At 36.5% G+C, this 72,089-nt stretch overlaps 3 protein-coding genes and 2 long non-coding RNA genes across 10 annotated transcripts; all 5 read right to left on the bottom strand.

Annotated features, from left to right (window-relative positions):
- Positions 1–12,524: 12,524 nt before the first annotated feature.
- On the bottom strand, positions 12,525–15,960 carry LOC127832052 (uncharacterized). Of its 2 annotated transcripts, none has more exons than XM_052357200.1 (3): positions 15,332–15,960; positions 14,763–14,921; positions 12,525–12,638 (listed from the first exon to the last, which is right to left on the bottom strand). In XM_052357200.1, exons 1-3 carry the CDS (start codon positions 15,821–15,823, stop codon positions 12,540–12,542), a joined length of 750 nt encoding a protein of 249 aa, XP_052213160.1. In that variant the 5' UTR covers positions 15,824–15,960; the 3' UTR covers positions 12,525–12,539. The 2 variants fall into 2 exon arrangements, with proteins under 2 accessions (XP_052213160.1, XP_052213161.1); XM_052357201.1 differs by having other exon boundaries at positions 12,548–12,638; positions 14,746–14,921; positions 15,332–15,861.
- Positions 15,961–25,502: 9,542 nt separating this feature from the next.
- LOC127881100 (elongation factor 1-delta-like) lies at positions 25,503–53,730 on the bottom strand. 2 transcript variants are annotated; one of them, XM_052428795.1, is made up of 9 exons: positions 53,608–53,730; positions 45,624–45,737; positions 41,886–41,972; positions 39,040–39,133; positions 35,213–35,379; positions 32,420–32,483; positions 31,543–31,668; positions 26,979–27,094; positions 25,503–25,835 (listed from the first exon to the last, which is right to left on the bottom strand). In XM_052428795.1, the coding sequence occupies exons 2-9, from the start codon at positions 45,735–45,737 to the stop codon at positions 25,797–25,799; spliced, it is 807 nt and encodes a 268-aa protein (XP_052284755.1). In that variant the 5' UTR covers positions 53,608–53,730; the 3' UTR covers positions 25,503–25,796. The 2 variants fall into 2 exon arrangements, with proteins under 2 accessions (XP_052284755.1, XP_052284756.1); XM_052428796.1 differs by lacking the exon at positions 41,886–41,972.
- On the bottom strand, positions 27,101–31,421 carry LOC127881103 (uncharacterized). 2 transcript variants are annotated; one of them, XR_008049897.1, is made up of 3 exons: positions 31,282–31,421; positions 30,688–31,044; positions 27,101–30,450 (listed from the first exon to the last, which is right to left on the bottom strand). It is a non-coding gene; the product is annotated as an uncharacterized LOC127881103 (long non-coding RNA). The 2 variants fall into 2 exon arrangements; XR_008049896.1 differs by having other exon boundaries at positions 31,165–31,417.
- A 1,523-nt stretch (positions 53,731–55,253) lies between the features above and the next one.
- On the bottom strand, positions 55,254–57,470 carry LOC127831273 (PE-PGRS family protein PE_PGRS16-like). The gene is made up of 5 exons (XM_052356251.1): positions 57,276–57,470; positions 56,909–57,045; positions 56,176–56,363; positions 55,563–55,670; positions 55,254–55,447 (listed from the first exon to the last, which is right to left on the bottom strand). The coding sequence occupies exons 1-5, from the start codon at positions 57,468–57,470 to the stop codon at positions 55,254–55,256; spliced, it is 822 nt and encodes a 273-aa protein (XP_052212211.1).
- An 88-nt stretch (positions 57,471–57,558) lies between these two features.
- Positions 57,559–58,430, bottom strand: LOC127881105 (uncharacterized). Of its 3 annotated transcripts, none has more exons than XR_008049901.1 (2): positions 58,092–58,430; positions 57,559–57,761 (listed from the first exon to the last, which is right to left on the bottom strand). It is a non-coding gene; the product is annotated as an uncharacterized LOC127881105 (long non-coding RNA). The 3 variants fall into 3 exon arrangements; XR_008049900.1 differs by having other exon boundaries at positions 58,046–58,430; XR_008049899.1 differs by having other exon boundaries at positions 57,960–58,430.
- Positions 58,431–72,089: the final 13,659 nt, after the last annotated feature.

Raw genomic sequence — 72,089 nt, forward strand, 5'->3', positions numbered from 1 at the left:
ATAAGCTGCATTAGAATGATGGGTGAAGATAAATCCAAACTTTTTTCTATGATTTCGTAAAACAACGCATTGATATTTTCGTAAAGTGGTCCGCCTTTATCATCTAAGCACTTCAAAACCCTTTTTATCAGGAGGCGCTCATCGGTTATGCCTGTTATTTTAAGACGACTATGAACGTCGAAGTCTGATACTGGAAGTTCTGCTAGCCTCCAAGGTCGTGTCAGAATTATGCAGACACAGTTAGAACCAAGATTAGTTTCAGGAACAATATAACATGAATGAGACCATTCGTCTAGTCCGTCAAACAAAACAAGACAAGATTCGTGGCTTAAAAGATCTTGAATCAATCTTAAAGCATTGCTCCTTTGGTCTTCACTTCGATATAGTTTGTCAATAAGTATTTTCTTAATCATTTTGTCTACTTCAAAAATGTCTACTACATGCCTCAAAGGAATATAAAATGCAAATTTAAATTGATTTAATGCATCCACGTCTACAAAATATTGGTATCGATCGCTGTCTATACCCACAAATGTTTTATTATCGCAAAGCCCCGCGTTTAAATTTGCAATACAATTAGCCGCCTTTAGTTTTGCATCACATGTATCCGCCTTTGGTTTTACATCACTATTACCCAAGATTGTTTTTGAATCACTAATGTCCACATTAAAATTTGCAACTCTAGTATCCGCCTTAAATGATAAATCACTAGAATCGGTCTTAAGTGATGCATCACAAGTGTCCGGCTTTAGTTTTGCATCACTATCGTTCGCCTTTTGTTTTCTATCAATTATATCCACCTTGAGTTTTGAATCATGACTAGTTGCTATTGCATCGCACCAGTCTAGTAAAGTTCCAAGAGCAAATGTTGTCTTTCCCGCACCCGGTTCGCCTTGGACAACAATACATTTCGAAGCCTCGGTTTCAACTGCGCTTTCAAGCATGGATCTGTAATTCTGTATGGTCTCATCCCCTAGCAGTTTTTTACCGTCCTTCCCTATTCTCTTGATTTTCAATGGGACACAAAATTCCCGCAATTTTCCGTTTCTGTTTGGCATCAGTGGGGACAACGGCATTGTACACAATCGGTTTTGGTAATATTGTATCATCTCATTTTGAAAATCTGTGTAAAAGATAGTCATTCCTCAATTAAACAGAAAACAAAAATTCACAATTCAAAATAATTGAACGATACTATCAAGTAGGCGTCAAAATAAGTTTATTTTAAAATCCGCAACATAATGTAAAATACTAAAAACCTTAAAATATTTCCGGCAGCTTGTTATATAATATTTTCATAATCTGGTACTTGTACGTTTACTAAAGAATCTGTTAATCTACTGTTTGCATCCACTTGTCTTCTGTTATATCACACATGTTTATTTACTCTAGAATCTCCGAGTTGATTGGTTGCAAGAAATGTATAACATCCCCTTATACTTGTATTGTTTGAACAACATCTGCTGTCAATGCATTGACATTAATACAGTTCAAGTTAACTCCATACTGAACAAAAGGGTCATAGGCCCAAAGACGCTCACCTGAGACCTAATGAACTAAACGAATCTGAGAAGGTTGATTTCATTTTTTTAATTTTATTAACTTGGCCGAGATATCATTAGACAAGAGGGCCTAAAAGGCCCAAAGTCGCTCACCTGAGATAAAAAGAAATTACCTGTTTTTTGCAGCCCAAGATCTCAATGGAACAAATGTTCTAACCAAGTTTCATGAAGAATGAACAACAAATTGCCCCCTGGCGGCCATGTTTTTGCGGCTATGTTTTTCAACAGACCTGAACCATTTTTGAACTCGTCCAAGATATCATTGGCACATATCTTCTGACAAATTTTCATGAAGATCCGACAATAAATGTGGCCGCTACAGTGTTAACAAGGCAAATATTCATAACGCACAACGAAAGACAGACAATTGACAAAAGGTGATCACAAAAGTTCACCATGAGCAAAAAATATTATGCTCATAAAGATTGTCACTATGTTTGAAGATGATATTGTTAAAACTAATTGAGTAAACTAATTCAAGATATGATAACAACATTTTCACTCAGCAAGTGCCATTCAGATTGAACTAAAAATGTGACTAAAAGTATTCACAATGTTTCACTATAAACAACTGTAGACATACAAAAAACTACCCCCCCCCCCCCCCTCCGCTTAGAGCCTTGTTTATAAACAATAATGAACTATTTTCAGACTCACCATGCAATTATATTTTCAATTATTAAATCTATAAATCCGTTTTAAAACACAAATCTGTGATAATGTGGGTTATTGTATTAAACAATAAAACCCAGTTTATTTTAGCAGAAATGTGGACCCTTCAAGGGGGAGTATCTTGAGCATACTAGAATGTTGATGAATAAAGAGTTCTCTCAAATTCCTCCGTAAGAGTTACTGCCCATTCTATAAATTATATAAAGTTCTGAGATCACTCACTTCCTTTCTGGCATTGGATGCCAAGGATTAAACCTACGAAATTAAAAAATGTACATTAATCTGCAGAGATATTGCTTGGTTATATAACAAAAGCATCACACAATGTCTGGAAGAGGTAAACCAGCAGGAAGGAGGAGGAAAGCTAAGACAAAACTGCCAGAAAATCAGGAAACTAGAGTGTTCACAAGCTTTTTTACTATATAAATATAAGGAAAAAGACCCCCCCCCCTGGCGGCCATATTTTTTTACCGATCCAAACCATTTTCGAACTCAACTGTCGTATCCAGGAAACAAATGTTCTGACCAAATTTCATGAATATTGGGCAAAAAAATGTGTCTCCTAGACTGTTCACATGTTTTCACTATATACATATAGAGAAAACTGCCCCACCCCCTGGCGGCCATGTTTTTCTACCCATCATGGCCATTTTCGAACTCGTAAGAGATATCTATAAAATCGATGTTTAGAAAGAAAAAATACGATGATTAGGCATTAAATGTGACTTCTAGAGTGTTCACAAGCTTTTTTTACTATATAAATAAGAAAAATGACCCCCCTGGCGGCCATGTTTTTTTAACCGATCCGAACCATTTTCGAACTTAACCGTCATATTCAGAAAACACATGTTCTGACCGAATTTCAAGAAGATTGGATCAAAAATGTGACTTCTAGAGTGTTAACATGTTTTTACTATATACTTATAAAGAAAACTGCCCCGCCCCCTGGCGGTCATGTTTTTTCACCGATCTGGACCATTTTCAAACTCGTCGGATATATCAATAAAACCAATGTTTTGACCAAGTTTCATAATGATTGAGCAAACATTGTGACTTCTAGAGTTCACAAGGTTTCTATATAGCAATATCAGGACTACTGCCCCGCCCCCTGGCGGCCATGTTTTTCGACGGACCGGAACCATTTTTGAACTCAACCAACATATCATTTAGACATTTTAACATTTTGACATAGTAACATGAAGATTGGACATCAAATCTGCCTTCTACAGTGTTCACAAGGCTTTTCTTTTTTTGACCTAGTGACCTACTTTTTGACACAGCATGACCCAGTTTCAAACTCAGTCGAGGTTTCAATGGGAAAAATGTTCTGACCAAGTTTCATGAAGATCGGACAATAAATGTGGCCTCTATAGTGTTCACAAGGCAAAATATTGACGCCGCACGACGGACGACGGACAAAAGGCGATCACAAAAGCTCACCATGAGCACGTTGTGCTCAGGTGAGCTAAATAAAAGCTCCTGAGAGAGGATCGTCAAGATTTGATAAAAGTCACTTATAGACAGTTAACAGGCTTTTTAGAATATGACCTAGTGACCAAGTTTTAAGCTCAGTTTCGCAGCCGAGAATTCATTGGGACAATCTTTTTAACCAAATTTCACGATAATTGGCAAATAAACGTTGCGAAGAGAGCGTAAATAAAACTTCAAAATAGCTGAAAATATAAAACTGCCGCATTTTTTTTCAACAAACCCCAATTTTTTTTTAACAAGATGTGTTTGTGAAACACAATGTCCCCCTATATGATGTTTGACATTGTAGGATGACCTTGACCTTGTGAAGGATGACCTTGACCTTGACCTTTCACCACTCAAAATGTGCAGCTCCATGAGATACACATGCATGCCAACTATCAAGTTGTTATCTTCAATATTGCAAAAGTATTCATAAAATAAGCGATTTGGGCCACATATATTTGACCTCTGACCTTGAAGGATGACCTTGACCTTGACCTTTTACCACTCAAAATGAGCAGCTCCATGAGATGCACATGCATGCCAAATATCAAGTTGCTATCTTCAATATTGCAAAAGTATTCATAAAATGAGCGATTTTGGCCACATATATTTGACCTCTGACCTTGAAGGATGACCTTGACCTTGACTTTTCACCACTCAAAATGTGCAGCTTCATGAGATACACATGCATGCCAAATATGAAGTTGCTATCTTCAATATAGTAAAAGTTATTGCAAAATGTTAAAGTTGGCGCAAACAGACAGACCAACAGACCAACAGACAGACCAACAGACAGGGCAAAAACAATATGTCCCCCACTACTATAGTGGGGGACATAAAAATCAGACTAGAGTTCATAGGAAAAGATCTTCTCGCAATCATAATGAAAATTGCATAATAAATGTGACTAGAGAGTTAACGATGATTTACTATTAGATAATAAGAAAATTGCTCCGTCCTTTAATGGCTTTTTCAACGGACCGGAACCATTTTTTAAATCGGCTCACATTACATGGAAAACTGTCCCGACCCCGTGCGGCAATGTTTTTCAACGGACCGGAACAATTTTCAAACTCGGCCAGATATAATAAGAATAAAAATACTCACCAAGTATCATGGAGATTGGACTTAAATTGTCACCACAATGTTAACAAGATTTTAAAATAGCCATGTACAAAAATGCCCCGCCATCTGGCGACCATGTTTTTCAATAAACATGAACAATTTTCGTACTCAGCTGAGATATCACAATAGCACATTTTCTGACAAAGTTTAATGCAGATTCGGTCATTAATGTGAATTCTTGAGTTTTTGCAATATGTTCCTTTAATTTGACATAGTGACATTGTGATCGAATTTCAATCGCGTCCACTATAGTATTGAAACAAAAGTGACCAAGTTTCAGGCAGATTTGACATACCCCCACATGCCGCATTGACACATACTATTTTGCATGTCGTCTTCACAAAAAACAGCGGACACCATGCTCAATTTTTAAAACGCACTAAGTGACCCCTCGACCTAGTTTTTGACCCAGGGCCTCGAATTTCAATCGCGTCCACTATAGTATTGAAACAAAAGTGACCAAGTTTCAGGCAGATTTGACATACCCCCACATGCCGCATTGACACATACTATTTTGCATGTCGTCTTCACAAAAAACAGCGGACACCATGCTCAATTTTTAAAACGCACTAAGTGACCCCTCGACCTAGTTTTTGACCCAGAAAGGCCCATGTTCTAACTTGGCCTTAAGATCATCTCCATAAAACTTCTGACCAAGTTTGGTGAAGATCGGATGTAAACTACTTGAATTAGAGAGCGGACACCATGCTGAATGTTTAAAACGCATTAAGTGACCCCGTGACCTAGTTTTAGGCCCAGAATGGCCCATGTTCAAACTTGTTCTAGAGATCATTTAGATAAAACTTGTGACCAAGTTTGGTGAGGATTGGACGAAAACTACTTGAATAAGAGAGCTGACAACATGGTGAGGTTTAAAACGCACTAAGATACCCCGTGACCTAGTTTTTGACCCGCATAACACATATTCAAACTTGACCTAGACATCATCTAGATACAACTTCTGACCAAGTTTGGTGAAGATTGGATGAAAACTACTTGAATAAGAGAGCGGACAACATTGTGATGTTTAAAACACACTAAGTGACCCCGTGACCTTGTTTTTGACCCGGCATGACCCATATTCAAACTTGCCCTAGACATTATCAAGATACAACTTCTGACCAATTTTGGTGAAGATTGGATAAAAACTCCTTGAATTAGAGAGCGGACAACATGGTGAGGTTTAAAACACACTAAGTGACCCCGTGACCTAGTTTTTGACCCGACATGGCCCATGTTCGAACTTGACCTACACATCATCTAGTTACAACTTCTGACCAAGTGTGGTGAAGATCGGATTTAATTTACTTGAAATAGAGAGCGGACACCTTTCTCAATGTGTAAAACGTACTAAGTGACCCTGTGACCTAGTTTATGATCTGGCATGGCCCATGTTCGAACTCCGGCTTCAGATCATCTAAATAAAACTTCTGACCAAGTTTGGTATAGATCGGATAAAAACTACTTGAATAAGAGAGAGGACACCATGCTGAATGTTAAAAAACGCACTAAGTGACCCCGTGACCTAGTTTTTGACCCGGCAAGGCCCATGTTCTAACTTGGCCTTAAGATCATCTCCATAAAACTTCTGACCAAGTTTGGTGAAGATCGGATGAAAACTACTTGAATTAGAGAGCGGACAATATGCTGAATGTTTAAAACGCACTAAGTGACCCCTTGACCTAGTTTTTGACCCGGCAAGGCCCATGTTCGAACTTGGCCTTAAGATCATCTCGATACAACTTCTGACCAAGTTTGGTGAAGATCGGATGAAAAATACTTGAATTAGAGAGCGGACAACATGCTGAATGTTTAAAACGCACTAAGTGACCCCGTGACCTAGTTTTTGACCCGGCAAGGCCCATGTTCGAACTTGGCCTAGACATCATGTAGATAACTTCTGACCAAGTTTGGTGAAGATCGGATGAAAACTACTTAAATGAGAGAGCGGACACTTAATACGGACCGACAGACAGACAGACCGACCGACCGAAAGACAAGTTCACTCCTATATACCCCCTAAACTTCGTTTGTGTGGGTATAATTATGGCCTATAGTGTTAAGGGGTGTTACGGCAGTTTATTTAACCGATGATATATTTATAGCAACACCGATGATGCTATTATCACAACTCAATATTTTTGTTATCAGTATCATCAAAAAGGTCAATCTCCACGCAGAGTTGTCGTTCCTTGCTCTCACATACAACTCTGCATAAGGCTCAGCACGCCATTTTGTCTACCAAATAGCTAAAACCGAACAAACGCATACAATGTATATTTAAGTGGATATTTAAGATCGCATGCATTTCATTAAGAAATATGACTTTTAAATGTACGATAAATCGTGCAAAAACTTGTGAGTTTTAATGCAACTCTTTGGAACTATTTTATTGCCCATTTACACAGATGTAATCATTCCACGCACTTCACAAATATAAACAATTGTACATATTTTTTATTGAGTGACGTTAGGCATTGCTTCGACGTATTTATGTATGTTGGTTTCTTAACATAAAAAAAAACATATCAATTTTATAATAATTAATTAAAACTGATATAAGATATCATGGTATGAGATGGTTTTCTTTAATGCAGTTAATGCAATGTAACCGTCGTGCAAGAGATTGTTTAGTGTACTGTAACCTCGATGATGAACGCTTGGAATGATCATGACATGAATGAGACGCTTTCAAAACAATAGTCCGTTCTGAGCCCAACACAGAGGTGAATGTAATGTGACCGTCGTGCAAGAGATTGCAAAAAGGTTAGTGTTATAGGCAGACGCGCATAACAGTTTGAATTCAGAAAACAGATTTTTTGTGCAGATTGTGTATCACGTGATGAACAGTGGGAGGTGTATATTTTGCGGCACTATTAGAATTTGTAATGCAGATTTTTAGTGCAGATTATGCCCTATGATGAAACCCTATTCGTCTGCGTCAATAATATGTCGTAGAATTGTGGTTTATAATAGCGTTAGAAAAAAAAGATTTAGTTCTGAATACAGATTTATAGTGCAGATTGTGTAACTTGCGTTAGATGTAGACGTGCACAACAGATTGAGTTCTGAATACAGATTTATAATGCATTGTGTAACTTCTATTTACATGCTTCTATACGATCTTCGCAAGTTTTATACGCGTGGTATAGCTTTGGGGAACAAATGAGCACCTATAAATCTGTATCCAGATAACTTTCACATCGTGCTTATACGATTTAATTCTGGATTATACGAGATTGTTGCCTATTGATCTGTGTACATTGAAATGCGCGTATACGGTCTTTAGGCCCAATCTCAATATGATGCCGGTGGAGCCCCTGTGCGTGATCTGGAATCCACCGGGATGAACCGGGGCTCTATCGGGATGAACCGGGGACGACAGGGATGAACCGGGGACGACCAAGGACAACTGGGGCTCCACGCTCCACCGGTTAAGTATTAAAATGTTTAATACCTGCGTGATGAACCGGTAGTTACCGTGAAGGACCGGCATCGACCGGCGCGCCACCGTGAACAACCGGGACGGCACCGGGAACAACCCGGACGGCACCGTTGCTCCACCGGGGCCCATACAGACCCCGGCAGAGCTACAGCAACGCCCCGGTTGTCGCCGGTGGTGCCCATGTGGAGCCCTGGTGAATGCCGGCAGAGTCCCGGTATAGCCAGGTTCATTGGTAAACCGGCGCTCTGCCGGGACGCCACCGGCATTCACCAGGGCTCCGCCTGGTCATTACCGGCGACGACCGCGATTAAACCGGGGCGTTGTTGTAGCTCTGCCGGGGTCTGTTGCTAGGATAGCCCCGGTGAGTCTCAGCGGAATTACGGTAGACCGGGGCTTTGCCGGAACGCTGCCGGCTTTTACCGGGGCTCCACCTGGACATTACCAGCGACAACCTGGGCTCTGCCGGGGCTTCACCGGGATAAACCGTAGCTTGTTCGGGGTTGACCGGGACTCTGCCACATTCAGGTTTAATAATGATGAGTATCTGTTGATCTGCACCCAGTTAACATTCACATGCGCATATATACGGTCTTACTTGCATTACAGAGCTAAAGGAACCCTATCAATGTGCATCGAGTCGATATATTAAGGTGGCTTATTCGCTAGTAATTGTATTAAATAACTAATGACATTATATTTATCTGAGTCCATACAATTTTCGCATGGCTTGAGACGTATTAAAAAGCGTTGTGGAACTTATGAACGTCTATTAATCTGCGTATAGACAACGATTACATCGTGCGTATACTATCAAACTAAGGTTGTTCACGGACCGTTTTACGTCACAACTGAATACATTTTACACTTACTCTTGCATGTTTAATTTCCATTACATGGATCGCGATTTGAATTAAAATAAAATACTTTAGTCGCAATTAAAGCAGTATAAGAACGCACATGGATAAGTATTGCATTACTTATTTAATGCCATAAATTAAGATGTTCGTGTCGACTGAGCGCAAATGTATATGGAAAAATCCCATACAAGCCCCGATTGTAACCGTATACGCGCCCTGTGAGTGCTGTCGTAACGCATGCAGATTAATAGGACTTATTAGTTTTCCGTCGAATTTAAAATTCATATAAAAACCTGTGAAATACACTGTGAAGGTTGTTGTCATGCATAAGGATTAATAGGGTTTCACAAGTTCCCCGTTGAAATTAGATCCATATAAGAATCTGATAGGATGCGTTGAAACGCATGCAGATTTATAGGGTTTCATTGGTTGTCCGTCGCAAATAAACTTTATAAGAATCTTAGAAATGCCATGTGAATGTTGTCAAAACGCCAGCAGATTTATAGGGCTTTATTATTTTTCTTTCGCAAATTAATCACATATAAAAACCTGAGATATGCCTTGTAAAGATTATCGGACGCATGCAGATTGTTCGGGCTTCTGTAGTTATCCGTCGCATGAAACCAAAATCGGAACCTGCTCAGACTTTGGACCTGGACGCAGATGATTAGGGACTCACTACGTTTTAAATGCAATTAAGAGATTATAGCACACGGGATAAAACACTTATAAATCTTCAATGCTGTCGGAACACATGCAGATTGATAGGGCTGCAATAGTTTTCCGTCGAAATCAACCACATATAATTCAAAGAATCTTCTTAGATTGTTTAGACGTAAATTAGGTGTTCATATCGCATTTAATGGAATAAAGCCCGTATAAGCATTAGTTTAATAATATCTTTTAATATAGCATAGAGACCGTAAAAGAATACGGGAATGTCAACTGGGTCCAGATTATAGGGCTTCATTTGTTATCAATTGCAATTTAAAAACATATTGAAACATCTGAAGATTGTACGGATGTATATAAATATAGTTTATTAAATAAACATCATACCATAAGCAGACAAATAATGTTTATTAAATGTTAATTAAATAAAATTCATACAATTAATAGTTGTAGTCGGCAACTATATAGATCTGTTCCGGAGAATACACCTGCATACAAACTGAAAATACTCAATTTCTGATGACGCATACACACTGGGATATACACTCAATGACAGTCTGCTCTATACGATCTGTATGAATTTTATTTAATTAACATTTAATAAACATTATTTGACGTCTAGATGGTAGGGATAATTAAAACAAAAATCTGTCAAGAGTGCGGTGACCCCCTTTTTTATTTGTGTTTTATGATGAAAATACGTAGATGAACATATTTGAGCAGTTTCGCGGAATTCTATTTGGCAGAATTTTTTTAATTCCATTTATGTGGTTAAAATAGTTAAAAAAATTGTTTTTTTGGGTGACATAAAAATAAAAAATATAAATTCTTAAAAATGTAACTTGTGTTCTCCATTTTATTGGTAGTGTGTGGTTTCATTAAATGGTCTATGATGTATCTTAGCTTATATAATATCTACATGTTGCCAATTTTATAGATGATTAATTATTTTTACGCAATTAGAGATTTTTCAGTTTTATTGAAAAAGTACATGTTATATAATGGTGAATAAAATCTAAGCAAGGCCGGTGACCCTATGTTTTTATTTCATTTTTCATATAGTATTTGTATGTAATCTTAAATATAAATTTTTGACAAAATCTATTTGATGGAAAAAAATCAGCAAAACTGCAGCAACACCCCTTAATAAGGTAAATGCTGACGACGCACGACGGATAAAGGGTGATTTAAAAAGTTTACCATGAGAACGTTGTGCACACACAAGAAATTGGAGAAACATTATCACATCAAATCAACTGTGTAACGATTTGTAATTAAAATGCACATAAAAACTGTAGCTTAAATATATGATTTATATTAAAAAAAACACTGCCAAAACAACAGCTATTTAACCAAACAGTTGTTTGTGCTTCTTAAGAAATGTGATGATTTTTGTATTACTCGAATTTGGTCAAAGTTTTTTTAAAAATACCGGGACAATTTTCAGACGAATCATGCAATGATAATTTAAATCTTTAAAAAACTGTTAAAATCATAAATCTTTCATAATCACACACAAACTACAAACTGACTGCAAACTGTGAAGCAGTCTGTCTTATCAATTGTGTCCATCTGACATCAAGATAAAAGTTTTTGATGTGACAGCCCAGTTAATTAGGGCCAATTTCCAAGAACACAATCATCCCATAGCTATTTAAGAAGGCATCAATTAACATAAATGTACCACAACAATGCAAAAAAGGTATAGATTAGTTATATAGATAGTGGGATAAGTGAATGAAAGGTCAAATATGATTCTAATGTAACAATTCTTGTTGTTTTACTGGTTTTACTACTATGTTGAATTTATGCAAAATAAAGACAACAATCTGAGGTGATGGCAATAATTAATTTGAATATGCATCGTGCACCAACATCCTCATTACAACTAGAGTGTTCCCATGGTTTAAATTTAGCCATATAAGGAAAACTTCTCCGCAACATGGTGGCAATGTTTTTCAAGACCGTAACAATTTAAGAACTTAGCCGAAATTTCATAAGAACAAATATTCTGACCAAGTTCCATGAAGATTGGATTATAAATGTGACTCTAAAGTGTCAGCAAGATTTTACTATAGCCATATAATGAAAACTGTCCCATCCCCTGGAGGCCATATTTTTCAACGGAACGAAACCATGTTTGAACTCAGCCGAGCTATCATACGAACAAATGTTTCATAAAGATTGGACCACAAATGTGACTTCTAAAGTTTTAACAAGGTTTTACTATAGCCATATTAGGAAAACTGCCCTGCCCCTGGCGGCCATGGTTTTCAACGAACCTGAACCATTTTAGAACTGAGACATCATTGAGACAAATGTTATGACCAAGTTTCATAAAGATTGGACAATAACTGTGACTTCTATAGTGTTAACAAGCTTTTTTCTTTTAATTTATCAAGTGACCTAGTTTTTTACCTCACATGACTCAGTTTCGTACTCGACCAAGATATCATTTGGACAAATCTTTGGACCAGGTGTCATGAATATAAGACCACAAATATGGCCTGTAGAGTGTTAACAAGGCGATATGTTGACGACGCACGACGGACATAAGGTGATCCCAAAAGCCCACTATGAGCACGTTGTGTTCAGGTAAGCTAAAAAAATACCTACCAACCCATTCTAATTATGTTCCAACAATAACAAAGCTATATTCACCTTGCTGTGATATACATATTAGATAAGTCAACCGAGTTTATAAGTTTAATCAAATATTTACGACAATATCTAAATGAAATCATCACATACCGTTCTTTGTTGGTTGGTTAACTCTCTTAGCATGTCTCCGTTATCGCCAGATAAGAATTCCAGATTATCATCGTGAAGCTGTATTGGTAAACAGAATTAATATTCAACAAACGGAGCGCATACGTAACAAAAATTGCCCGTGCACTGTGAAAAAGGGGTTTAATTTATGTGCGTAAAGTGTAATCCCAGATTAACCTTTACAGTCCGCACAGGCTAATCAGGGACGAAACTTTCCGCTTTAGTGATATTTTTCGATTCATAAAAGTCTCTTCTTAACAAAAATCCAATTTAGGCGGAAAGTTTCGTCCCTGATTAGCCTGTGCAGACTACCTAGTCTAATTTGGGACACTTTACGCACATGCATTAAACCCCCATTTCACAGAGCACGGCTTTAAATATATATATAACGTATTTTACGTCCAAATGCCAATACATCTATCGAATAAAAACCTTCACATTAGTGATTGGTGTTCAGACGACATAAAGTCACCTTATATCCCGAAAAAGGGTTGGCTATGTCGGGAGAAAATATTACTGGAAAACCTTCAGATAAAAGGGTAGGGGAAAAGAAAATTCGCAAAATGTTAAGACACAAATCTAGCAGGTATAAACAAGTCACGTGTTATTGGCCGCAGTTTTCAATTCAATAATAACACAATAATCGAATAAATTAATGAAATATGAATAAATTGAAAATATATAAAGCACAGTAAAACCAATCGGAACGCTTGTCAATTAGTAATCACGTTCAATCGGAGAATCATAATATAATAGCAAAATATAAATGAAAAGATGATACAAGGAAGAAAAACAATATTTATGCGTTGGTTTAATTAATAAAGAACCGGGATTTAATTTACTCCTACGTAATACGGAGTTAAGTGCTACTAACTGTAATTTATGGGTTTTTTTCACAAATCGTGTAAGAGATATTGCCCATCTCTTACTCATTGGTAGAGTTCCACATATCCCTATGACGAAAATCCGATTATATAAGACATTGATACACGAATTTACCAATTAAGTAAATGTCAATTAAAACAGATAAAGATGCAAGTATAAAAGTATAAACACTTCAAATTTAACAGATACGTGTCAACATATACGTACGCCGCATGATAAAGAATTGGTTTAAACTATGAAAAAGAGCTGTCTCCATAGGATGACATATGCCCCCGAAAAAACGCTTTGATAGAAGTCATGAGCATTTTTCGAAACCTAAAAGCAGATTTCGAAACCTAAACGCGGACCCTAATTTCAAGGTCAAGGTCAATTGGGTTAAAATTTGTGTTCGTATGAAAAGGCCTTGTCCATATACACATGCATACCAAATATGAAGGTTACATCTGAAGCGACATAGAAGTTATGAGCATTTTTCGAAACCTAAACGCAAAGTGTTTCGGGTGGACAGACAGCCGGACAGTGCGATCACTATATGCTCTCCTTCGGGTGGCATTACAAGCGATAAACTAATACTGATATCAGTCATGGACGATGGTTCTATGCATTTAAAGTGATATTATGAGCATTTTTCACTGGTGAATTGAGCTGATAAAGATAAACAGGGCAAAAGAGTTAATTAACATGTGGTTACTGACCAATTATCTGCAACTCTTCTTGCTACCATTTGTTTGTAAAAAATATATATTATATTCGATATTTTACATGACTCGACCAGTCCTCTAAGCCGAAATGATCCGTAAAACAAAATTTTGTCTTTGTTTCGTATGAACGAATCTGCATGAAAACTACATTTAGACTCACATCGTGCATCGAATCATTTCTGTCGTCAGTTGTCAAAACGAAAGTACGGATGATATTCAAATGCATTATTTTTCTATTTCCGGGATATTGTTTTAGTATGTTGATGCTGCATTAACAAATAGAAATGTATATGAAGTCAAAACAGAAAATATAAACAAGGGTTGCGATAGACACCTATAAACATGGCATATACTGTTAGATGCCCATAATACCACTTTAAGTAATAACAAGATAAATTGAACTGGAAAGGTTAAAGAACTTCTTTCCAAGTACGGATTAGGTTATGTTTGGTTTAACCCTTCACACAGCTATATAAAAACACAAGGTTGTGGCAATGACGGGAAATCAACGAATGGAAGATGAATTCCACTTCTTGTTAAATTGGAATGTACTCGACGGAATAAGAATTAATTGGGTCAACGTCCAGATAATATTCACCAGTCGTATGTTCCTGGCAGCCGTCTGGGCGGCCGGGTCCTGCAGGAGGCATTTTGGGTCCTCCAAAAGCTTCAGCAGAACATTGAAATGCGTGTCCATATCTTGGTCTGTAATTGCCAGCTCAGCTGCGTGTCGAACTAGGCGCCCGATGCCTCGAGCCTAAACAACAAATGCATTACGTAAAAATTACAGGTCTTCATTTTCAATATTTTAACATAAAGTAAACTTAGAAGCATCATAATCACAGTGTAAGAGGGCGAATAATCACAGTGTAAGAGGGCGAATAATCACAGTGTAAGAGGGCGAATAATCACAGTGTAAGAGGGCGAATAATCACAGTGTAAGAGGGCGAATAATCACAGTGTAAGAGGGCGAATAATCACAGTGTAAGAGGGCGAATAATCACAGTGTAAGAGGGCGAATAATCACAGTGTAAGAGGGCGAATGAAAGAAGATCATATTTTAAGCATACTAATAACATTTATGATGTTGGCAGAATATGTTGCTGTAAAATAGTATTCACTTTCAATCGATAAATTAAATTAATCACAGACTTAACGTGGACTTACCTTCGAGAGAACACTTTTTTCGTCGGCTATATAGAACGACAGGCTATTCTGAAAATGTTTGCAGTGAATCATCAAGGAAACGATGCCGTTAAAATCCGTGTCCTTAACCCCTGTATTCTCCCTGTAGCCAGACGAGGGGAGAAAGCACTTGGCTACTTCCCAGTAACTGCTCATCCAACACTGCGTGTTCGACCAAGAAGGTGTTTTAAGTGCGTGTTCTCTCGCCACCATCTCGTGCACTTTGTCACAGATTCCGTGTTCGCAGGGCTGCGGATTTTTACAAAATATTTTCTGAGGTTTACACTGGTGGCATTCTGTCCCTTCTGGAATTTTTTTCATTTTGAACACGCGGGTATAAATGTCTTCATGAAATTTCTTTAGACCGCTATCAACAAACTTTTCTAGCCCTTGCTTCGTTATGAAACAGGCAATGAATAGTTTGAACCAGTTGCCAGTTCGTTTGTCCTTTAGTAGTTCCACGTAGTCTGCCATTCTCCTTTAAAGCAACTTGTTCACCGACTTCGTCATTTCTTGAAGTTCAACATAAAATGCTTTCAATTTGAAATGGAAACACGTACTTAAAGGCTCAAATATAATACAACAATATAATTTAAGAAGGAAAACGAGAAGAACATTTTAATAAAAAAATCTTATTTACTCGGCCATCATAGACGATCCTTAAACTTGGAATAGTATAATTTATTGAATCCATCCACGTTTATCGTTATGAAATATAACGAAAGAAAAAGTCCATATTAATGAATCGTTTCGCGTTTGTAACGCTTTTCAATTTTATCAAGTTCTCATTACTGCATAATAACTCATTTACGAAAAATGTATTATAAAATACAGCATTAATGTACTATTTAAATCTGCTACAAAAAGTTGGAAAACTGTCATTGTATGTGTAGATTCTTTTCACCAACAATAAACATTTAAATAATTGAACCTAATTCACAAGAAGCTAAATGTGCACGTCTCCAGTAATACGTGATCTTCAGATGCAAAAATACGAAGTTACACATCCAACATCTGCTGTCTTGAGACATGGAGCAGCGTGGCTATTTCTATATTCGTGCCTTTTTAGCTAAAACCTATTTGTATGTGACAATATGTTATCGTGTATATCACGTGATATCTTGTGGTCACTATTCCGTAGCGAGTCAAATAGAATCCTTACAAGATACTTTTTCTACTCCTCTTTATATCATCTATATCCAGTTAAAGATACCATGTATTCAGCCGAGGCAACACAGTATTCGACTCTTTTTAAAGACACTTAGCCAAGTAAACATTTCTGTTCTATTCGTCCCATGGTATGTGGACAAGTTAAAATATCACTAAACGTTTTCTTTATTCCATGCAGCTTCGGAAAACCTTTTTACGTCCCTTCGATGTTATTGAGACCCGTTATTCACGGATCCATATTTGCAGACTTTGAAGTAAACACAAGACATCTGCTGGAAAATAGTTAACACTTATTTCAGCACATCATGGCTAAAAAGCAACAACATGGCTTTATATAAAGTACATTTCCGATTAATGTACATGTGTATTCTTGCAGTATGTACATGTACACGAATACGGAATGATAGCAGATGTTGTCAAAATAAACGTGGTATGCTACATGTTGGTTGAGTCATGGACCTATACAAAGAAAGGGATAAGCAACCTCGCGATATCCCGTTACAGCACGCGAAAAAAACCGGTGCGCGAGATTTGATAATCTCGATCGATTGGTCTCTGTGTAGCGATAATGCGGCTACACGATATCGATCGCGAGGGATTTCCTTACTGAGCGGGTTACGTTTTTTCGGATTCAAATTATATTATGTTAAATAAACAAGTACCTATACGTTCAAGTGTTGCGTTGTTGATCTCAAAATCAATCATTAATTAGTCTAATTATTATGCAGTATGTCGAACGGGGACCCAATTATCGGACCCTTTGATGAATATTAATTGCCGGTTGTTTCGCCAGGGTAAAATTGCCGTTGTTTATCGCATGTTTGTGCATGTACAAAAGATCGGTCTTTTAATATAATTAAAATGTTACAATGTTTTGTTTAAAATAGCAGCATTATCAAGACATGTTAAGTGCAAACAACTCAAAATGTATAATTGTTCTTTTAACCTCCGAAAGTTTCGCATGTCATTTTAATATTCATCAACAGAATCGCTCAGAACCTGTGCAACCAAACTGACCTTCATGTAGTTGAAGGAAAGCAGATCGATTCATTCGATTGCGAGCGATCTCGCTCATGTATGGTGATAGTTGTTTCGCAATATTCGACTTTTGTTGTTTAATAAACAAATACATATTTGTTCAATTTTGCCTTGTGTGTCTTGTAAATAAAAAATTAGTAATATTAACACGCAGTATGCTACACAGAACCCAAATACCGGATGCGTTGACGAGTAACAATACCATTTGTTTGTATAGGTCCCTGGTTGAGTCGTGGGTAATTTTCATAAAGTGATTACATCAAAAATATTTTATAAATGTATGACTATGAATCATTATAAACATAATTATTAACATTTGTTATTGATATTTGTTGCTTTTTCCAAATGTCCATCGTCAGTAATAATAATAAATAATCGATTGTCTTGACAGTGTCAAACTGCCATCTTGAAAATGTTTTCTTGTTGAGTCGTGTATTCTGACTGACTATTCCAATTTCAAGATTTGCATATCTATAAATAACCTTAAAATTCTAACTGCAAGGAGAGTAACTTCCTGTGAAAAAATACCAACAGACAATTTAGTATGGAAAATAATCATAAATAAACGATTTTGTGTTACTTAGGAACACTATATGAACAATTTATAAGAGGAAATATTTCATAAGAGCTCTGATGAATTACAATATAAACCTGGTGTATCACATTTTTGATCGACAAAACGATGGTGACCAGATAAAAACTTTTTTTCTGTGAAGACTGCATATTGTGGGAACGTTCTATCACGTAATTTCACGTGATCTCTATGACCACGACTCTAATGAACCCATGACTCAACAAGAAACTACCACTTGAACTAGCGAATACATGTCCGTCAAATGATAAGTGTTGTTAGTACGACAATATACTGTTTGATTTGCAAACGTGAAAAACAATTCATTGAGAGCTGAAATATATATATAGCGCTTGAATTTGATAATGTGTACTTCCAAACATCTTTAGCACTCTGAATCAGCAATCGTAATACATCGGTTTTCTCCGGACTCCTCCGTAAGATAGGCAGATTAATTGTAATTTTATAATATTCTCTTTAAACTAAGTTTACATTTATTCTCTTAACCATTTGGAGTGTAAAACATTAAATGACACGCACATTAAAACATTTTCCCAAATGTTTTTGTCGTCAGCAAAAGTATATTTTATTTCATTTACTTACTGAATTGTTAATATTACACTATGTGCACTTTGAATGTCCTTCGTTCGTCAACTTATGTTGTAAAAACTTGGACAAAACTCTTTTGCTTTTTTTCTATACATTCGAGAACACATATTTGTAGTATATCTACTCTATTCACTATGCACCTTGTGTATATTTGTATTAATGCACAAACGAAAGAAAATGCAATCAAATATTATAAAAGTCAAGTAGACAGGCAGATTTAAAGGGGCCTTTTCACAGATTTTGGCATTTTTTTAACTTATTCATTAAATGCTTTATATTGATAAATGTAAACATTGGATCGTTAAAGCTCCAGTAAAAAATCAAGAAAAAAAATAAAAAAAGGAAAAGAACATTGCCCGGAGCAGGTTTCGAACCAGTGACCCCTGGAGTCCTGTCAGAGTCCTGAAGTAAAAACGCTTTAGCCTACTGAGCTATTCCGCCGAGTACACATTCTTTACGTATTTTATACCTTATATAAGCAATTTTCGTAGTTTCACAAAATTTAACGACAACAACAGAACTCTCCAAATTATTCAATCGTTTCGCGTTGCAACGCTTTATAATTTTTAGGTTTTAAAATCGTCAAAAGATGCATATAATGGCTATATTAGAGCATGGTTAATGTTCAGTATTACTGTTTCCTCACAAATATCATAACTAAAACGAAAACTTACGAATCTGAAACAACTTTTTTCAATTTTGTCAATTTACCAAAGCGTGAAAAGATCCCTTTAAGCAGTAAATCGTCAGCTGATCTAGAGTGTCTGAATCAGCAGACGAGTTATCAAAATAATCCATCAAACGGAGGATAGTCGATGTATCACATCGGAAGCACTACGAAATATTGTAAACATGTTCCCTTACATCTCTCCTTTGTCTATATAGCAAACAAACAAACAAAGTTTTTTGGTACTAACCGTTGGGATTCGCATACCGGCTGTCCATTTATTATTATACTTAATATAACAACCATCATCAAACTTTCAAACAAACATCACATACTACAATCTTTCTAACAGTCATCATAAAGTGACATTCTATGTAAATTTAGCTCAATACATATATCAATAACACATTACTATACCATGTGAGTTCCCAAAGCTTTTGCCGTTTTGGACATACTTGGACGATTTTCATCAAATAAAAGGTGTTTTATCATAGATGGACTCTTCCTGCTGGCAACCACAACGACATATGTGTGCATTGTTTGATCGTTTATGCTGTTGCATTGTGTTATTCAATACACCTGTGAAATAATCGTTGGATACCTTTACTCTTATTATATATATATAAGGACCATTTTTTTTCAAGTACCTGTGCTACAAATTTCTATAAAAGTTCACATATGTTCCTTTGAAATTGAAGTAAACCTACAGAACCAATTAACAAGATCACCATGGCTAAAAACTTCATTCCATGGAAATTTTGATAGTTCAGGAATCCCTCCTTTGTTGATTTTTGGAAACCAACACAGTCAGTTTTGCTCAATAGAATGGCTTGTGTGATGTCAAGTGCTTGGCAGAACAGCTTCTAAAAATGGAGAACCAACAGTGAGCACAAATCTTAAAATTTAATAAATGATGCAGTCGTTTTGTAAAGTTTTTTGTTTAATTTTGAACAATCTGGAATATTGTGGTACGAAAATCCGACAGTGTTAGATTAGGGTTTTTTAGGCCTAATCTGTATATAGTGATATGTAACCTCGGCAAAGTGAGACGCAGCAAGGTGTAAACAAGTTGAAACTAAGCTAAAATACAAAACAGTTAAATCGCAATATCGATACATTTTGTAAATAAACTTGTTTCTGAAGGATTACAATCGCAACTTACCAGATTATTGCTAATGATCACATGTAAAACTCCTTTCTGAGAGCGAATGCAAACTGTGTCATGAACTCTGACATGTGAACAGCACGTTCTGTAGGGTGGCGCATTTGAAATACCGCGATAATACCGATGCCGACTATAATATTTTAAATGACATTATTTTTAAACAAGCGTTTATTGATTTATGAGGATAATAATAACAATCAGAAATCAAATATATCAAAGCAAATAGATTCGAAAGAAATCTGGATTTATGCAATACATTTAAGACGGGTTATATTAAAGAAAATATGTTGCCCAAAGTTATCGCGTTTTGTAGTAACCAGTCTGTGGAATATGACGTGTTGCCCGTTACGGCTTAAGGCCGGGAAACAGGCAAACCGGAAGAAGAACAAAAAATTGCATTTTGGCGGTCAAAAACATATAATACAATAACATAGAGTACGATTCGCTACTTAATAATTACTGCCATAACGTATTATTTCATGAGGAATGCATCTACGTGCCATATAGCGTTTGTCGAAGTGTCTATGTGCTCCAGCGCTCTATGATTTTCCATCGCGAAAATAGGTAACGGCAGGAATTATTTGACTTGATAGCCTATCAGGTAATGTCTCTTTGTATTTCAGAAAAGTGATACAAATTAACGGTCAACGCCCGCTTCGCGGGCTTTTGCTCGTATTATAGTTTATCCTTATTCAACGTTAAAAAGATGTTAAACCGGTATTTATAACTATAAGCACTGTATAAGATTCAAACTATGCATGCGATAATTCCTTGCAGCCATTCCACAACTTCACAATGTTGTGCATGTTTATGAGCGGAAAATGCACACGGAGTACAGTTAAACTAACAAGAGGCAGGCAAATCAGAACTTCGTTTGCGTTGATAACTAGGTTACAGGTATAACTATGAAACAATACAATATAGTGTTAAGCTTACCATGTACTAGTATCTGTAAGCATACATTCCACTGAACTGAAACACACGTTTGAAAATTACATTGTGCAAAACAAAATATATTGGAAAATTCCACGCAATAATACATTCTTTACATATAGATGGCGACGTCAAGTCGCATGCGCAATGATAAATAATCTTACGCTCCACTCTGAATCAGCAGACGATTTTCTATCGCCAATCTCATACATGCCAGCAGTCTCCTAGCAGAGTTGTCGTTCGTTCCTCACCACACATGCAATGAACCGCAGTGTAAGAGAGAGTGACATGCCAGAAATGTTCAGGTCCAAATCGGGACAGTCCATTAAAAATGTCGGGACATTTGACCAAAAAGCAGGACACCTAAAGCGATCAATCATGCCACCTTTACTGAAGTCAGTAATCAGCTTATTACTTACAAAACCTCATAATTTCTGGCAAATATTGGCGATAAATGTGTTTAGAATCGCATGAACACAGACGTTCTCCATTTTCCGGAAGTGAACAAACATGTGCACTATGCGGATGAATCCATTTTGGACTAACGTCGCGTTCAACAGGATGTTGTTTTTAGCACCGTTTTTATTCAACCAATCATCCATTAACTCTAAATTTAGAATGATACAATATGTACATATTATTTTCAGAAAATCAGTCAAAAACGAAAGTAAATTTATGTCTCTGGTATCGGTCAGCGCCATAGGCGCTCGATGTCAATGACAATGTTTTATTTATTTATTCGTTTTTTAGTTACCCGTTGTTTATTATAATGCATACACATACGAAATTAATAAAAAATCTTCCGACAAAACGTCTTTTTTTTTAAAAAAGATGAAAATCCGTTGCGACCCAGTAGCCTTTAAGTATTTACATGAATTACCTAATTTCATTGTTCAACTGCCTCAACAGAGCACTTCGAATTTCTTTGCACTGACTATAAGTATGTTGCAATCGGCTAAACATTGTCAAAAATGTGTTACGTAACGATTATTTGAACACTATCTGTTGAACATTAAAAAATCATTACTGTACAAAAATCCATGGTGTGGTCTTACATTTACAAAAACAACGATTTAATGGCGTGGCTCAAAGATCTATTCATATACTATATTAATAGATCTTTGCGTGGCTTTATTAGCCGAGTTTCCCCATGTACTGTCAAGCAGATAGGCCAAATGGTATGTATTAAGTAAGTTGCTTTTTATAAAGTAAGTAAACAATCTTGGTGAAATGTGCAAGCATTTCATTTCAAAGTAACTTGCAATTAGAATCAAAGCATATGTCATCATCAGCTGCGCTTATGGAATTGTCTCCTAATATTATACAACACCTTTTGGAGTGACCGAAAATCAGGAAATGCAACTGCCGAGGAAAAAAATTAAATTAATATTAAAGCGGGTATATACGATTTTTATATGTGCTGAATTGTAAAATAATGATACAAATATGTTATAATAACACACAATATGCAAGAAAAATGATACATTTAAGACGAATTTCATAAAATGCAGCAAATACAAATTAGCGCCCCGAGCCGATTGTGACGAAGATAATTCGTAATTATTTTCCTACAATAACCGATGCATTCGTCTTTTTAGTAAGTGTTCGTGTGTCGTATGAATCGATATCGCTGCAGGAATTTCAAATGAACCGTTAAACTAAATTTAGATTCACATCGTACATGCATGATATACATGCTGGCGAATTCGGCTGTACAGCCTTTTTCGATTTCAGAATTAAATATCTGGCTTATTTAGCATTTTTCGACACATGTTCTTCTTAACTTTTATTTTAGTTTATATTGAAATATATGTATAATAAGTTTTTTACACCTTTATATTAATTTATAGATATTTGACAAGATCGTATATACCCGCTTTAAAATATCCATTAGGCATACATGTGTAAAACACGTTTTATATAATGCTCATATAAAATTAATAGCAAGTTATAAATGAATACATCTAGACGATTCCCCGATATAATGTCAATCCACTAGGCAACAATGTAATTTGTTTACATCGCTCGGTCAATAAGCTGAACTTCCTGTTTAAATTACACATTCCACCATGTATTACATACTACTGTCTATTGTTTCATATGCATGCAGACAGTCAAGTTTTGTACTAAATTAGTTAGGGTAATACACGATGGACAGACTAAGATATGAGCCTTGTTCTGAAAAAACTGGGCTTTATGCGTGTGCGGAAAGTGTCATCCCAGATTAGCCTGTGTAGTCCGCACAGGCTAATCAGGGTTGACATTTTCCGCCTAAACTTGATTTTCGATAAGGAGGGAATTCCTTGAAACTAAAAATACCATAAATGCAGAAAGGGTCTGCACAGGCTAATCAGGGACGACATTTTACGCACATGCATTAAGCCGTTTTCTCAGAACACGACTCTTATAATATTCACAATTTCTTGTCGCGTTCGAGGCCCGTGTGGTCTCGCATGTATCTTGTTGATAAGTATGTTTTGTGGATGTTATGGTTCGTGTTTAAGTTTAAACAGCGACGATGAATCTCAACGAAAATTTTGTCGAGTTGCGTATGTTATTATATCATCGCATTACGCTGCACTATCTCCCATTAATCGGAGCTTGATTTATAAGGCTTTGTTACAATGTACTTCTATGCTTGCAAAATGCTGGGCTCCGCATTTCTATCCAAAGCATATTAAACTTTTGCAATCAATTAATGTGATTTGCTCGTTTTAAACAAAAGCATGTAATATAACATGTAATTATGAAACAATTATGCATGCAGTAAACATTACTATTTGCAATTAAGAAACCTGATTGACTAAAAAAATATTTTCCATATAATTAAAAATTAACTTTTATAAAAAAAAATAACATATTTCCAAAAACATAATAGATATTTGTAAGATTGGGTTGGAATATCGATTTTATTCACGAGTGATCATAGAACATACTATTTTCACGAGTGATGGCCACTCGAGAAAATATATTTTTTCTATGATCAAGAGTAAATTAAAACTGATATTCCACCAAATCCCAACAAGTTTATTTTTTATTACATGCTAACAAATGATTTTTTGTATATTTGCAATTCCGGAAACTATAATTCCCCGTTTTGCGCACAAAAATGTTATTAGATGTATGTTCAAGTGAAGGTAATCTATATGTTTTATAAACATTCCATGCAGATTAGTCGCCCTTGATAAAATTGGTTGTCACAGTGGGAAATCCAAACATATTAAAATTAGATCCGGTATTAGAATGAAAATTATCGATAATTTTCACTTTTATTTTTCACTATTTGTAACAGTGTTGTATACTTTTAATTCACTGACATTTCTCTATAAACCAACTTAAACATGGACAGATGTCAATATGGAGATTATGCACATCATTTCATTTTGTTTCTACGCGAAGAAATCTGGTTGCTATGGCAACACATAGACTAGAAATATTGCTGTAAATGGTGGAGTTTCACCGGTAGGGGACCATATTGCTTGACAATAGTCGTGTTAACATTACTTTTAACCATTTGAAAAAAGGTTTTCAAAATCAAAAGGTGTAATAACCCTCTTGAAGAATGTTTAAGTGCCCAAATGGCTATGCAGGTATTCTGAAAATGGCGGTAAAAATGATTGTATTGCCAATACGCTCCTAGCCTGACTTGAATGTTATCCTCGGATTTATTGTCACCTGCTTTATTAACTTAGTAGGCCACAATTCCGACCTTAATGTGCACTAACAAGGCTGAAAAGCTGTTTAGTCAAAGTTGTTGCTATCTTTGAAATGATTTATTTAGCATTATGTAGTACTGGCAGTCCGATTGACTTGACCAGCTTTTTCAGAGCATTTTTTGTTATAGGTGCAAGTGGGCACTGCTAACTAATGCTAAAGGTTACAGTGATATGATGTCCCACACATTCCTAGGTTTATAATACTGTACCTGTTCAATGTTAGTACATAACATAAAATAATTTCCCTTTTAAAATAATATTCAGTATTTGAGAAAAGCAACACATTTCATGTACAAATATTTATTCTTATATGACTTTTAATATTTATTTACATGTATTTCTTTGAAATAAAAGCACTTGCTTATTTCTCATTTTCTTTCATCACAATTTCGAATAACCGTGCTAAATAAACTATAAATCTTTTTAATCTTAATTGAAAATTATTGAAACCAAATTTGATGTTCCAAGCAACGAAAACAAGGCATGCAATATGATATCTGAACAAATCTTTAACATCGTACATTCAAGATTTAAGATGACACCTGAAAATGGTCAGTCCACTGTTAATGTCCACATAACTAGATCTTGTTGAAGGCAGCTATATCCATACTTTGTACCTGAAATGATTAACAACACTGAGTCAGACAATATGTTGTTGTACCTTGTGAAAAATCTAATCCATATCCAGAACCAGACATCCTTTTCTATAAATATTTTAAGTCATGTTTTGAATTTAATTAACTTTAAATTCAGCATTGCTGCATTTTGTTTATGTCTAATTATATATATATATATATATATATATATATATATATATATATATATATATATATATATATATATATATATATATATATATATATTGTCTTGCACTGTAATAAAGATAAATAAAACAAATCTTCTGAATGTTTATAGAGTGATTGATATTCCTTATTATTGACTTGATAAATTTTTGCAGTACCAATCTTATTGACTTAAATATACAAAAAGTTGTTATTTTTAAATTCTAAGAATCTAGATTTTGATTAGAAGCAATAAACTTGAGGTCATTAATCAAATTTGAGTTTAAATAAAGCCTCCCTGAAAGAAACTGTGTCCTCTTGGAGTCATGTTTTGAATTTAATTAACTTTAAATTCAGCATTGCTGCATTTTGTTTATGTCTAATTATATATATATATATATATATATATATATATATATATATATATATATATATATATATCTATATATATATATATATATATATATATATATATATATATATATATATATATGTATATATTGTCTTGCACTGTAATAAAGATAAATAAAATAAATCTTCTGAATGTTTCTAGAGTGATTATTATTCCTTATTATTGACTTGATAAATTTTTGCAGTACCAATCTTATTGACTTAAATATACAAAAAAGTATTATTTTTTAATTTTAAGATTCTAGATTTTGATAAGAAGCAATAAACATGCGGTCATCAATCATATTTGAGTTTAAATAAAGCCTCCCTGTAAGAAACTGTGTTTAATGCATGTGTGTAACATGTCCTCTTGGTATAGCCTGCGCAGTTTGCACAGGCTTATCAGACATGACACTTTTCCCATAATTTTCTCTAAAACGAGACTTCATTTAAACAAAAACATACTATGAAAGCTTAAAGTGTAATCCCTGCACAGGTTAATCTGAGACGTAACTTTACGCAACTGCATTAAGCCCCTTATTCCCAGAGCGCTCTCTCATACTGGTATATGTTTTCCTAAGTACATACATGATCCTCGAACCCTGTGATGGCTTCTTCAAGGGCATCTGTGCTGACCTTATCGTCTTCAATGACAGCGTTGATTTGCAGCTTTTTAATACCATAGCCAACAGGTACCAATTTAGCTGAAATGTACGTAAGTGTTTTAAAATGCATCTTGATGCATAGAACGATAGAGGTAACACAACTGATTTAATAATAGACAACAACAAGAGATGTGTTCGTCAAAAACACATTGCCCCCTATTGCGCCGCTTTGAAAAAAAAAAGGAAAAAAAATGACCTTTGACCTTAACGGATGACCTTGACTTTGAACTTCCACCACTCAAAATGTGCAGCTTCATGAACCCGCTTTGATTTTTTTTTTTTTTTTACCTTTGACCTTGAAGGATGACCTTGACCTTGAGCTTCCACCACTCAAAATGTGCAGCTTCATGAGATTGCCGCTTTAAAAAAAAAATAAAAAAATTGACCTTGACCTTGAACTTCCACCACTGAAAATGTGCAGCTTCATGAGAACACGGCTTTGAAAAAACAATGTATTTATTTTTTGACCTTTGACCTTGAAGGATGACCTTGACCTTCCACCACTCAAAATGTGCAGCTTCATGAGAATGCCGCTTTGAATTTATTTTTTGACCTTTGACCTTGAAGGATGACCTTGACCTTGAACTTCCACCACTCAAAATGTGCAGCTTCATTAGATACACATGCATGCCAAATATCAAGTTGCTATCTTCAATATTAAACAAGTTATGGCCAATGTTAAAGTTTTCGGATGGACAGACGCAATATATTTGACATTAGACCTTGAAGGATGACATTCACCTTCACCTTTCACCACTCAAAATGTTCAGCTCCATGACATACACATGCATGCCTAACATCAAGTTGCTATCTTCAATAGTGAAAAAGTTATGGCCAATGTTAAAGTTTTTTGGGACGGACGGACAGGCTGACTCACATACTGACAGACAGTTCAACTGCTATATGCCACCCTAATGGGGGCATAAAAATTGGAAGGGCTTGAGACCAGGTTTTCAATGTTTTCATGATTAATTTACTTTAATTTTGACAATATTGCGCCAATACCATGCTCGTATAATGCTTACCTTTTTCTATCTTTAAGTTTCTGTCAAAATGTAATTCCTACCTAAATTGGCATGTAAGCTACCCACACACAATACAATTTCAGTACAATAACTTCATCCAAACTTAAGTTATTGAGTTGAAACTGTTTTTTTTTATTTTTTCAGTAACTTTGAAATTTTCCTAAACCAGACTGGCACCATATTCAATCCCAAGCTAAGTTTGCATGTCAGCTACCTATAGGCTACACACATTTTCAGTGCCAGATCTAGCTCCATCCAAAATACAAGTATTTAGAGTCCATACTCCTATATAAAGACACAGAAACTTGCCCTTGACCCGAACTGCCCCCTAATGAAATGCCAAGCTGCACTGAAACTAACCATCACAAACTTTAAGTAAAATACCTCAATCAAACATAATGTTATGGAGCAAAATCATTTTTAAATTTTTAGTAATGGTGACCTTCACCTTGACCCAACTAACTCAAAATGCAATCCGAAGCTATGTCTCCATGCAATTTTTCTTTATCCAAAGTTTCATAAAAAGCACAGGATGCTACAAACTTAGGTGATTTACCTCAACCCACTTGTTTGCTGCTCTTCTATTTAAAGAGAACTTGACCCTACAGGTCCGAAACATAATCTTATAATAATCTTAACAATTACCATGTATGCAACCTACACACACACTTACAGCATAATTCTGTACACAATACCTCCCTCCAACTTAAGCGAAGTAATTTAACAGAAACCATTTTTCTCTTTTAGTAACAGCGACCTTGACATTGATTCAATAATCCACAAAAGAATAATTCCCATTTGCATGTACCTTATGAAAGCTTGCTACACTGTATATCATTTGTTTCATCATGATTAATACAAACTGACGTTATTTACAGGAAACAATATTTTTGACTCCACCCACCCACATACACCAATCTTATAATTAGACTTCGACTCGGAAAACATATTGAAAAAGAAAAATGTGTTAATTTCAAGTGAAGAACATTTTATAATCTCATTTGTGATCCTAGAAAACAACAGATGTGTGTATGCCCCAAACTTGCAGTAAGAACGTCCTTGTGAATATGATCGACCTTTAATCTCTTTATTTGAAAAATACTAGGAGTCATACTAGTTTAAATGTTCCTTAGAATTGTCTAAATATTACTGAAACAATTAAATTTCACAAGCCCATGTAACCTTTATTTAAGACCCTTTGATCTCAAAATAAACAAGTTTGGTGAAAATCGGATGAAAACAACTCGAATTAGAGAGCGGACACTTAATACGGACCGAAAGACAGACCGACAGACAGATGAGCTCACTCCTATATACCCCCCTAAACTTCGTTTGCGGTGGTATAATTAGCATAAATTAATTAGCCATCTTGTTTGCTGCCAGCATACAAATCTAGATGATAATTAGTTAAAGACGCTCTCTCCAAATATTGACAAGAAATCATTTCATGATACAAGCCTCTGTGACCTTGACCTTTGGACCAGATGACTTCAAAACTAATAGGAGTCTTTCTTTCCATCCAAGAAACCACAATACCAATTTACAGGATCGAAGGTCAAAGCATTCCCAAGATATTGTGCGGAAAAGAGTTACCTGTTACACACTCCTTTGACTTGTTGACCACAAAAGTCAATAAGAATCAAAGAAATTCATATTTACCCGGTAACAATAAAACTCCTACTCGCACATAAATATTTTCACTTGTAGCTTATGAAAATATTTTTTTATTTGACAACACATGAAATTATAACATGATCTGAGAACAGAAATCAACAGAGATTCTCTTTGCCATACTCACATGCTGCCAATAGCAGACTGTGCATGGTTACAGTCCCCACTATCGTCTATGTCATACTCACAATAATTAACTGTTACAAGCCCCTATGATCTTAACCTTTGACTTGCTGCCATACTCACATGCCCCCCAGAGTAGATCGTCTACGATTACAGTCTCCACTATTGTCTATGCCATACTCACAATAATTAACTGTTACAAGCCCCTATGATCTTAACCTTTGACTTGCTGCCATACTCACATGCCCCCCAGAGTAGATCGTCTACGATTACAGTCTCCACTATTGTCTATGCCATACTCACAATAATTAACTGTTACAAGCCCCTATGATCTTAACCTTTGACTAGCTGCCATACTCACATGCCCCCCAGAGTAGATCGTCTACGATTACAGTCTCCACTATTGTCTATGCCATACTCACAATAATTAACTGTTACAAGCCCCTATGATCTTAACCTATGACTTGCTGCCATACTCACATGCCCCCCAGAGTAGATCGTCTACGATTACAGTCTCCACTATTGTCTATGCCATACTCACAATAATTAACTGTTACAAGCCCCTATGATCTTAACCTTTGACTTGCTGCCATACTCACATGCCCCCCAGAGTAGATCGTCTACGATTACAGTCTCCACTATTGTCTATGCCATACTCACAATAATTAACTGATTACCAGCCCATATGACCTTGACCTTTGACTTGCTGCCATACTCACATGCTCCCCATAGCAGACCATCTGGTTACAGTCCTCACTATCGTCTATGTCATACTCACAATAATTAACTGTAACCAGCCCATATGACCTTGACCTTTGACTAGCTGCCATACTCACATGCCCCCCAGAGTAGATCGTCTACGATTACAGTCTCCACTATTGTCTATGCCATACTCACAATAATTAACTGTTACAAGCCCCTATGATCTTAACCTTTGACTAGCTGCCATACTCACATGCCCCCCAGAGTAGATCGTCTACGATTACAGTCTCCACTATTGTCTATGCCATACTCACAATAATTAACTGTTACAAGCCCCTATGATCTTAACCTATGACTTGCTGCCATACTCACATGCCCCCCAGAGTAGATCGTCTACGATTACAGTCTCCACTATTGTCTATGCCATACTCACAATAATTAACTGTTACAAGCCCCTATGATCTTAACCTTTGACTTGCTGCCATACTCACATGCCCCCCAGAGTAGATCGTCTACGATTACAGTCTCCACTATTGTCTATGCCATACTCACAATAATTAACTGATTACCAGCCCATATGACCTTGACCTTTGACTTGCTGCCATACTCACATGCTCCCCATAGCAGACCATCTGGTTACAGTCCTCACTATCGTCTATGTCATACTCACAATAATTAACTGTAACCAGCCCATATGACCTTGACCTTTGACTAGCTGCCATACTCACATGCCCCCCAGAGTAGATCGTCTACGATTACAGTCTCCACTATTGTCTATGCCATACTCACAATAATTAACTGTTACAAGCCCCTATGGCCTTGACCTTTGCTTTGCTGCCATACTCACATGCTCCCCAGAGCGGACTTTCTATGATTATAGTCTCCACTATTGTCTATGCCATACTCACAATAATTAACTGTTACAAGCCCCTATGGCCTTGACCTTTGCTTTGCTGCCATACTCACATGCTCCCCAGAGTAGGCCGTCTATGGTTACAGTCCTCACTAGCCTCTCCAGCTCTGCCATGTCCGTCTCATCATCCCACGGCTTCACATCAATCAGCAGGCTGGACTTTGCAATCAGAACAGGCTCTACAATGATAAATGAAACTTGCTCTTGCAAAACAGGGTTTGATGTATGTGAGTAAAATGTTGTCCCAGATCAGCCTGTGCCCAGATCAGCCTGTGCCCAGATTAGCCTGTGCATTATGCATGCCGCCTTCCATCTAAACAGGATTTTCACTAAGAAGAGAATTCCTTTAAAAAAAAAATTCATACAAGCAGAAAGTATCTTCCTTGATTAGAACCATTATAATTATGAATTGTACTTATGTCCAATAGCCAACGACCTATAGAATGAAGATTATTGCACTTGTAATTATGAAGTGTACTTGTGTAATTCAGTCAAATAGCCAATGTGGTTGCTTTTTTCATCATTTTGGGAATGGGACCTATTGGATCGGAAAAAATTGGGAAATTAGTGTTGATGTTTTTTTGTATGACTAATACTTTAAAATTGAGAATAAGTGCTTTTAATATTTGATTTACGAAGGTTCATATTTAAGAGCTAGATGGGAGATGAACTAAATGTTGAGGTTCATTATTTAAACACACAATATTTAATGCTTTTTTTAAACCGTGCGAGCGATTTTTAGGAAAAAAAATCAATTTGGAATGGGGCTATTAATTGACCCGACTTTGAAAAACAACAACTTTGCAATGGGCCCCTTTAATTTAGTTTAGAGCCTTTATAATATTGAAGTGCATTTATGTCCAATTAATATTGCTAGCTTATTTATGAAGTCAATAGCCCCTAATAATAATGAATGTGCATATAACTTACTTTTATCTTTCTTTGCAGCGTACTCAGCTAGTCGCTTTTTTGTTTCCTCATCATCACTGTCACTCTGTGGGGAATCAGACAGAAGAATTAGCTTTCATAACAGAACATAAATCTATTAGCTTTAAAAAATCTTGAAATGATCAAATTCAAGTAATAGATTCCTTGAAAAGGAAAGCTTTGCAAATTGTTCTACTTTCAAACAGTTACACAATATAATGACAATTAGAAGTATATCGATTGATAAGCACCTGTTTTAATGTTACAAGGCACTTTTTTTCGTTTTATTCAAGTTGAGTATTGCATGATATTCTTTTTAAATACCAATATTATGAATGCAAGTCATTAACTCTGTTTTGGAATTAATGTTTGAAACTTCAGTCTCAACAAGACTATTGCCAAGCAATATGTCCCGTACCGGCTTCACCATTGTCAGAAATTCAACCATTGTCAGATTTAAAAAAAAAATTGTTTCCATAGCAACCAGAATTTTTGACGTAGGAACAAAATGAAATGACGTGCATAATGTCCATATTGCCATCTATCCATGTTTCAAGATTCATAAAAAAAATATGAAGAACTTTTAAAGTTATCGCAAGATCCAGAACACCACCATTTTTAACAGTATTTCTAGTAAATTTGTTGCAATAACAACCTGAATTTTTTATGTGGGAAAAAAATGAAATGATGTGCATAATGTCCATATTGCTATCTATCCATGTTTCAAGTATCATGAAAAATATGAAGAACTTTTACAGTTAATGCAGGATCCAGAAAAGTGTGACAGACAGACAGACAGACAGACAGACAGACAGACAGACAGACAGACAGACAGACAGACAGACAGACAGACAGACAGACAGACAGACAGACAGACAGACAGACAGACAGACAGACAGACAGACAGACAGACAGACAGACAGACAGACAGACAGACAGACAGACAGACAGACAGACAGACAGACAGACAGACAGACCGACCGACCGACCGACCGACCGACAGACAGACAGACAGACAGACAGACAGACAGACAGACAGACAGACAGACAGACAGACAGACAGACAGACAGGACAGGACAGGACAGGACAGGACAGGACAGGACAGGACAGGACAGGACAGGACAGACAGACAGACAGACAGACAGACAGACAGAGACAGACAGACAGACTCACTGAGCAAAAACCATAAGTCCCCTCAGGTGTAACCGGTAGGGGACAATAAGTAAAGATTAGGTGTTTATGTAACTTGGCATATTTTAATGCAAGTATATGTCTTTTTATGAACAATTGGTTTGCTGATACTGTGTTTATTACAAAACACGGATAACTGCCAACATCATAATACACATCAGAGCAACAACTTGCATTTTTATTGTCAATACAGTTCAAAGATACTGCAAAGGTACCTTATTTACATGTATTACACAATAAACATGTTTTACCTACATTAAGTCCCTGAGAAACTACCAATCAACTAAAAAATCATGTTTTATAGATTCAAGCTTTTAAGGCTTAATTTTTAACCCTTAGAAACACAGTCAGAGCTCCAGATAAGGTTTTGTGAAATTCTTAAATTACTACCAGATTTTCAAAAAGAATTCTTAACTCTGAAATTTTATTCTTAACGTTACTACTAAGTTTGGAAAATAATTCTTATTTTTTATAAATGACCTAAAAATAAATAATAATGGTTCTTTTCATGCAAAAAAATCAAAATAAACATACTAGCAACTTTATTTATACGAGTTCAGCAATTGTATTATACAATTTTATTTTTCAAATACCTTCATATGCCCAAACTTCTTAGATTGCATGCCTTAGATGAATTTTTACATATTTCACAATTAAAACGGGTCTCCCCTTCAATCTTTTCAACGATAAGCCACGGGACTTGTCCCTTCAACTCGTTCAATGTTTTTTGTGTGTTTAAATTTGGACTCGTCGTGTCGCGTTTTTGTTTAGCTTTTCCGACTGTGTCGGAAACTGAACATACAACATCGTATAAGATCATTTCTATCATGTCTTTCTTAAAATTTAACTTCGGCTCACTTTGCGTACAATATGTTAAAAGCGTGTTTTTGGACGCTTTGCAGTTTTTAGGACGCTCTCTGGGCGCCGCCATTGTTTTTTGACAGATAGACTGTATACGCCGATTTTATTGGAAAAAATGCGCTTTGTTAAACAAACCCGATAACCATTCTATATAAGCACCGCAAAGATCTTTAATACTCGAAAAGAACTCAATAAAAATCGATACGAACCGATGTAAAAATAATATTCGTAACTTGATTTTGTAATTCTTAATGGTACGACAAGATTGTAAAATAAATACGTAACAGACTTGAAAATAATTCGTAATTACGAAAATACTACCCTTATCTGGAGCTCTGACAGTACTACCTGAACAGCCAGCTAGGTACTCACAAACTGTTATGGTTTTATGCTGGTCACATTAAGTCATTTTCATTATTGCTTCAGAACGGGCATGGGTATAACATTCCGTTATATATTGAGGCCGTGCTCTGTGAAAGGGGGTTTAATGCATGTGCGTTAAGTTAAAGTGTTGTCCCAGATTATCCTGTGCAGTTTGCATAGGCTAATCAGGGACGACACTTTTGGCTTTTAGGGTATTTTTTGTTTAAAGAAAGTTTCTTCTTACTTCTTAGCAAAGTCCAATTTAGGCAGAAAGTGTCGTCCCCGGTCTGGGACAACACTGTACGCACATGCAGTAAACCCATTTTTCACAGAGCATTTATTCATTTGATGCTCAAAACTTGATTCAATACCACGCTTACATCATCTCCAAAGGGATCAAAGTCGCTATCCTCATCATCATCTTTAGCCGCAGGTTTTGTTTCAGTTTTCGGTGCGGAAGAAGCAGCTGGGGTGCTGCCACCCGACTTCTCAAGGGCAACAACTCTGGTCTCCAATTTCTTTACAAGTGCTGTCAGATCCTGGGAGGCTGGGGATAATAAGCACATTTTATTGTATATTGAATCAAAAGGGCCTAGTAACAGTTCATAACGTTGACAGAGCGTCTCTAGTTGTTGCAAACTACATCATACTTAACTATAATTATTGGTCTGCGAAAGAAGTCAGACATATACGATTTATCTTTTCGCTTAAATGTTGAAAACGTAATTCCAAGTAGGCAGACAATTAAAATACATTACGATCCTCATTGAAAATGGCAATTAACAAACGAATAAACTAAGGACATCATATATTAAGTTAGTATTGATTCATTAACAACAAAATGTGTTTGTGAAACACCCCATATATCTGACCTTTGACCTTGAAGGATGACTTTGACCTTTCACTGCTCACCACACCACTCAAAATGTGAAGCTCCATGAGATACACATGCATGCCAAATATCAAGTTGCTATCTTCAATATTTCAAAATTTGACCTTGAAGGATGACCTTGACCTTTCACCACTCAAAATGTGCAGCTCCACAAGATACACATGCATGTAAATATCAAGTTGCTATCTTCAATAGTGCAAAAGTAATGGCCAATTTTAAAGTTTGACGCAAACAAACCAACAAAGCAACAAACCAACAGACAAGGCGAAAACAATATGTCCCCAAGTATAGACTGGGGGACATAAAAAGCATGTGTCATTCACAATGGAGAATACCTTTTTAGATACATATCACACATTTTAAATAGAAATGTATGCATTGAATGTCACAGAACAAGTGACTACAAATCGGAGTTTAGTTTACTGGCGGAGCAACATACATGTACATCTAATAAGATTATAATTTACCAAGGAAATGATAAACATGGTTTGATATATATGTTAGAGGATGGGTGTATTTGCAGATGCAAATGCAATTCTGCTTTACTAGTTTTGTCAATCTCTACAGTTTACTGTAATGTCAGTGAAGATATTGAAAGCTAAGCATATATAATTGTTAACAATAACACTAAAAACGGTGTAAATATTCCCTAAACTGATACAAAAATTATTAATTTATTCTCCCAAATCTGACTTTTGTGCTTTTTACCTTTTCTTCAATCAAATGTATGTGCATACAGGGGTCTAGCTAGGCTCAAAATTTAGGGAGAAGTAAATAACAAGGGACAAAAAATCTGATAAAGGGAGAAAACTCAAACTGAACTTTTGAAATGAACAAACAAAATTAACCCCCTTTGTAAGTTTTTTTTTTTTAAATCTATTTTTAGTCGTGGCTACCTTGACATTGGAGATATTGACGTGATTCTTTCGTGCGACACACCGTCCCATGATGGTGAACAAATGTGCCAAATGATTTTAAAATCTCACAATGAATGACATAGTTATGGCCAGGACAAGCTCATTTATGGCCATTTCTGACCTTTGAACTCAAAGTGTGACCTTGACCTTGGAGATATATCGACGTAATTATTTCGCGCGACACACCGTCCAATGATGGTGAACAAATGTGCCAAATGATTTTAAAATCTGACAATGAACAACATAGTTATGGCCCGGACAAGCTTGTTCCGCCCGCCCACCAGCCCGCCAGCCAGCCAGCCAGCCCGCATTCGCCAATCTAATAACCAATTTTTTCCTTCGGAAAACCTGGTTAAAAACCTGGTTAAAAATTTCCTTTGCCATGCCTCTCTGCGCATCTGGGTTAAACCCTTATAATTTGGACTAGGGACATCTACAACTGGCATGTGAACTTTTTCCCCTTGTAGGCCAGTGATGCCCTCAAATTGTGACAGTCTTTCACAATGTCGACAGGGATCATTAAAATCTGTCAAGGGGTTAAGAAGAAGTCATACAAGAAAACGTTTATGATCACACCTTACACACTGAAGAACATCCAACAAGACTTAATCCTTAAAGCTCCCCATGAGCACAACACATATATGTATGTGCTTAGGAGAGCAAAAAAATAAGCATATTAAAGCCCACATGAATGAGATTTGTACATTGATGGAGACAGGAGTGTGAGAGTGTTTACTTATTTCAAACACAGAACAAGGGAGGTAACTATTTCAAGGAGTTGTGGCAGCCCTAATGAGTTATAAAAGGTGAAAGAGAAAGCAGTCACTGCAAGTATATTGGGCAATGCTAAATGAGAACAGGCCTCCAAGTTGTGTGGTCCTTGGTTTCTGCTTTCTTAAAGATGACACGGAAAATATCAAATGCAAGGGTTTTGAGCAAATGTTCTATTTCCACAAGGGAACAGGGGAAGTCACCGCTGGAAGATTGGGCACTGTCTACTAATTTTAACTAGAAACAGGCGGAGACGGGTGATGCTCCCCAAAGTTTTTTTTGTCACAATATTGCACTATATTTCAGATAAAAGGAAACGTCTTGAGGGCACAGTAGTTGGGGGGACAAGAATTTTTTTATAGAAAATTTCAAAGGGCCATAACTCTGTGAAAAATCATCTGACCAGAACCCGCTGAAAATATGCACATCTCCTCTTGGTAGTGAAGCTTCCCATAAAGTTTCATTAAATTCCAGTCATTATTTGCTGAGAAATAGCCCGGACAAAAATTGTGCACAGACAGACAGACAGACAGACAGAGGCACACACGGACAGACGAAGAGGCGACTATATGCTCCCCCCAAATTTAATTTTGGGGGAGCATAAAAAGACCTAATGAGAAATTGGTGATGCACATTGTTTGGGCACTGGTAACTGATTTCGAAAAGGGAACAGGGTGTGTAACCCCTGCAATGAGAAATAATAGAGAATTTATTGTTCAGTGGTGACTCATTTGAAATTGATAACAGGGGAGGTAACCGATGTAAGGAGTTTTAAGAAGAGGTGAATAATAATATCAAAAGGGAACAATGGCAGGAGCCAAAGCATGGAGTTTTTGCAATACTTGATTTCCAGTGTAGTTTTTAGTTTAAACCCATTTATTTTAGCTCGATTGCATCCAAAGCCTGAGACTTATATAAACGCTGTCGCTCTCGAGTCCGTTTCCTGGGCTAAGAACCAGTACTTGGTGTCTTTGGGGGAGATCTAAAAAACGCTCCCACGGTGGGGATCGAACCCGTGACATCCCTGTCGCTAGGCGGACACCATATCCATTACACCACGGTGGCCTATATTTCCAGTTTGGCGAATGGCTATTGATCTTTTCACGCAAAAGAAATGGCTGTAACCAGTTTGGGCAGTGGTTAATGATTACAGATAGGGCAATGGGAAAGTAACCACTGCAACCTATTCTGGCAGTACTTACTGATTTCTGTAAAGGGACAGGAAGATTTGTTAATATCTCAGCTCCTACAAAAATGACCTAATCTGATTGGCTTTGAGCGGTCACGAGCCCATGGTTTATTTTCCATACTCCCCGAATAATTTCCATACACCCCAGTAACATGTAGTAGGTTGAGATATAATCGTTACACAGTTAGTAACTGATGGTGTAAGGGATTTACTGGGATATACACCCTCAGTACTTTCATATCATATTCAAGCTTTGCTCTCGTATGGTATTAAATTACTGAGGGTGTATATCCCATACACCATCAGTTACTAACAGTGTAACGAATAATTTTATTTCACAAATTTAGAAAGGGAACATTGCTGTAAGGAGTAAGTGTAAGATACAATATTTCAAATGCTGTCATGGCTTCTATATTTTTAAGGTGACACTTCACTAACCTTTCTTGAGGTTATTGTTTTCGGTTTCCAAGGCCTTGAGGCGTGCAAGCACTTGCTGGTCTGCTGCTGCCCCACTTCCTGTCTGGCTGGATCCCTGCACAACACAGTCAACACAAGACAACTAAATACACAGCATGCCACGAAAGGAGAACCAAACGAAAGTTAACAAAATCCCAGAATGACCAAACATCAAACAAACAAAACAAACAAAGAAAATATGCATAAAACAGAAGTTAGGATATTGAAATAACAGAATCAAATCAATCAAATAAACGTTTCACAAAAAATAAAAATAAATAAATAAAGGCAATAAAGCACAACACCAAATATAAAATATTTGTTAGTAGTGGTTAATACTTCAGATTTTTAATAGACGATATGATTAAAGGGACCTTTTCATGTAAATTGACAAAATTGAAATAAAATCATTTCAGATTTGCAAATTATAGTTGTAGTTCTGATATTTTCAAGGAAACAGTAATACTGAACATTTAACATGCTCTAAAATATTGATTATAATTTATATGCATCTTTTAACGATTTAAAAACCTGAAAATCATCAGGCGTTATTAATGTGGAACAATAGAATAATTTGGAGAGTTCTGTTGAAATTATTCTAGTTTGCGACACTACAAGAAATGCTTATATAAAGAATAAAATACACCACTCATTGTAAGAGCACGATGGCCAAGTGATTTAAGTGTTGAACTTTAACTCCATGGGTCAGTGGTTTGAGCCCAGTTGAGGACTACATTTTTTCCTTCTTATATTGTAATCTAGTTTATTACATGAGCTATTTAGTTCCAATGTTAACATTTATCAAATTTAAAGCATTTGATGAAAAACTTCAATACATGCCAAAATCTGTGAAAATGTCCCTTTAAACGAACTTTCGTATGCAATTAATTTATAAGTGGTATAAAACTATTGTTGGTTAGGTTTTACTGACAATACACAATAGGTAAGATATCCTTAGTATCAAAAACCACTGCTCAGAAAAAACGAAACCCTTATTCTACCCCCTCAAAAAAAAAACACCCAAAGGTACATTTAACTCAACCCATTTGAAAGACAAACAAATCTTACTTGACATAGATTCCATAACATTTAATATTTACCAAACCTCACCAGATTTTACTGAACCTTGTTCTTTGTTAACAAAACAATAACAAATTCCTATTGATTATTTTTATCATTAATGGTCGTCTGGTTCCCCCACTTTTGATTGTCGATCATCACAAGGATTGAAACCAGTAAAATTTAATTCAACAAATAAAATCATACGTACGTCACAAAACAAGGTTTGATATTTTACATATTTTAAGAATGGCACGATTTCGTTACATCATCATCAAAAATAGAATGTTTGACTGGTTGGTAAAATCCATTTTATTGAAATTCAATAATTTATCAAAGTAAAATAAAAATATGCCAGTCCGTATTTTTACATATTCATAGTTTGATTTTCTTTTTATCCAAAACAGAATTTTAAACATATTTTTTTGTCGGACACAAGGACCCACAGTTTTGGGAATAAAATCAGACTTCAGCAAAATAATAGGAAATGTCCAAGGTCCAACGTCTTTCGCATGGGTTAATTAACCCTTTGCATGCTGGGAAATTTGTCTTCTGCTAAAATGTCGTCTGCTGAATTTGTAAAATAAGCATTTTCTTCATTTTTTTTCAAAGAATACTATCAGAATAGCAAACAGTTTGGATCCAGATGAGACGCCACGTTCTGTGGCGTCTCATCTGGATCCAAACTGTTTGCAAAGGCCTTTAAAATTCGGTTCCCGCACTGAAAGGGTTAAAGTGTCTATTGTAATTATTATTTAACCATTTACCACTGAGATAAGTATATTGACGCATTTGTAGTCCCTTGGTAAGTATGTAATTGAATACCTTCATTACTAAATTCAAGTTTTTAAGGCTTTATTTCCAACTATACTGATGAGCAGCAAACAGCATAAAACCTGAACAGACTGAGAGTTATGCTGAGGCTGTTCTGGTTTTATTCTGGTTGCAAAAGCCATTTTCACATTGCTTCTATGGGGGACAGGGTAAATAAGGTCAAGTAACCTAAAGCAACAATATTTTCATACTATAAAAATAGGGATTATTTTGCAGAACACTAATTAATATAATAACATAATAAACACTTGTGCAAAATAAAAATGGGAATAATTTTGTTGTAACACCTGTTGATTTGTCTATTAGCAATAAATACGTTTGGTCACATTCTTCAATGTTAAATTGAAGTAATTTATTTTAATAAATGTAAATGTATAATATTTGTACATATAATATACATCAAAATTTATTTGTAAAAAAAATAACTTTGTTCAAGTATGTTCCATGTGACTGGAATTGATTCAAGGGGTTTCACCAACTTAAGTTTAACTGAATGAATACACAAAAACAATTATTGCATTTCATTTTATTTTTTATTTTTTTAGTAATGTTCAAATCTTTTCTCTTAAAACCCAGTCTTCCAAAAAGAAATCTTATGAAAACAGCAGACAATTTGTGCAACTTATCAGCACATTAGGCAAATATAGTATTTTTGTCTGCAAACGAACCCACATTTATCGTAGTTTTGTATACCTCAAATTGGCATCTTGTACTAGTATATCCAAAAACTCAGCCATCATGTATTTTGCAATAAAAAAATATCAATTATCTATACATGAAATCAAAATGAGCTGTCATAAATCAAATCAAATAAAGTATCTAAAAAATATCACACAATTGTCATCGTCTACTATTACTTACAAAAAGCAACAGATTTACAACAATTACATTTGTATCACAGACAATAGTCAGGCTACAGTGAGAGATTTACTCACTTCATTTAAAGCTTTTGTGATGTTTTGTCGAGCCTGTGCAAGTTCGGACTTAAGGTTGCTTCCTTGAGCCTTATTTGAGTCCCGTGTCTAAAAAATAACAATGCAATTACAAAACCTCTTCACTCAATGGAAGCCATGCATTGCAAAAATGGCAAAAGAGAAAATGTAGATGAATGAGTGTGAGAGGATATTTACATGAATAGTAACAAGAGCGCTGTCTGGACAAAAAATAGCTAAATTAACTTAATGTACGTTAAGTGTTGTCCTAGATTAGTGTGTGCAGTCCCCACAGGCTATATCTGGGACGCCACTTTCCACTTAAACTGGACTTCCTCAAAACAAAAAAATACCATCAAAGCAGAATGTGTGTCCCTGATTAGCCTGCGCTGGCATATCCAGGACAACCTTTACACACATGCATTAAGCTCATATTACCAATGATAGGCTTTATGGTAAACTAATTTTACCATCTTGTAAGATATGGAATATACATTAGGGTTAAGAATGAAGAAACTGCTTTACTGAATAGATGTTGTAAGCATTTATTAATTATGGTGATGATATTATAAGTATTAGTAGCAGTGTTAACAATTTATAAATACAATGGTTATAAAAGTAATGGTAATTTCATCATGGAATGCAATAATACCCCAGAGGACACACTATATAGGTATTTTTGTAATCAGCATCCAATCAAAAGACTCTTTCCTAAAGACATTTCTGATTTTTACTATTATGTAAATCAGAGGAGGTAATCACATGACAAACAAGATGGCGACGTCCATGCAGAGGCAGATATTTTTCGTCATTTTATACCCTTTATTACTTGTATTATTATTTTTTATTCCGCTCACTTTCCAGCCATATGAGAAAGACAGTTACTGGCATTTATTTCAAAGTAATATTCACTCTATATCTTGACTTTACTTGGTGCAAAATTTCTTAGCAGGATGACCTAATTAGGCCTCCACTAAGAAAATTTGCACTGAGTAAAGTCGAGATATAAAGCGAATTAAAATACGAGGTAAATGCTAATCACCTTCTTACTGATATGGCTGGAAAGTGAGCGTCATTTAAAAAATATAGAAAAGTAATAAAGGGTATAAAACGGCGAAAAATAACTGTCTCAGTATGGGCATCGCCATCTTGTCTATCACGTGATTACCCCCTCTGGTGAATGTGATACAAGTGATTAATTATCATGTATTCAATATTGGCCAGAATTGCATTAAAAAATTTAAGTATTTGTGTTCATTGTGTACATGTAACATGTAGTGAAGAGAAATATCTGTTTAAGTTCATTAGCCAGGTTGTATGTCCCCCAAATTATAATGCAATGTCCCAATTTTAGCCAGAAGAATAACAGCATCCATTATTTTAACTGTCTCATCAGTGGATATTATTTTTAACCATGTCTGAAAGAAACAAGAGATGTGTTTGTCAGAAATGCAATGCCCCCTATTGCGCCTCTTTGATTTATCATTTTTTCTTTTATTATATCCCTTTAAAAAATACTATTTCACTTGTGAGAATGATCTGTACCTGCCAAATAATAAATAGAAAGTATCTCCCTTTAAAGCTTGATACTTCCCTTGGATTTGTGTTTTTACCTTTGACCTTGAAGGATTACCTGGACCTTTCACAACTCAAAATGTGCAGCTCTATGAGATTAACATTGGCCATAACTTTTGCAATATTGAAGATGGCAACTTGATATTTTCATACAAAATATCAAGTTGCCATCCTTAATATTGCAAAAGTTATGGCCAATGTTAAAGTTTTCGGACGGACGGACGGACGGGCGGACGAACAAACAGTCAGACAGACAGACAGACTGACTTACGGTCAGTTCAACTGCTATATGCCACCCTCCCGGGGGCATAACAAAATACTTATGAGTGAGTACATATGGTAAAACTGAGATTAATACTCCAACTTTTTCATAAAAAATCTGAAATCAAGAGAAACCAACCTGCAAACAAACGTACAAAAAACAAGATATTAATAATTTTATAATTATTTTGCAATCTATGTTACAACATGATTACCATGGTTACTATAAATTTCGCTTCAACAAGCTTGTTGCCTTCACTCTAATCATAATGCCTTAGAAGAGATAGCAAGATCTTAAACAGCAACTTAAGGTAGTGCACCTCTAATGGGCACATATCCAAATATAATCTAATTAATTATTTTCTTAATCAGCATCATTTCACTGAACTACATGCAAATTTGTAGGTAGGCTTTCCATGCTTTTTAAAAAAATATACCGATTTTTTCAAAACCACCCCCACGCTTGGCTTTTGTCCAGTTTATTTTCACCCCTGGGGTATATAAAAGTTCCATAATTCATTCAAATTTCCAAATATTGGCATGCAGTTGGTGTGTACAGATGCTGTAAAGGTGTTTAAAGTTTAAACAAGATGAAATAAGTATTCTTTTACAGACATTTATTTTTTACAAATTTTTATCTATGGAAGAGCACCATGAAATGTAAGTGATTTCAGCCAAGTAAAAATTGGGTCGGTTAAAAGCAAAGTGTCATAAAATTCAAAATAGTATCATTTAAGTCATATTTTAAACTTAGTTTTTATAGAAACACTATATACAGCAAAAATACCAAGAACTAGACAGATTTACCGTTTACTTTTTGAAATAAAAATGCAACATGCATGGTTCGTATTTTCAACAGTAAATCACCCAATTTCGCCATAACGTTGTTTTAATTTTAATAATTGAAAAATGTGCATAAAAAATGCAACATATTTAACAATAAATATAGCTTATATGCCATATTAAATCAAATTACGTTAGAAAATAAATAAAACGCGTCGCAAAAAAGTATACGTCGTCGGCACGATTCGAACCTGCGCGGGAATATCCCAAAAGATTTCTAGTCTATCGCCTTAACCACTAGGCTACGGCACCTAATAGTAGGCTCTTCAACCTTCGAAGAAATCGCGGGAAATCATTAGAGGTGCACTACCTTAAGATGTATATGCAAGACAATTTATAATATTTGACTATTTCAGTCCATTTTGGCAATCCTTTTTGCAAGTTTTACTCACCTCCATGTTGTAATTACAGTACATGAACATTGCGGCAATTATAACTTGTATGTACAACAATTGAGACTAATGCTTCATTTGAACTTGGGGCTTTTAAAAAATGATCTAAAAAGTTGTTCATCATAAAACATTCCTGGCATGCTAATTGCTATTATATTTTTGGGGAAAAAACAACAACTTAATATGTTCCAAAACAGTGGGTTGATTGTCTTAGGTCAACAGTTACAAGAGATGTGTTTGTCAGAAACACAATGCCCCCTATTGCCCCACTCTGATGTCATATATATGACCTTTGACCTTGAAGGATAACCTTGGACCTTGACCTTTCCCCACTTAAAATGTGCAGCTCCATGAGATACACATGCATGCCAAATATCACATTGCTATCTTCAATATTGCAAAAGTTATCCCAAAACTTGAATCAAGGTTAAAGTATTGGGTCAGAATGACAGAGTGACAAAATGATAGACAGACAGGTCAAAAACAATATACCCCCATCATTCGATCCGGGGGCATAAAATTAAGCCCAGTGTCTTGCTGTATGCTTTCAAGTAAGGACTTCTTAGCTTAAGGAATCATTCCAATGACTACCAAAATAGCCTTATGAGAAAAGGTTTTATATAATATACAAATTATTCATCCCCAATTCCTCAAATGACACATGCTATACCTGTGTGGGAGTGGTTGCTTTATTTCCTGAGACGACTTCCTGATAGAAGGCCTCCGCTGACTCATACTTCCACTGCTGGGCCCATGTGCCATCAAACAAAAGGGGGTGGGTCATCTAAATAAACAGGATTACAAACTGTGAAATCATTATTATTGAAAGGACATTAAATTTTTGCTTATTTAAAAGGTAGACCTATCCACAAATTTAAGATCCCAACCCACAATTACACCTAATGTTTCAACTACTTTGTAGGCAAAAAAGACATTAATATCGTATGTAATCCAAACACACATTCTGCATTTGTTTTTCCAATCAAAGTAATATAAAAAGGGAGTACATTACCCTGTAAAACACTCATGCAATAAAGCTGTATCCATACCATTAACATTGTTTTGGTATGATAGTAAGGGTATTCCGGTAAGTTATAAATTTTCAAAGATTATGAACATTAAACAGCCAATATGTGGCAGATCAAAGAAAATAAATGCAGTTAAAAGATGAATATGTGTGACCACTCACCTAATAAAGATAATTTCAGTTTTAAACAAGAGTGCCAAACTGTCACAAGATACGCCCGTTCAAAGTTTTTGGACACTATGCTCAATGCTTGAAATGCACTAAGTGACCTCGAGACCTAGTGATTGACCCGGCAAGATCCATATTTGAACTTGACCTAGATATCATATAGATGTAACATCTGATTAAATTTGGTGAAGATCAGATGAAAACTACTTCAATTAGAGAGCGGACACCATGCTAAATGCTTAAAATGCACAATGTGACCTCGTGACCTCGTTTTTGACCCGGCATGACCCATATTCAAACTTGACCTACATTTCATCTAGACACAACTTCTGACCAAATTAGGTGAAGATCAGATGAAAACTACTTCAATTAGAGAGCGGACACCATGCTAAATGCTTGAAATGCACTAAGTAACCTCTTGACCTAGTTTTTGACCTGGCATGACCCATATTTGAACTTGACCTACATATCATCTAGACACAACTTCTGACCAAATTTGGTGAAGACAGGGTGAAAACTACTTCAATTAGAGAGCGGACACCATGCTTAATCCTTGAAATGCACTAAGTGACCTAGTTTTTGACCCGGCATGACCCATATTCAAACTTGACCTAGATATTGTCTAGACACAACTTCTGACCAAGTTTTGTGAAGATCGGATGAAAACTATTTGAATTAGAGAGCGGACACTGCTGTGGACGCCGCCCGCCAAGGGTGAAACTCTAATACGTCCTATAAACATAAGCAATACAAACTTTTCTTAAAGTTACTTCTAACAAACAGCTATATTTAATTTATAGCACCTTCTCTAATTGGTGTCAATACCGGTAGGTGTAAGATTGTTATCTGCATGGCCATGATTGTTAGTGAATTTAACCAATGAAACTTAGCTGTTTTGATTCTAATATTCATATACCATCATTCAGTCTTGCTTATTCGTTAACTATAACTTCACCAAACTGAAATGATTTTTGGCATGCATCTAAAAGGGCTGATTACAATTTACTATTAGCATGTCTATCCGTGGTATTTGCCCTCTTAATGAATACATACAAATTTTGGAAGTGACCCAATACAAAACACTCCTGTGTTATATATCAATCTATAAATAAGCTCATATGATTACTGATAATCTATGTTTTATTGTATGCGAAAATTGAATGGTTAAATAAACAAGAGGGCCTGAAAGGCCTAAAGTCACTCACCTGAGATAAAAAGAAATGACCTGTTCTTTGCAGCCCAAGATATCCATGGAACAAAATTAATGTTCTAACCATGTTTCATGAAGAATGAACAACAAATGGCCCCCTGGCAGCCATGTTTTTTTAACAGACCTGAACCATTTTTTAACTCTTCCAAGATATGTCCAAATTTCATGAAGATTGGGCAAAAAATGTGTCTTCTAGACTGTTCACATGTTTTCACTATATACATATAAAGAAAACTGCCCCCACCCCTGGCGTCCATGTTTTTTCACTGATTACGACCATTTTCAAACTCGTCCGAGACATCCACACAACTAATGTTTTGACAAATTTCATGATGATTGGGCAAAAAATGTGACTTCTAGAGTGTTAACAAGCTTTTTTACTATATAAATATAAGGAAAAAGACCCCCCCTGGCAACCATGTTTTTTAACCGATCCAAACCATTTTCGAACTCAACTGTCGTATCCAGGTGTGGTAGTGCGGTCTCGTTCGCTTATGCAAGTGAACCGGTCGTGGGATTGTTACGAGTTATGTAACTTTGTGAGCACTTATGTAATGCGGAAATATTTATTCGACGCTTATTTCCTGTCAGGATGACACCACTGACTGATTGAAATTCAATTAACTAAAGGCGTCCTTTCAGATAAGCCTGAATACACTTAAAGAATTAATCTTTAAGTGAAAACTAAAGCAGCTTTAACGAAAATAACTAACTTTTATTCCAAGAACTCGGAAAATGAAAAACAATGACAGAGAATTAAGAACAGGTACAAGCCAAGTCTAAAGAATCTAAGTATTGTTACAAAAATGAACAAAATACAGCAAATACCTTAATGAATGTAAAAAGAAGTTCACAATCTGTCAAAAAAACTGATATAACTAGAGCTTTGTCACAGACGTGACGAATACCCCCACATGCCGCATTGACACATAATATTTTGCATGTCGTCTTCACAAAAAAACAGCGGACACCATGCTAAATTTTTAAAATGCAATTAGTGACCCCTTGACCTAGTTTTTGACCCAAAAAGGCCCATGTTCTAACTTGGCCGTAAGATCATCTCCATAAAAATTCTGACCAAGTTTGGTGAAGATCCGATGTAAACTACTTGAATAAGAGAGCGGACACCATGCTGAATGTTAAAAAACGCACTAAGTGACCCCGTGACCTAGTTTTAGGCTCAGAATGGCCCATGTTCAAACTTGTCCTAGAGATCATTTAGATAAAACTTGTGACCAAGTTTGGTGAGGATTAGATGAAAACTACTTGAATTAGAGAGCGGACAACATGGTGCGGTTTAAAACGCACTAAGATACCCCGTGACCTAGTTTTTGACCCGACATGACCCATATTCAAACTTGATCTAGACATATCTAGATACAACTTCTGACAAAGTTTGGTGAATATTGGATGAAAACTACTTTAATAAGAGAGCAGGCAACATTGTGAAGTTTAAAACACACTAAGTGACGCCGTGACCTTGTTTTTCTTTTGTTGTGATCTCTTAGTTGATAGGCTTATCATACATGTAGTATGCTTGCATTAGTTATAGCTGTATTTCCATGGTACATTCATTATAACAGTATATTATAAACAATATAAACACTTTCTCATACTTTTAATCTTGCCAAGCTAGTTTTATTAAAACATGTTTTACACTTAATTATACTTTTGATGAGTAAAAAAAAAATGACATGCGCCTATTGTGCAATTATGAGTTGGACCAACAGTACCCTGATTCGAATTATTTGATCAGCCATTTTAAAATGCATGTTTATATGTATGTAAACAAGAGTAGATGTTCTTTATTATTAATATATGTTTTCTGCATGTTCATGTATTTATAAAATACAAAATCAAAGACTTTTGCTGGAGTATTTTAAATCCTCCCGCAAAAGTCTTTGATTTTGTATTTTACTAATCAGCTAAAAAAGTCATTTGTGAAATACTCTTTTTCTTAAAAAATTATCTGAAGCTCTGATCATAATCTTAACAAATTAAACAAAGACGTATAAAATACATCTTTAAATTTAACTTGTCCAATGATGTGGACCTCATCAGTTCCATCTTTACCGTTAAAGTAATCTGAAATAACAAGTAACAAGTAGATCGTGTTTTGATTATCCTAGTTTGATACTTTTATTTTTGTTTGAATCATTGTAAAAATACAGAAACCAGTCTGTACACTGTTTAACAGTCAGGCCAAATGTTAAAAATGCGGCATGCTCCCGGTCTCTTATAGAATAAATGAGATCACTGCGCAGGAGAGTGCCTGTATTTTAGCTTCATTGCTCCGCAAATAGCACTGACAATGTAATCGCTTGTCAACATCCAGCTTTGTAAAACTTAATTACGGCTTTAATACAATGTATTTTTTTGTATTTCTAGACCTGACTGGTTGTCAACGGACAACTTAATTGAAAAAAATCAGTTGCCCAGACAAGCAAATGTACGACTTGGGCAACTCAGACAGTTGATTTCGCCACCCCTGCCCCATGGTTACTCCTATAAATACGAGGTCGATTTACATCGACCTCATATGGTTTAACGTTATTTTGCAATAGCATCGTTCCGACATGAATTCATGTCGGAAGCTTTAACGGCATCAAATTCATATAACAGCACAGAATAATCATGCAATAAATTATTAAACATAAAATATAAACATTATTTTACTAATTGCATTAGAAGAATGTTTATACAAACTTACAAGTAATGATAGTCCAGACCTTAAAACACTACCACTGTTCAAATTCCATATTGTTGCCATATAGCACTGTGTAAATTGAAAGTTGCATAATGTTACCTCATTGGTCGGTTATAAATACATTTTTTCCTCTATATATAGTATTTGATTTAGACGAAAATAATAATTTACGTGGAATGTCATATTTGTTTTCCATTAAAACTTTGATCTTGCCGTGTGTGTTTATGGACGTTATTAATTATGTTATACTTATTTTTGTATTTCATTTAGAATTAATACATTTGTACGTATAGCCCTTTTTGTTAACTGTTTTTAGCAAATGATTCGCGGCTTATTAAGTTAAGACACGGAAAATAGTTAAAGCGACACTTTCATTTAAAGGTTTAATGTGAACAATATTAAATGAAACCTTTTTTGTATTAATATATTTTATTGACATGTTAAATTCGATACTTGAAAAGGTGTTTAGTCTTTAAAAAGATGTCGCTGATATTGTTAATTTCAATAACTGTTAATATTCTCAATGTTGTATAAGAAATTGAATAGTTTCACTGAGTTGTATTCCCGCCTAAAATCCGATATCGTAAAACGCGCAACGGTTAAGAATAAGGTCTGAATAAGTTTAAGTATTCATATCCGAATATCAGCAGCTGTGCCAGCTGGGAAGCCCCGTTTTGGCTTAAACAACCACAAGCGAAACAACATACTTTTTTAAGTCTTGCAATTAGACTCAATAATCACAGAAATACCATAGAAATCCCCAAACCAAGATAAAATTTGCATTTAGAGTAAGGAGTATGCACAAGGGTTAAATTGGTTGATAGAACGAGAAAGGAAAAATTATCTAAAGGATTTAAGTATAGTGTATGTCCATTAATACAGTGTCAGAGACTTTTTTCGCTTTTAATGAACTACATTTCGATTCAATTATCAGTATAATGTTTGGATGATTATTATGTCTCACTAATAATGAGCTTCTCCACCTTTATTCATGATTTAAATTTTGTTCATGTATGTTTATGTATGTTTTGTTTACTTGTGAGTGTGTGCGTGTGAGCATAGGGCTGGTGCGTATTTCTGCATTTTTGTTTTCTTTTTGTTGACTTCTTATGAAAATATGTTGTTCTCGTGGGCCTCATATGGCGTATTTGATCGAAATAAACAGCTACCATATATTCTTTAAAAAAAATGTTTTATTAAAGGGGCCTTTTCACAGATTTTTGGCGTGTTTTGAAGTTTGTCATTAAATGCTTTATATTGATAAATATAAACATTGGATCTAAAAAGCTCCAGTAAACAATCAAGAATAAAATTTTACAAAAGGAAAAAAAAGTAGCCCGCATCAGGGCTCGAACCAGTGACCCCCGGAGTCCTGGAGTAAAAACCAATTAGACCGCTCGGTCATCCTGCCAAGTATGTATAAGCGACCTATTTTAAACTTTATATAAGCAATCTTCGTAGTTTCACAAAATTAAACGACAAAAACAGAATTCTCCAAATTATTAATTCAATCGTTTCGCGTTGCAACGCTTTATAATTTTCAGGTTTGTAAATCGCCAAAAGATGCGTATAATGGCTATATTAGACCATGGTTAATGTTCAGTATTACTGTTTCCTCACAAAAATCATAACTAAAACGAAAATTTGCGAATCTGAAACAACTTTTTTCAATTTTGTCAATTTACCAAAACGTGAAAAGATCCCTTTAAGTATTATTCCGTGTTTGCTGTCAAACAAATTTTGATTAAAGAATACATTTCATAACGTTGCGCAACAATTAATGATGCATACAATTGGTAGTTTTAACACACACATATAGGTTTCATTAAATTAAAGAGTACAGAAAGCTAAAAAGGGATGTGGTTTGTTGTACAATAACAATTGGTTATGTGTAACCTATTCAAAAAATAATTTCGTTCAAGATAATTCAACGTAATTCTCTAAACGACAAACACACTTTGTGTGTTGTGTATGTTTATTTTTAAAATGTACAAAAGTGGTTTAAAAGCACAATTTTTACACATTTAAGAGGTAATCGCTCACATTTATGTCTAATTAATGATAATTTTATGCATAAGCAAAGATTTAACGAAAAAAACTGAAGTTAAGTTTAAATCAATATGCTACAGTCAGAGCTCCAGATAAGGGCCGTATAGCCGTAAATACGCCTTTTTCATGAAGATTTACGCATTTATTTTTATAAACTGGATGTACAATAACGGCATTAATATCCATTTTACGCATTTACGAAAACAATCTGGACGTACCGATACGTCTGCGTCAGCACGGCGTGATTTATTTTATTGGTCCCTAACCTAACAACGCTTTTCGTTAATTTAAATTACCGAAAAGTTGTAGACTGGGTTCATATATTTTATGTCTATTCTGTCGCGTGATTTCCTGTAACTTGTAAATCTGTCAAAAGCAATATGTCTGCGCGCAATGGAATGCCGGCTTGACCGAAAGCGGTTCAAAACAACACTTTGTTGTCATATAATGGCTACATACGGTGTCGTCTAACCATCCTGACATTAAATATGTAAACCCAGAAAAAGACATTGTCGCCCCGATATTTAACAATTTGATTGCATCGGTGGCTTAAAACGTTAGAAAACATGATGAGAAACGAATGAGACAGTGAAATAAGTGTTCATTTACTTAGCTTACTAGTTGGCTTGTGTTTTCTTGTCAAGAAAAATGAAGAAATAGTATTAGTCATTAGTTGTAATGTGTAGTTGTATTTGCATCATAATTCAGAATGGAAAACCTAATACAGTTACTGTTTAAGAAGCTACATATATTTATTATAATTGCTGCAAATGTTTCTGTAAAGTCAGTTATACACCCTTTAATATCCAAGAACACGGGTAGTACAGTACTACCTGTATTTTTGGATATGGTAGTACAGGTACTAATTGAGTTTAAGCGTTACTCCTTTGCTTTCTGCCAGTGGCAGTACCGTTACTAATTTCACAAATTCTTATCTGGAGCTCTGCTATAGGAAAACGACGTTAGGCGTTTAGACGTAATTGGTAGATTACGTCTAATTATATGGACTACCCCATGGTTAGACCGATAGGGGACAATTAACGTATGAAACACCGATTTTAACGCACGGTTCTGTTCTCAACGACACATGTACATAGTTCACCAACTTCGACATTACTCGTATTCGAGGCTTGAAGTTTATTGGAAGAAGGAGAGAAAGATATAGTTACCTCATAACAATGGACTGAAGATTTTAAAAAGCTTAATATTGTCAAACGGACAATCTTGCTGTGCTTCTACTACCCTTAACAGCAGTGGAACCGACGCGGCCTACTATGAAACGCGCATTTTGTGTTAAGCCAAGGACACATCAAGTTTATAACATAAAATTCATAACATTATAGAAAATTCGGACAACGTTATCCAAAAAAAAGTTATCTCGACTTCTAACAATGTCAATGTGCTGACATTGTATTCAGCGAAAACATATCAGAATCATGTTTTCAAATTTATAAATAACGATTACTTTTCAAAACCCTATGTGTTTATATAACCTTTGTAATTTACGTGGAATGAACCGGCGTGTAAATCTCGACTTGACACGAGTTAACCGTGGGGAGAAAGGACAGTTACCTGCCCTGGATTGGTTAAAACTAACTATATATAAGGTTAAAAAACACGAATTAAAAACAATGGGCTTCATTGACTTATGAAAATGGATCTGTCAGTTTGTTTATGCATCATTATATTGTTCTAATGGTATTATAAAATTTTCCAAAATCATTAAACACATCAAAGCTAAAACATCACTTTTAGATAGAGTGGGTTTAGTTATAAAGGCGTATTTTGTTTTTATCACTGTAGATGTTGAGTGTTCCAAAGACCTTTATGTATTCTATAGGTCGTTGAGTGTTCATGGTGATGGCATGTGTTCTCAGTAGAGATATCAACGCGCTGAAGGCAATTTAGTTGTTCGCCCCTTGAACGTAAATGTATTTAATATTATTTACAGGACATTTAGTTCGACTTTTAAAGGTAGGCCAATCGACCTGCTACGAAAACTGCAAACACCCATGTAGTTTACCTTTAATTGTCTACAATAAGGTGAGATTTTGGGTAAAAAAACAGCAAAGAGGAAAATGTCATTGATTGACAATCTCGCATAATTTTATACAGTATTCACACAAACTCCATAATGATAACAAAGATGAAAAAAGTCAACGTATATCTAAGTTGGCGCTAAAGAAAAGTCAGTGAGCATAACAAAGAATGAATTACAACATAATTATTATAATAAATGTATTTGTGTCAACAATCATTGTATTGAATTCTCAATCAAACTGCATTAAAAAATATTTAATATTTTTCGACTGAAATTAAATGCTTCATTTAATGTATTTCTATTTCATTGTTTATTCATTTTCATGTACTGACATAGCTACTCTACTCCCACCATCACAAATAGTTTTATAAACGTACCATCTACTGCAATGTTTAAGTTGTAAATCAACATTTTTTCTTTAGTTTAAATGGGCCAAAACTTTCTCAATGTGTGCATTTATTCCGATTTACATTTTTCATCATAAAATACTACATACTGAATTTCATGTCTTTATTAAATTATAGCACCTGGTCTGTTGCAACACGCACGCTTTTCATGCGCGGAACTTGATAGACGATAGTAACAATGTCGCACTCTTATAAAAACACGGGATTTTTTTAGATGCGTACGAAGGGACTGGAATCAGCAAATAACAGCACATGGCTAAAGAAGTTCGAAATATACATGAACTGACATTAAATTGCTTCCAGGTAGATTCTTTAAAGGTTAATTGTTGTTTTCAAACCTTACTCGCCATAAAGATTCAATTGCTCACCATTTGCTTTTAACTGTTCATAGGTTACTTCAGTTAAAAGTTGTGGGGATGATGCCCGACCTTATCTTTAAATAATGTAATGTGTTAATTACCGTTTTATATTACGTAAATGGTAATACTGTAATTATTTGTTAAACAATCTCCTGTAAACGCTGACTTTAATGACCGTCAATCAAAAATACTAGTCGCCAGATAACCCCGCCCTCATAAGCATTCTTGGAACCGATTGGACGGCGACAATTACAGTTTGGCGACCAGAAAGTAACCTGAGAACATTAATACAACGTACACCACCGACATCAACACCACAATCATCACAACCGTCACCAAACACATTCCACCACGACCACCACAACCAGCACCACCATCATCACGACTACCATCCCCACCACCATTACCACCACCATCATCATTACCATCATAAAATCACCACAATCACAAGGACTATCACCACCAATACCACAACCAACATAACCCATATCACCAAAAACATCACAAATACCAGCACCACCATCACCTTCAACACCATCACCACAACCATTTCCACAACACCATCATCACAACCATCAACACCACCATCACCACAACTTCTATCACCTTCCCCACCACCATCACCACCACCCAAACATCACCAACATCATCATCACCACCTCCACAGCCACCATTACGACCACTATCACCACCACCGCTCCCATCAAAACGACCACAATTGTCACCACCACCATAACCACCATCTACGTCTACAATACCATCACACCACCATCACTACAACAGCCACCATAACAATCACCATTACCACCATTAAAACGACAACAATCATCACCACCATCACCATCACTGCCACCATCACTACCACGATGACCATAATCATCATCACTATAAATAACACCACCATCATCAGCATCACAATCATCACAACCGTCACCAAATCATCAACATCACAATCACCGTCATCAATTAATCGCCATCACGACCACCACCATCACCACCAATATCGCCATTAACACCATCATCGCCACTACAATCACCATCATCATCACAACCACCACCATCATATTCACCATCATCACCACCATCACAAGGACCATCTCCACCAATACCACCATCACCAATACCACCATCACCATAACCATGATCACAACCATCAACAAACTCACTATCACCACCACTACAACCACCACCACCACTATCACCACCACTATCACCACCACCATCAACACCATAATCTCCATTAACCACAATCACCAACAACACCATCATCACCATCACTTTCATAACCATCCCCACCACAATCCCCACCAACACCGCCATCACAACCATTTCCATCACCATCACCGTCAACACCACCATTACCTTCACAATCACCACCATAACAACCATCATTTTCATCACCATCGTAGTCGTCATCGCCAACAACAACACCATCACCAACACTATTCAATCACCATCACCACCATCACATCTATCACAAGTGGTTAACCCCAAAAACTTCCATCACCACCACCGCCATCACAATCGCAATCACCACCTATATCTCCATCAACACCACCATCACCACCACCAATTCCACCTCAATCACCATCACCACCACCACCAAAGCCACACCAACAATCAGCAACAACATGACAAATTACCTCCATCATCACCACCATTACCATTTACACCACCACCACCAACACTACCACCACCACCACAATCACCACCTTTATATTAATCAACACCACCATCACCACCACCAATTACACAACAATCACAATCACCACCACCAGAGTCACACCAACAATCAGCAACAACATGACAAATTACCACCATCATCACCACCATTACCATTTCTACCACCACCATCAACACCACCATCACAAGCTCCATTATCACCACCAACATTAACACCATCACAACCATTATCATCCCTAACAACTTCCATCACTACCATCACCACCACCATCGCCCCCTTCAACACCATCACCACCATATTAACATCATTATCACGACCACAATTTCTTTAACCATCTCTACCATCACCAACACCATCATCATCACCACCACCATCACCACCTTCCCCATTATCCCCACCATCACCACCACCACCACCATGACAATCACCACTGCCATCACCTTCACCACCAACAGCGCCACATCCATCACAATCACTACCAACATCATTGTCATCACAAACACCATCATAACCATCACCATTATTACACCACAACTATCGCCTTCACCATCATCACCAACATCACCACCACCAGCATCAACACCACAATCAACACCACCATCATTACCACCACCGTAACTACTATCACAACTTACGTCACAACCATTACCACCACTGTGACAACCATTACCTTAACCATCACCACCACTACTACCACCACAAACACCATCAACAACAGCATCGCCACCGCAATAACATTCACCACCATCATCACCGCCATCATCACCATCGCCAACACCATCATCACAACCATCACCACCACCACAATAACCACAATCACCAGCACTATCACCATTTCCACAACAACCATCACCATCATCATCATCTTGCAAATCATCTTTATGTTCCTTGTTAATCTAACAAAATGTATTTTCTTATAAATAGTAATTATACATGGACAAATTAGGCATGCGTGTTTGTATTTTACGTTTTTTACACATAAACCTATTAAATATTATTGAGTCGCTCCAATTTCTTTAATAAGCAACGATGTACAGCCTCCACGGAACGTCTAAATTGAGAAATCTTCATGGCATCCGTAAAAGTTGCGCCATACTTCTTCAGCAGTGGAACCGGATCGTGTTAGTGTCCCATCTGACACGAACTGCAAATTGACCTAAACATAAATAAAACGCTACGTTATTGAAAAACAACAATTAGCTCTTTTTTTCCTTCTCCAGATCAACCCCCGCCGAATACACACATTGAAAAGCAGATAAATGTATTTACACCGCATATAAATGACAAAAAAAAGCAAAAATCAAGTCGAATGGACAGTGTTGTCTGTCTGCACACCAAAAGCAGTAATGCTTACCAAAGGAAGTCAACAACAATCGCACATCACAATTATTTCTTTAAGCAAAACTGTCTAACGTCATATTTGACCTTTAAAAATTATACCACATATCTTGGTATTCACAGCAATGGAAGAGATGACGGTCCATACTTCAGTCTGGTATATGTGACCTTCAGCGATTGGCCATGGTGTATCGGAGTCCATGTAGAGTTCCCGCCCTTATTCCAATACACGGGCAGCTGTTGAACACAAATATGTTAGAGATACCACCCACAACGTATATTGGATACAGACAATGAATTTGTCCCCGATATTTTTATCCAAACCTATTGATTGCCGGTAAGTTTAAAAAAGTTCCACCTGATAATGTGTAATATTAATTCGAAATTATTTGCAGCGCGAAAACCTTCCATTTACGATAATTGACAGTGTTGAAAGTTCAAAACGATCCGTACACATACACATTTAGGCGCACGTGTGAATTGTTTAATACTGTTGTGCCGGTGCCCGGTCTACAAAATGCGCACATACCTCGTGATTGGGAACCAGCGACAAATCGGTATAGTGCATGCTGGGTAGCACGAGTTTGTACGGTCTCTTATGCACGGGTGACTGATGCGAGTAGACGTATTTTCCCAAGCTGAGTATTGCTTGGAGTAATTGTGAGCCTGAGTGAGTAATTGTGAGCCTGAGTATAGGTTATATTGTATAATATTGTATTATATTGTATTTTATGTGTGTTCAACACGTATTTCCCTGGAAGGCCATTCCCAGAAGATATAAGTGAGTCTGTGACTGTGTATGTGAGTCTGTGAGTTGCCTGTGATTGTGTCAATGACACGCATTTCCCTGGAAGTGTATTCCCAGAAGTATATGTGTATGTAAGCCGGTGACTGTGTGTTTAAGTACGTATTTGCCTGGAGGTGTATTCCCAGAAGTACATGTATAGTGCCATTTTGTGACGTGCAACCGACGAGTATAGCCGACGAGTATAGCCGACGAGTTCCCTCGAAGACGACGAGGACGATTGGTGCCATCCTGACGAGCATTCCAGTTGATGCCCATGTGAGTAGTTTAGTATCTTGTCGTTGCTAGTAATTGCTGTAGTGGTTGTGAAAGAACCCCAAAGAGCTAACCGTGAAAACACTACAATGGCGCCCAACGTGGGGCAAAGTGAAAATTGTGTTTAACGGTTAGGCTAGTTGCAAAATCAATCGGATTCGCATAATTTATTTTCAATCGACGTATCAAATTTAATTTGAAGTGTATAGAAACTGTCCGTTTCATAAAACGTGATTTCTGTTGTTAACTTGTTGAACTCAGTGTTCGTCTATTTTAAGAAGTGTGTAACAAACAGACGGCATCGTAGGTTTTTTTTCCATTGTTGGCATTCGCCGGCCATGTTATCAGTTGGTGAAATATTTCTTAAAAAACGTGATTGTCCAATGCTGTTTGTTACAGTTTAATTGCTTGTGTAATCAACGGATGGCCACGTGTTTTTTTATTGGCAATTTTCCCGTGATTAGTTGGCGCGTATTCTGTGCGCAGCAGTTCATGAAAAACGTGTTTGGTTGACTGTTGTATATAGCAGTGTAAATTGCTGATATATCGGTAACTAAAGTCCGAGGAAATAGAAGTTTACACGCACGAGTTTTGTCCTTGGCAATTCTTTTTATAGCAGTGCTTTTGCGAATGTAAACTGGGTCCCGGGAAATTGGTGCTTAACTACAAGTTAAAGCGGCGTGTTTTTTATTTGCAGTTTTTATTGATTATTTATAGAAAAAACAGCGATAGCGATCTTATTAATTGGTAATTATTGGGCAATTTAGTTTTAATTGTGTAGGCTAATTGCCATTTTTATTTAGGTATTAATTTTTATTAAGTTAATAGTAATTTAAATGAGTAGACTCCGCGATGCCCAGAAAAAGGTAAAGGCCGAGCTGGCCGCCCAGATATCCAACTTCGAGGTGGAGATTACGAACAGAACAGAACAGAACAGACATTTTATTTAGACTTATACATAAGTACATCGTCTTAATAAAAACAGTATAAAATAAATATGTCACGTTTTCATTTAATTTAAGTTGAAAACAAATATATATATAAAACACACACACAAAAAAATACAAATGAAGAAAAAGCATATAGTAAATTTTCTAAACATATAATGACAGAAAGATTTGTAGGTGATACCGGTTAGACTCTATATGGTATTATTGATAAATGAATTGCGAATTACAAATGCTTCTTTTATATATTTACACAACTTGACAAGTTCGTTTTTATCGGATGAAGTCAGTAATTGGTGATACTTAAACACAGATGGATTAACATATAAATACCTTTTAAGGTATTTTTGTCGTAAAACACTAAAACATGGACAAATACAAACAAAGTGAAACTCATCTTCAATATCTCTACTATTGCAACAAACACAGTATCTTTCGTTGCGAGGAATATTATTACGCCCATATCTCCCAGTTTGGATTCTCAGTGAGTGAACAGAAATTCTTAACTTAACAAATTGGGTACGCAAACTCCTTGGTAACAAATCCAAGTAAGATTCGTATACAATTGTAGGTTTAACAACTCTGTACATGTCTAATACAGTACTGTTACTTAATGTACCAAACCATTCCTGTTTAAATGTATCTATAAGTCTATTTCTAAACTGACATATAAAAGAATTAACACACACAGAGCTAGGGTTATTAAAAACATATCCATAACCATAATCGTTTAACAACTGTTTAATATGTGAGACCCAATTGATGATTCCTTTATGACACTCTACAACATTCATATTATACACAGTTTGGAGAATAATATTATCACTCAATCTAATTTTAAACCAATATTTTAACATTCTTATTAAACGATTTATGTAAAGTGGGTACGGTTTACGACTTGCTGGGTGGAGCTCCAGGTTAGGTTGCTGGAAGAAGCCGTCAGTGCGCTGCCGACAGTGCAAGATGTCGTCCGTGACATTGGGGTGTGCATGGACGAGAGCACTGTAGGAGGCAACGATGAGACTGGCCGCGTCGGTGATGTAGTTCCATTGGTGCAGCCGACAGTACAAAGAGTCGTCCGTGACATTGGGGTGTTTACCGACGATAGTACTCAAGGAGGCAACGATGACACTGGGCGCGTCGGTGATGTAGTTCCGTTGGTGCTGCCGACAGTACAAAGAGTCGTCCGTGACACTGGGGTGTTCACCGACGATAGTACTCAAGGAGACAACGATGAGATTGGCTGCGTCGATGATGCGGTTCCGTTGGCGCTACCAACAGTTCGCAAAGTTGTCCGTCACATTGGGGTGTGTACCGACATAAGCACTGAAGGAGGCAACGGTGAGACTGTCGGCGTCGGCGGCAGAGAAGACAAGTTCACCGAAGGCGTCGATGACGCGGTTCCGTTGGCGCTACCAACAGTTCGCGAAGTTGTCAGTCACATTGGTGTGTGTACCGACATAAGCACTGAAGGAGACCATGGAGATCCTGTGTGCGATGATGAATTTCGCGTGCAGCGCGTTGCGGTTCAGTCTGCGGAGGCGGCTAAAAACATGGCGACCGACAGGGCCGACCAGATGGTGGCCAAAATAGCCCAACGAAAAGCTGCTGAAACTACTCCGGCCAAAGGAAGGTCAGTCCCTGTCAGACGGGCGACAGAAGTTGCCGCGTGTGACCGCCGTGAGGTCGGCGCATGCGGATGCCGAGTTCTCCCAGATGACAGCTGGGAAGGTGGTGTTCGAAGACTTGTTAGGCGTGGTTCCAAAGGGTGGCGACCCTCTAGTTCTCGCCGCTGGGAGCGGTCCCAGCGGTGGAAATTAGGTTGGCGACCACCAGAGCGTCTAACTTCCAAAATCTGTACCGCCTAAAATTGTAAATGGCGAGGTTACTTGTTAGTAAAACTAGGAAAACAATGCAAAATACAAAAGATCCCCAATTTAAAAAAAATACAGTAAAGTTGCAGTGACATTCTATTCGCGGTGTTGATAATGTATTACGGTGTACGCGGAGTATAAAAGTAATAGTTCTCTTAGACATTTCGATAGTAGTAAGCATGTGAGATTTGGGGTATACTCTAGTAGTAACACTAAAAGCAGCAGCAGTAGTAATGGTAGTAGTAGTAGTAGTAGAAGTAGTAGTAGTAGTAGTTGTAGTAGTAGTAGAAGTAGTTGTGGTAGTAGTAGTAGTAGTAGTAGTAGTAGTAGTAGTAGTAGTAGTAGTAGTGGTAGAAGTAGTAGTAGTAGTAGTAGTAGTAGTAGTAAAAGTAGTTGCTATATTAGTCGTTACTATAGTTGTATATATTATGCCCAAATACTTAATAAGATTCCACATATACTACCTCCATACAATAAATGAATATTACCTAAAGTACGCGGAGTATAAAAGCAATAGTTCTCTTAGACATTTTGATTAGTTTGATTAGATTGTTTTGAATATATATATGTCCTATTGTCTCAGTTTAAGCCCAGTCTTTTATTGCAAATTGTTGGAACTATAAAATTGAAATTAATCTGAGCAGTGCTCTGCGAAATGGGGGTTTAATGAATAGGCATAAAGTGTCGTCCCAAATTATCTTGTGCCGTCCGCGCTTAACTTCCTGTAATTTTTGTATTACCGCGCTAAGAAGTGCTTTGCACAGTCACGGATGTGTTTGATTATTTCCCGTGAAGTCTGTTGGATTTTTTTCCTTATGGTCGGGTGTGACATTGTCGGACGACCGCTGTCACACCGCACCATCGGATGTGGTAACTACGCAGATGGTGAATAGGAACCCGGTTTCCCCTGCAATATCCCAGTATTGGCACCTCCGTCACCTTTTATCCTTCCATGTTATGATTTGTGAGTCGATCTAACTTCAATCACTTTGTCATTGCTGTATCATGTCATTTATTTCCGTAATTTTCTATAAATTCTTTTCTACCAACCATATGCCGAGCAATGTCGTAGAATTTTGTCGCATGAGTTTGTTTTTTATAGGTGACAGTGCTTGACGACCACTGTCACACTCAATACTATTGGCCGGAAGTGGTATTTCCCGGAGTTGTTCTTTTAAACAATATTTGCAGGTCTTTTTAAATTTGTGTGTGACCGTGCTTGACGGCAACTGTCTCTAGCGTCACTTTGATTTTTTAAATGGCCGGAGATGTTTCCCGGTGCATGTACACTTTTATTTTGTTTTTGTAAAGTACATTATTTCTCAGTGTGATCACCACATTCCAATACATAAGTGACTGTACTTGTTGGACGAAAGCCAACAAGAATGTTTTTTCTTGATTAAGCAATTGTCGGACGATAGCCGACAATAATGTTGTTTTTTTTTTAATTAACTAATGTGATGGAAATTTTCTTATGCAAGAAACATATTGGTCACTAACCGCTAGAATGCAGCGGTCTGTATGTACCCCGCTATGCGCTGGCACTCCTGTGCCTGCGGGAGGGGGATCATGGTCCCATTTGAGTCTTTGTCTCTTCTGCCTTGGGTGCGACCGTACGGCGGCGGCCCAAGAGGAGAAAAGTGGGAGGAATGTAGTGGGTACAATAGTTTTATTTTAGTTGTCTTTTCCTCCATATAATGTCAATGATTATGTTGCAAAATGTACGTTCTCTATGTGAAATTAAAAGCAATTGTATGTATTATTTGGACAAAAATAAGATTATTTTTATTCTTATATTTTTAACCTTTTTGTCACTTAGATATTATTTTAACGCATTTGTGGTGCCTTAGAAGGTTACGTTTCTTGTGATTTTTATTTTAATATAACCAGGGGGATTTTTATTGCCTTAGAAAGTTAAATTTCTTGTGATTTTTATTTTAATATAACCAAGAGGATTTTTATTGTATATTATGCAGTCACATGCAGAGGGCGTAGGCCTTCTCATTTGGACTGCGAGGGGATGTATTTGTATGATATTTTATGATTTTATTTGATAAGTTATTGTATTTGTTAAAATTTGTGAAAATGGATTGTAAGGTGGGTGCTCCTGTCCATTCATTGTGTAGACAAGAAAAGGACAGGAGAAACCTGACCTTGTTTTTTTGAATATTGAATCAAAAAGCTTTGATAAGGCACCTGAATTGATTATTATATTAATACACTCGAGTTTATAGGCATATTGAGACACTTGAGTTAATGGGGTGTTATTTTTGTTGGTACGGGCCGGTTTGTTTAAATTATAAATATATACAGGATGACCTGTCGCTGGATATTAAACATTTGTTTTTGTGTAGTGTTTTAATAATTATATTACAGGCCAATGGGTACTGACGTTTAATGGAGATGCATTAACTTTAGTTGTGGTCTATGGCAGGCGTTGCGCCAAAAGAGAGGTCGGACGAAAGCCATACCTGACTTGGGGAGTTAGGTCAAGGTGCTTTCGCAAGGGGCACTATTACTTCATCGGTAGCGCCGGTACGATTCCTTCGCTGTGTGGCGTCGTCCCAAAAGGACAAAAGTGGGAGGAGTGTTGTGCCGGTGCCCGGTCTACAAAATGCGCACATACCTCGTGTTTGGGAACCAGCGACAAATCGGTATAGTGCATGCTGGGTAGCACGAGTTTGTACGGTCTCTATCTATCTATCTATATATACTGCTAGTCGCCAACAATTAGCATTACAAGCAGGTGCGTGTCAGTGCTAGGAAATTAAGGAAGAAGTGTATAGGAGATAAAAGTAATACATAATGTATTTGTGAGACATAGAAACAAAGGTGATAGTGTTAGTTAAAAGAAGGAATATACAGATAAAAGGTTAAAAACAGCCAACCTGCTTAGAAACTGTGGTCTAGTTTGGTCACCCCCAGCCTAAACTGGTCCAGGGTAGGTGCCTGTACAATATTGGCTGGTAGAGAGTTCCATAGGACAATAGTGGCTGGATAGAAGGAGAATTTATAGTAGTTGCTTGGAGTAGGGATTTGTCTGAATGAAAGAGGGTGCAAATGTCTAGTGAGCCGGGTCGGAGGAGTGACATAGGGAGGCATTGGTACAGCAACCAGTCCGTGGACAATTTTATAGAACATCAGTAGCCGGGAGTCATACCTTCTGTTCTCGAGTGAACGCCACCCTAATTTGTCTAGCATGTGTGTGACACTGTTGTGATATGAGTAATCATTTGTAACCCATCGAGCGGCCCTGCGTTGGACCATCTCGATCTTGTTTATGTTGTGTTGTGTGTGTGGGCTCCACACTGAGCTACTATACTCAAGTTGTGGGCGGACCAGGGTTTTGAAGGCAAATTCTCTAATGCGTGGGTGTTTTATGGGAATGTTTCGTTTGATGAAGTTTAGTGTTTGACTGGCTGTTGCAGTAACCTGGTTTATGTGTTTATTCCAGCTGAGGTCAGATGTGATGCTAACACCCAAGTATTTAGCTTCACTAACTGTTTCTAGAATATGACCGTGGAGTGTGTAAGTGGATTTGTAGGGACGTTTTGACCTGGTGATGTTCATAACCGTACACTTGGAAGGATTAAATTCCATATCCCAAGTGTGTTCCCATTTTTGTAGCCGATCTAGATCTTCTTGCAGGGTATTTTGTTCAGTGGGATTGTTGACCGTGATGTAGACAGCAGTGTCATCAGCAAATAACCGGACCTGTGACACTATGTTTTCTGGCAGATCGTTTATGTAGAGCAAGAAGAGGAGAGGGCCGAGAACAGAGCCCTGGGGGACACCTGATGTGACTGGAACCTCGTCTGAATTGTCACCATTTACCAAGACAGACTGAAGTCGACCTATAAGGAAAGATTTAACCCATTGTAATGTGCTATCTTGGATGCCGTGTTGGTGCAGTTTGTAGAGTAACTTCATGTGATTGACCTTGTCGAACGCTTTCGAGAAATCCAGGAGTATTAGATCTGTTTGTTGACCATGAATAAGGTTCCTGGATAAGTCCTCTACAAGTCCTATGAGCTGTGTCTCGCATGACAGTTTTGACCTAAAGCCATGCTGGAGATGGAAAAGAATGTTGTTGACCTGGAAGTGTTTGGTGATGTTTGAGGCGACGATATGTTCCATGACTTTGCAAAGAACACATGTCAGTGAAATCGGCCTGTAGTTAGCAGGGTTACTTTTGTCGCCTTTTTTGAAAAGGGGGGTGACGTTCGCCTTGATCCAGTCGGAGGGGACAGTGCCTGTGTCTAGAGATTTTTGAAAGAGTCTGGTAACCAAGGGGGCAATTTGTATGCTTAGATTTTTGAGGACAATAGGCTTGATATTGTCAGGGCCGCAAGCTTTGCCAGTCTGCAAGTTGGACAGAAGCTTTTGGACACCACTTACACTTATAGAGATTTCGGGCATTTTGGGGTATTTTGTCTTAGGGGTGTTTCTGAACAGGGTTTGGGCTTTCATTAAACAGAGTTGACCTAATTTTAGAGGATTCATTGGGGTGAAGACGGACTGAAATTGGCGATTGAGGAAGTTTGCTTGACCCTTGCTATCAGTGATAAGATTATCATTTTCCAGTAGAGGAGCGATACCTTGGGTATCCTGTTTAGCATTTTTGATTGTGGAGAAGAGCTTCTTACGGGAGAAATTTTGACCTGTGTGGGGGGTGTCTGGATCACCGGACTGCGCTTCGAGTACGTATTCAAGGTAACTGTTGTGGGCCTGATTTATTTTATTTTTAACCTGATTTCTGAGTTTTCTATACTGTTGTTTGACCTTGGGACTGCCAGTTTTCTGTTTAACATATAATTTATTTCTTTTTCTTATTTGTCTTAGGATACTTTGGGTGATCCAGGGAAGAGAGGGTTTTGATCCTAACCTCTTTGAGGGAATAAAGAGGTCTGATCCCTCTCGGAGAAGGTCCTTGAATTCAGTCCATAGCTCTTCGATGGACTTAGATTGGTAATTTGTGAACATGGTAGGGGACCTAGAAACAATGTATTGTTGAAAGTTGACCCAATTTGCTTTAAGGAATAGGTGTACAGTGCGGGGCTTTTGTCGATTTAGTCGGGGTTTGATATCGGAAGTGATTTGAACAATGTCGTGATCAGAGATACCAGCTACTGGCTTTACATTTTTAATGAGAGAGGGGTTTGACGTAAAGAACAGATCTAAAGTGTTTGTTAACCTTGTTGGGAAACTGACCATTTGTTGGAGAGAGAAGTCATTTATAAGTGATAGGAAGTCATCGTAGAGTTTTGGAAGGGAGCAACCATCTTTAACTGAGGGAATACCTTGGCTGTCCCAGGATAGTTTTGGAAAATTAAAGTCCCCAGTAAGCCACACTTTACCTTTGAGTTTGTTAACCAGTTGTAGTGACTTGTGTAATTCTAATATGCTATTTTCATCTTGTTCGTTGGGTCTGTAGTATGATCCCAAGTACAGGGGTTGAGCTCCAAATATTTCAAGTTTTAACCAAAGGATTTCACAGTTTGTTTGCAACTTTTTCATTTCTGAGACAACAATTGTATTTTTGACCAGGATAAAGACCCCACCCCCAGATTTACCTGTTGTTCTATCATGTCTGAATGGGGTGTAACCTAAGGATTGAGGAAAAATTTCGCTATCAGTGTGTTTGGGTGTAAGCCATGACTCTGTGCCAAAAACTATGTCAGGTTTATCTGAATCAAGAAGGGCATGGTCTCTTATGCACGGGTGACTGATGCGAGTAGACGTATTTTCCCAAGCTGAGTATTGCTTGGAGTAATTGTGAGCCTGAGTGAATAATTGTGAGCCTGAGTATAGGTTATATTTTATTATATTGTATTATATTGTATTTTATGTGTGTTCAACACGTATTTCCTTGGAAGGCCATTCCCAGAAGATATAAGTGAGTCTGTGACTGTGTATGTGAGTCTGTGAGTTGCCTGTGATTGTGTCAATGACACGCATTTCCCTGGAAGTGTATTCCCAGAAGTATATGTGTATGTAAGCCGGTGACTGTGTGTTTAAGTACGTATTTGCCTGGAGGTGTATTCTCAGAAGTACATGTATAATGCCATTTTGTGACGTGCAACCGACGAGTATAGCCGACGAGTATAGCCGACGAGTTCCCTCGAAGACGACGAGGACGATTGGTGCCATCCTGACGAGCATTCCAGTTGATGCCCGTGTGAGTAATTTAGTATCTTGTCGTTGCTAGTGATTGCTGTAGTTGTTGACGAACCCCACAAAAAGCTAACCGTGAAAACACTACAATACCTATATTTTTAATGGGGCATATAAAACACATACAAATTTGTTTTTATGTTATGCTCCTTTTAATTAATATCATTATGTTTTTTAATACTTCGAGCGGTAAATTAGTCACCTAAAACTATTTTGTTTCAAGTTTTACATCTCAATCATGTATTATTTTCAATTAACTAAACACAGTAAAAAAACGTATGTTTTTCACAAGCACCGTCTCAATTGCAAAGCACACAACGACACAGCATGCGTAACACAACTTCATATTTACCTAATCAGGTGAACTACACATCCATCCGATTCAATATCCCGACAACCAATGGTCTAAACAATCAAGTTTCACACCTAACCATATCACCTGATCACATCTCAGAAAGGTGCAATACGCCATAAGAGCAACCTTTTACCATTTAGGGACGTATTTGCACGTATGTGTTGTCCCATAGAAAGTTAAATTAGATTTAATACCTTTTTATTAAATTCAAATTTAAAGGCTTCATATCCAACCCTTTGATACTGATGAGCAGCAAACAGCATAAAACCTGAACAGACTGCGAGTTACTCGCAGGCTGTTCTGGTTTTATGCTGTTTGCACATAGGCATTTTTAATTTGCTTCTGAGTGGGAAAGGGAAAATCTAGTGACGGTTTATTGCGGTAAAACATCGTCCGATTTCGAATAAGATCGTGTTGGCATATAGTGCCAGGAAAATCACTGAGCAATGTTTAGTTATCATCTAGGTATCGGGCAAAGCCTATACAGACAAAGGACGGCCACCTGTACAAAAACCAGAATTTAAAATTCAAAAAACACTTCCGAAATAGTATAATGTCATGTCTAGGGAAAATCGTTTAATTATCTAACCTCAAATGTTTGCGAACTCGGTCAGCTCGTCTGGAAATCGTTCCTGAATGCCTGAATATGCTACCAATATTTGCCAGTTTGCTATATTTGCTTTTGTGAATTCAATTTTATATCGAAATGAATTGTGCTTAAACGTGACATTTACAACTCGCAATGAGATTTAAAAAGACCCGCGTCATGCAAAAACAGGTCTTATGCCATATGCGCCCATCCTAGCTTTAGCCCACACAGTATGCGCATCTCTCAGTCTGGTCAGGATATACATAATAAAACCATAAAACACTAAGTGATTTTATAGCGGACAGCATCGCCTCTGACCAGACTACGCAAATGCACAGGCTGGGTTTGAGCTACGTTGGTCGAAACGCCATAAGACCCATTATTTGCATGACGTGGCTATGAATGTGTAATTTGAATGCTTTGAAAGAAAACTGCGTGTTAAATATTTACATACGCTATATTTTGACGGTGTAGAAATAAACTCATAATAAGCCATATTAGGACACATATGATGAGAGCTCCCGAAGTATTATTTGGATCCAGGAACACTAATGTGTGGTTTATAATAGACCCTTTCAGTTATTCGCATTTACTAGTGCAAGAGTTGTGTCCCTTAGCCGGATGTGACGTAATGAGATGATACAAAATCCGCCAGAGAGAAAATTGTGCAGTGTCGCTGATAATATCAACGTCTCTTGCACAATACCGTATATGCGTAAATTGCACAAAATTAATATTTGATTTTTATCATATTGACGCCTATTAAAGCTATCGCTTTTCGCATATTTCATTTTAGTACATTGAAGCGTAAAAATACATTAAACATACCGTTCAATAACCCTGTGTGTCGCAACACAAATCCCGCACTAAACTTTAAACGTAAATATTGTATTAAAATGCCAAATATAGAAGAAAAAAAGCGCCGAACGTTTATATTTTGATGGTATTGATCATTGGCATATGATTTGAGCGCAGTTTTACCACTTGGGACCATGACCTTTACCATTGAAAATGGGAATTGAAGTGTCAAAGTTTAGACTCCGCCCACTGGTTGGCAAAAAGAGGTGGAAGCGCATAAAGGGAAGGCTGACAAAATCATCGTTTGTAATGATAATCATGCAACATATCAAATAAACTTTTAAGAGTTATGTCTGAATAAAACATTCGCATGCAAGGAAAGCATTTTTGAAACGATTATATTGTTGTTATTATTTGTTTTTACTAACAATGAACTCGGGACTAGAACACAATGTAAGAGCTCGGTATGTGGTTATGACAAAAATCTCCATACTTTGCACTTCTTCGCGACCATATTTTTGTTAAAAAATTCTCATCAATTGAACTTATTTCAGAATAAATTAAATTTAACGAACGAAAACAAGTAATGATGAAAACAAACAACAATTAAATAGATCGATTTACGCAACATATTGTACCTGATTTGAAACTTTATTTGTCTGAAAAAAAGTACTTTGTTACACATAAAATAAACTCTCTTGAAGAACGTAATTGTTTGATTTAATTGTTCACACCAATGTTGACACTCTTTGTTGCAGCATTTTTATCCCGATGTTTTATTGCACCTTTGTTCATCACAACCCGATTATCTCGTTATGATCGGATACTGCCCACACAATTACAAAGAAAACAAGGTGTCATAAAACCTGGGACCTATACTCGGGTCCCTGCATAAACCACATGTTGCAGCCTAGTGTCTGGTAATTAATAAAACACAATTTATGATACCCCATGTCATCCCCCCTTGGCATATTAAGCAGTCATTTTAGCCAAATTTTAAAGGCAAAATACTGAACATTTGCTTCAATAAAATATTTTAACATTAAAAAGAATGAAGACATCATCGAAAATCGAAAAAAAGCAATCAAACGCCGACAAATGTATTTTCTCCACACATAATTGACGTCAAATGGGTGTAAAATAACAGCATTTCAATTCGGAATTAGTCAATATATAATGTAATGTTACCTACTGAAGTGAAGTCACTATTACAAAAAATAAATATCTCTGAAAACCGACAACAAAATACAAATGTCGGAAACGACATTCGGAAATGACCGATTTCGGATTAAAAATTCATAAATAATCGTTGGTACTTGAACTCGTGGCTCATATTTCACGGGATGGTTTTTGTCCGGTCCCGTATTTTCATGGGAGGGTTTTTGTCCTTCCCCGTTTTTTTCATGGGAGGGTTTTCGTCCGGCCCCTATAAAACTGACGGGAGGGTTTTTATCCGGGAGGGTTTTTGTCCGGCATTCATGTTTCATTATTTGTTTAACATCATTTATAAAAGTCTTACTATAACAAAAGAATTCGGCTTATTTAGTTGGTTTGTGTTGTGGGATTTTCAGTATTTAGTCTTCCGATCACGTTCTCTGATGAACAATACCGCTGCTGTATCAGCAGTATAAACCATAGGCGCTCGATGTAAATGTTTATATTTTTTTTTGTTTTTTTTTTAGTATTATTATTTTGTTTTTAGTTACCCGTAGTTTATTATAATGCAAACACATACTAAATGAATAAAAATCTTCCGACAAAACGTCTGCTTAAAAAAAAGTTCGACTATGTACATAGAAATTACAAAACGTCTGCTTAAAAAAAAGTTCGACTATGTACATAGAAATTGTCAATTTCTATGTACATAGTCGAACTTTTTTTTAAGCAGACGTTTTGTCGGAAGATATTTATTGATTTAGTATGTGTTTGCATTATAATAAACTACGGGTAACTAAAAACAAAATAATAAAAATAAATAAATAAATATAAACATTGACATCGAGCACCTATGGTATAAACCGAATATCAAAATTTCATTAGAAAATAATAAATTATTAACAATTAGGTAAGTACACATCTTTTCGTGCATATGTTCAGTCCATTTACATCGTTGGAAAAAACTGTTTCTAATAAGATTTCTGTTCTCGTTTACAATCGATACACTCGATAATCATCGCATGACGTCACACAAGGGAGATAATTAAAAACCGGCAATAACTGAAATGGTCTATAACACACATTTTATGCGGAAGAGTGTGTCATAACGCACGGGTCGAAATTTGCGTGCACTTTTTATCATCCTATTTATTTGATAGAGATAACTAAGTCAAAATAACGACAACATGGCCC

This window comes from Dreissena polymorpha, chromosome 5, assembly GCF_020536995.1.
Source record: "Dreissena polymorpha isolate Duluth1 chromosome 5, UMN_Dpol_1.0, whole genome shotgun sequence".
NCBI lineage: Eukaryota > Metazoa > Mollusca > Bivalvia > Myida > Dreissenidae > Dreissena > Dreissena polymorpha.

Excerpts from the sequence above, each read along its gene's own strand:
- LOC127832052 (XM_052357200.1), bottom strand. The coding sequence starts at position 15,823 with ATGGCAGACTACGTGGAACTACTAAAGGACAAACGAACTGGCAACTGG. Across the intron at positions 14,922-15,331 it reads AAAAAAGTGTTCTCTCGAAG|GCTCGAGGCATCGGGCGCCT; the intron begins GTAAGTCCACGT and ends TTTGTTGTTTAG. Across the intron at positions 12,639-14,762 it reads CTGCCAGGAACATACGACTG|CTTCACGATGATAATCTGGA; the intron begins GTGAATATTATC and ends TTACCAATACAG.
- LOC127831273 (XM_052356251.1), bottom strand. The coding sequence starts at position 57,470 with ATGATGATGATGGTGATGGTTGTTGTGGAAATGGTGATAGTGCTGGTG. Across the intron at positions 57,046-57,275 it reads TAGTGGTGGTGATGGTTAAG|GTGATGGCAGTGGTGATTGT; the intron begins GTAATGGTTGTC and ends TTGGTGGTGAAG. Across the intron at positions 55,671-56,175 it reads TGGTGATGATGGTGTTGTTG|ACGTAGATGGTGGTTATGGT; the intron begins GTGATTGTGGTT and ends ATGGTATTGTAG.
- LOC127881100 (XM_052428795.1), bottom strand. The coding sequence starts at position 45,737 with ATGACCCACCCCCTTTTGTTTGATGGCACATGGGCCCAGCAGTGGAAG. Across the intron at positions 27,095-31,542 it reads CGGCCTACTCTGGGGAGCAT|CTAAATTGGTACCTGTTGGC; the intron begins GTGAGTATGGCA and ends CGTACATTTCAG. Across the intron at positions 25,836-26,978 it reads TCACAGGGTTCGAGGATCAT|GTACAAAGTATGGATATAGC; the intron begins GTATGTACTTAG and ends TAATCATTTCAG.